Raw genomic sequence first — 72,089 nt, forward strand, 5'->3', positions numbered from 1 at the left:
CCCTCACTTAACTCAGCCCGTTCGCAGCCTACTATGTCTACCGTTCATGGACATTTTCTGTTTTTCGCCTTAGATTATTTTGCAACTTTAACAATGAAATGGACACATGTAATTACGGGCAAACCTAACCTTTATATTCATAATCAAAATAAATACAAAGGACTCACTCGTTGAAACAACAATTATGTCCAACTTCGACTTTGACTTAGGCACAATCACAAGTTGATTGCTGCATTTGACACTCTTTAAAACCCTCACATTTTTTTCTAAGTGGCTTGGTTAAATTTCATACTTAATCTTCCCTCTTTCACACTTAGTATATGCAACATCTCACAACTTGAAATAGCTAAGAATAAGCTAAAAAACTAAAAACAGTTTTTTTGGAAAGAAAAGGGAAAATCTATAAAAAAATCTAAGTTACGAAAGTGAGTTGGTGTAATTTTCAAACGGTCATCACTCTAGCTCAGGGTGATTTAGAGTTGCTTCTGGATATGGGTGAAAAGATCTTGGAATAATTTTTCCAACGCCACCGAGTTTGCGCGATTTCGATATCGTATGAGTGAGTTATGTCCGTCGAAAATTGGGTTGTTAGATTGAGAAAGGTTCCAATCCAGATTTAGGGAAGGGAAAACTAACTTCCTATTTCGTTTTAGGGGTTTATTGGGGTAAAAACGAGTCTTAGATTAGTTTGGAAAAGTTAGAATTACGATTAGGGCTTGGACAAGAGAAAAAAGAAGAAAGAAAGGGAGAAAAGTCTAGAATTCGCCTAGAAAGCTTTGCGAGTGAAATTCGTGGGGGTTCCCTATTGAGGTATGTAAGATCATTTAGTGTTGGGATAGTTCACCCACACACCAAACTTGTTTCAATCTATTGATTTTCGAGTTGGTTGGATGATAAAAAGTGAAGTTCTTGAAGAACATTGTTGAATTCTTGTTGATTGAGTTGTTGAATTCTAGTGTTGATTTGATTTGCGTTTCCGGGTTGTTTTTCAAGTTAAATCTATTAGGTATTGGGGTACTAATGATTTTAAATATTTGAAAAAAAAAACATGAAAGTTTAAAGGGTTTAGAGATGAAAAAACGGAGGAGAAAAGTCGAGAACATCTGTTCGTAAGGCCTTGGGGCGCCACGCCAGCCAGAGCGCCCCAACTTGGCCTCTGAAGTTTTGGGTTTAGCGCCCACGCCTCTCAGAGTGCCAAGGACGTCAATTCACCCCATTCTTTCCCTACCTTTTCATACTAGTTTTTAAATGATGTAACTTCGTTTTCTAGTTCATTCTAACACTCTAAGGTACGTCTAAATGTCATTAAATCATCCATACACATGAGATCATGAACCTTGAATCCATAATTCAATTCAAGGAAAATTAAGATTAAAGTCAAAGAATTTAAGATTCAAGTTTAAAAATTAAGAAGCAAGTCAAAGTAAGTTTTTAAGATTTCAAAAGTCTTTAATAAACGTTTTAACTTTGTTTTAAGGCTCAAGTTGCAAGTCAAGCAAAGAGTAAAGAGTTTAGTTCATTTCTCAAAAATTATAAGGGAACTACGTATTCCTAATAGTCACAAATGTTTTCACATTTTGATCAATAAATGAAGCTAGACTTCCAACAGAGCCTTTGACTAGTTTTAGTAAAAGGGAAACTATGAGTTCCAAGATAGCGTTTAAAGCTAAGTTTGAACAATTACCTCAAAACAGAGAAGAAGTTATTTTGAAAACATATGAGATAAGTATTTTTTGGAGCAGTTTTAAGCACCGATATGGGGATGCTAGTTAATATTAACTCAAGCCCCCATAAACCATGTAACCAACATGGATAAAAGAAGGAATATACTTTTTAGATGATTTCTTAGTGCTTTTTAGCATAGACTAACGAATCCACTTAGTAGTTCAGGTTATATACTAATGGAAAGGTATATGATAGTCCTCTTGAAAGGTGAGGTAAGATGTTGTACCATCACTTAGGCTCATAGTGATGGTTGTCGGTTAGAGAATCTCTCATAGAAACTATATTACTTCATATATAAGTAATGTTGAGTTCGTTATTGCATTTTTCTTTAAAAAACTAAGTGTTTTCATTTTTTTTAAAAGTTTTTATATATTGTATATGTCTTATTGCTTTATGTTAAGTCAAGTTATTCATGAGTAAAGTAGAGCCAAGACAAATGTTCCTTTTTAGTCTTTTTCAAGATCAAGTTGTTGTTAAGTATTCCAACTCGTATACTCATATATTCAATGTACTGATGTCAGTTGTCCTGCATCGTCTTATGAGCAGATGCAGGTAACCAGGATCAGCATCATCCAGCGCCTCGTTGATCCAGTTGAGCACTCAGAGTCAGTGGTGAGCCTCCTAGCATCCCGGAGGACACTTTTATTCGCTTTTAGTCTTTCTTTTTAGGATGTTGTGGGGTTTGTCCCATCATCCATCTTAGCATTATAGAGGCTTCATAGACAGTTGAACATTTATTTTTAAGTCTCTTATCTTTGTATTGTAGATATTTTGTTCTGACGCTTAAGTGTCATTTGGCCAACTTATTATCCTTGCAGTTATTAAATGACATTGTTTTATTGAGTTAAGTCTTCCACTGAGTTAAGTAAGTCAGACCAAGGGTTTTCTCAAGGCTAGCAATGGTTTTCGAGTGTCAACCATGTTGAGGGTGTAGGCTCAGGGCGTGACGGTATAACAAGTCGATCCTCTGTGTATTTTCATCCAACACCAAGATTGTCCATTTATAGAATATATGGCGGCCTTGTGTTTTACAATGCATTGTTGTGATACATGTCTAACACTTGTCAAGCCATAAGCCCACTAAATTATATTTTAGTTGACATCCCCAACTGATAAGAAGCATTCAAATTTCAAATTCAAAAAGTTATTACAAGTTAAATGAATCTGGACACAAGCAGTTACAAAAAGGTAGCCGCCACATGTGACTTGGCTGACAAGATTTCGGCCCCTTGGTTGCATTTCCCTCCATAATTTTGACTCCAATAAAATGTCTAAATATCGTGTATTCATTATCTCATCAAAGTCCACCCGAATTCATCCGCCTATTTTTTATGCATGCGCACCACCAACGCCTTGCTGCAGCCTGCCGCTACTAGCCTGTGTTTGTCTTGGCCACGCTAAATTTTAATCCACTCGTGTCCTTCATTGTTTCTTGTTGAGTTTCATTCACATTTGACTGTGCTTTAATTTATCTTAGCTCGATTTTCCCGCAACTTTGCCCACAACCGATATCGGTCAACGTCAAAGACATGCCATGGCATGTTGCCTTGCCAACGTCCATTTCATGGCATAACACTGTCTTTCCAACAATATTTGGTACCATTAGACTATGCTAACACTTTGCTCACACAACGCATGATTGATTCCACCCTTACTTTGGCCCTCGACAAAGTCATTCATCTCAACCCTTTGCCGCCATCGTGCCTATATCAAGTAACTACATCAGGACCCTTACAATATCCTACGGGAAAAGGGTCTGATATACCCCTCAACTTTGTCATTTTGAGTTGATATACCCCTCGTTATAAAAGTGGCTCATATATGCCCTTACCGTTATACAAACGGCTCACATATACCCCAGCCGTTACAAAATGACCACATATACCCTTCATTTAACGAAAGTTAAGAAATTAGTTTTAAATTTATATTTATTACTTCTAATTTTTTTAAAAAAAATATTTAGGGGTATATATGATTCTTCTATCAAAGTTCAACGTATATTTTAATTTTTTTCATACATAAATTATTTTTTGACTTCTTTTATTATAATAATTTGAATTTTTTATTCTTATTTTGTTTTTTTCTTTCATTCCTTAGTATAAAGAATAAAAAATTAAACTATTTTTTTTGTGTGTATTGTAATTTAATTTCGTATTCGAAGAAAAAATTTGATCATCTACAATAAGTTTTACAAGAATATTAGTGAAACATAAATAATTGTGATTATCAAAATAATAATTATAAATTAGACATTGAAATAAAAAAAAGTCAAAAAAAAATTTATGTTTGACGAGGATTAAATTTACTCATATGGGATTACATTTTTTAGAAAAAAATAATAAAAATTTAGATTAAATTTTTTTTTCATTTCCGTTAGAGGAAAAGGGTATATGTGAGCCATTTGTTTACAAGTAGGGGTATATATGAGCCACTTTCATAACAAGGGGTATATCAGCTCTGAATGACAAAGTTGAGGGGTATATCAGACCCTTTTCCCATATCCTACATTACACTTTGTGTCCTCGAATATTATGTCACATAGAACTCATGTGTCCACTGTTCAACTTTATATAAGTTTAAGTGTCTATATACACCTAAAATTGAAGAACATAAATATGAAATAAAGTAAGTTAAATGACACATTTATGTTTATGTCAATGATAAAACTCGTTTCTATGTCTTCGACTAAATTCCAAGTTTAATTTTCTTGGACCAACTTCCAAGTTTGGGCAGCAGGGAATTTGGCTAAAGAAGCCCAAGTTCATTTTCTTTACTTAATAATTTATTGGATTTTTTAGATTAATGAACTATTTTTAATGATTACTTTTTAGATCTCGTAATGGTGTTTGAATCGAAAAATAGAAAAGGAGTTTGGTGATTGCTTTGAAAAGGACGACATATAAAAAGAAGTGGAGAGAGTATAGTATTATTTAGGTAAGTGGGTCTTATTTAATTTGAATTTTGCGTTTGTCTAGCTCTAACATTACTAACATAATTGAATTTCTCGAAGATAAATTATTTTTGTTATGTTTATTTTACTCCATCTAATATCAATGTTTATTCACATCTTCACTGTTTAAAAATAAACATGCTTGATTAAGTTTTGTGTCTATAAATCTCTCAAAAACCTTTTTTTCTTGCAAATTTCCTCTCTCTTCCATTTTAAGTAATCTTTTTTAAAAAGTTAATCAAATGATTATAGTTAAATCGTCGAACAATCATATGTTAATAGATATCTCAAAAATTAATACGGAATATTAGTTATGGGATATCTTTGGTTGACTTATTTACTACACCTAGTATGAAAAACTATATTGGTTTATCGGGTACCACATTGGGTAGATGTTACTATGAGTTGATTCAGGTACCACGCTTGGTACATGTGTGATTATTCTCTTGTATTTTAGTTTCATGAGTAAATCGGATTTACTTCGTTATACTATGGTTGTTAGATATTAGTCTATAAGGGGCCAGGATTTGTGTTTAAATGGTGGGATGGTACACAAGATCGAAATTGCATGTTAAACACTGTAAATTATGCCATAGATATCCTTTATGGTCCGGTAACTTAAAAGTTGTATGAATCACATAGGGCTCGTTGTAATGTCGTTGATCATGTCATTGTGAATATTATGTTTGGATGGTGAATCAAAGTTTGCATGATGTTATGTGATGAATTCAGGTCGACCAATGATGACTACCAGTATGTGTTGTTAGTACTGATACTATTCTTGTTATGCCACATGACATAGTCTGATTGCAAGATATCAGTTACGTTTCTTAGGTGGCTGCGAAGATGATCTCTGAAAGTTCCTAACTCTCTTCTCTTACCTTATGGTGGAAGTTCTGTCTTATTATTTGACTCTTGTAATTTCTTAAAAGTACTTGACCTGTTCACAGTGGCGGAGCCAGGATTTTCAATAAGGGGGTTCAAAATTCGTAGAGATAGATATACGGAGTAGCCGAAGGTGGTTCGACGTCTACTATATATACATAAAATATTATTTTAACCATGTATAAACAGAATAACTTTCTGTCGGAGGGGGTTCGGATAACCCCCTTGTACCAAGATGGCTCCGCCCTTGCCTGTTTATACTAGGGGGTTTAAATATATTTCTTAACAAACATATGTGGAGTGTTTCTTTATTAATTAGGGTGTTCGCTTGCATGTTGTTCACTTCTATATTTGAGGTCTCATTTTTCTATCTAAATGTTAGAGTAAATGCTTGCACGACTCGGTGGACTGAATCATACCAATAGAGATCTTTATCTTTTTTCTTACCATCATTCCCACTTCACCGAGAAAATAAAAAAGAATAAAAAATGACATCACACTTCTTTTTCTTACAATTGTCCACTAATAATATATATAGTTGTCGTTAGTCCCTATCATCCCATTTGGCCCTATCATTATTTTAAGTCTTTTCTTAGTCATATTTGTAGTCATGATATTTAAGGACTCTAAGAGAAATTGGAACCCAAGTCAGCCACATCTTGCTTTTGGAAAATACCACTTTGCTTGCACACTATATGTGTCACACCTTTCAAAGTACAATTGCTCAAACCACTAAAAATCACAAGACACTTCCTATCATGCAATTTTCCAACATTATTATTTGACTTGATTTCTTGGTTGAAAAAAGAGGAAGAAAAGACAAGAAAACAAATATATGAAACATCTTATGTTTTCCACCCTTCATTTATGGTAAGAAGTAGCCTATCTCCAATAAGAGGATCTAACAAAAGCCAATTATTGGAGAGATTTCTATTTGTTATAATAATTACCACAATCTAAAAAATTAAAGTCAAAGTCCAATCATTGCAATTGACTTTACTCTTCCAATAATAATGGTTGATAGAAAATTAATTACATATGATTTATTGAAATTGGGAGATTTATAATTTTTATTAAGGGGATCGATAAATACAATACTTTAGATTTGAAATTCGAACACCAAAATAAATTCTGAATCTTTCAACTCCTACGTTAATTTCTAATCTTATGTTAAAGAGGTTCAAAATTTATATATATTAAAACAATATCAAATATGTGTCATGTAATTTTTTGCTGAGAAGGTTCGATACCCTAAATCCGCCCTTTTGGAATTTGAAAAGTTGAGGTCAAAGTCATATCATGCAATTGATCCTTCTACTACAATATTGGCTGATCGAAAATTGAGTACACGATTTGTAGGGAACTTGAATACACAATTGGTTTGCACTGTTATTTTCAGTTTGTGTTTTTTTTTTTAATCTTCATTGGCTATTATAGTACTCCTTTATACATGGTCACCCCACCACTTAATATAGATATCATGATAATTATAATCATATAGCTAATTAAAATGTCAAATCTATCAAAATGAAAGCATTATGGAAACCTAACTTTGCATTCCATGAAAGGACATCCTCTGATCGGATGGTGGATTCAGGATTTCTGTGAAGGAGGTTCGAAGTATAAAGAATTAGTAAACATGTGAAAATTATAAGATGAAAAATTGACGAGATGGAGAAAACTAGTAATCTAAATTCAATATGTTTAACTTGCCTTGTCCTGTCGCGTTTAGTTTTTTCTACTTTTATCCTATTTCATCGAGCTTTTTTTGAAAATATTTCTTGTAATTTTTTCTTCATATTGCAGTGTTCTACTCTATTTTTGAATTTTTTGGGATAATGCACAAGTACCCTTTCAATTTATGTCCGAAATCTCAGAGGCACACTTATATTATACTAAGCTCCTATTACCCCCTGAACTTATTTTATTAATAATTTTGTATCCCTTTTCGGCCTACGTGGTACTATCTTGAGCTTCCAACGTTAGCTGACTTTTTTTTCAAGCTAGTGTCACGTAGGCCAAAAAGGGTAGAAAATTACTTATAAAATAAGTCCAGGGTGGTAATAGGACTTTAGTATAGTATAAATGTGTCTCTGAAATTTCGGACATAGATTGAGAGGGTACTTATGTATTTTTCTAATTTTTTTTTTAAAAGTTCAACCACTAAGAAAAAGGGTGTAAGAATTGAGTTACTAATATTATAATGTTCATAAGATAAATAATTGACATCGTCAATTTTTTTTAGTTCATTTAATTCAATTCACTAGGTTAGTCATTTGTGAAAAAGACAAATGATGAATAGATAAAATAAGTTTAGTTTTCATCTTTTTTAAAATCGAACTAAAAGAATAAGAAATAAATATAAAATTAAGGAAAAAATCAATTAATTAGATTTTATTAAAAGAATTTTCACGACTTTTAAATTTTTTCATTTGATTAAATTTAATTTAATTTATGTTATATAATAGTTTTGTAAATTAAAATCAAATTTAATAATAAACCATCATTTTTAAAAGAATTTCTAGTTAGTACATGAAAGAGAGACTTGTGTAGAAATAAAGAGGAGTATAATAAGAAGAGTAAAGTATCAAAAATACGTCTAATAAATTTAAACAAAGATAAATTGAGAAAAACGAATTGTATAGAGAAAAAAATAATGATAACAAAAGTAATAAAGGGAAAATGTTGCAAGCAGAACATAAACCATTTTTGGTCAAAATTGAACCTCGTCCGTGTCACGTAGGTCAAAAATGGGTAGAAAATTATTAATAAAATAAGTTCATGGGGATAATAGGACCTTAGTATAGTATAAGTGTGTCTCTGAAATTTCGGGCATAGATTGAGGGGGTACTTGTGCATTATCCCCAAAATCAAATTAATACTAATGCAAAGATCAAATCAATTTAACACTCAATAATATTGAATATTTGTTCTTTGATTTTACATTGGTTTAGACAATTAAAAATACATAATCTAATTTTAATTTTCTTTAATATTAGGCATATAACTAATACTTATTAAACTTATTTTAGCATGATTTAGTACTTTTAAATTAGATCATTTTCATTATAACTTGTTGATTTGCAATATTTTTTACGCGATTTCATTATTTATTATTATTATTATTTTGGATATTTTAGTATCATTAATCATATCATATTTTGTGTAATTTTCTTAAAAAACACCTTAGATATATTTTGGTAGGATCGAAGAAATATTTGAAGTACAAGTAAATTATATTATGGATACTTTATCGGAGACCCAATAACCCGAAAAATTCAAAAAATCTGGAAAAAAAACTCGAGGTTGAAAAACCCGAGTTTGATTGGTTTATTTTAGTTTATAGATTTTAAAATCCGACACAAATAAGTTGATCTGATATTTAAAAAACTCGAACCAACCCGATAATGTACACCCCTACTTTTGGGGATGAGTTGACCAATTCCTGAGGTGATTGAATAGATATTTAAAAAGTTTTCAAATTTTAAAAATTTGACCAAAGTAAATATTTGGTGTTGGAGAGGTCGAATCTGAGTTTCGATGGTTTCACTAGGCCTAAAGAGTGATTTTTGGGTTGGTTCCTAAGGCTTTTAGTGTTTTTTTTTTATTTAGTTATCTAGATTTTAAAGTTTCTGTTGCAAAAATATCGTGGATTAACTAGCACACAATCATAAAATAATAAAATAAAAAAGAAGAATAACACAAGAATTTAATAAGGTTCGTCTAGGCCTACTCCTCTCAGCAAAAACAGAGAGATCAGTTCTCCACTATGAAAGAAAGAGAACAAGTTTTATCATGTTTTCAAGCCCTTAGGATTACATTGTGTATCTTATACAATGCCTTAGAATATCCAATTATATCCCCTTGTATATAGATCCCAAGTTGTCCTAGATCTATAAGGAAAAGGTTTTCCCAATCTTATAGGAACAATATTTTCCTTTCCAAATTTATTAGGACAAAGGGTCTCCTAAATTAATAGGAATTATAGTCTCCTAAAATATACAAGTATATAATTCAAAATTAACAAATCTTTCCCTTGGATTGAATTCCTTTCATCAATGAATTAATGTTTCTCTTCCTTGCTTTGAGCCCTCCGAAAGGCTTGCTTAGTACAACTCACACAAATTAAGTCTAGGCGATACCTAAATTTATAGTCTGGACTGTCTTGGTCATCATATCTCCTGAGTTTTTATGTGTAGGTACTTTCTTCACATTAACAACCCCTTTAAATAAAATATATCTAATAAAATGATGTTTGACTACCATATGTTTTGTTAGCTCTAAGTCGTGTAGCCATATAACCTCTGTAAAACAACACAAGATATGCCAAGTTGCATTTCATTGGATGACCCAACTAGAACATAACATGTTAGCAGTCTTCTTTTATCCAAGTCATTTGCATAGATAAAATCCATATAACATATTGTTGATTCACTTAGTTTGTCTTCTCGAGTAATCAAGCCTACATTTGCAGTGCCCTTCAAGTATCTCAAGTTCCACTTCACTACATGTCAATATTCTTTACTAGGACATGTCATGTATCTACGCACAAAAATTAACATGTGAAATAGCAGAATGAGTGCATTCTATAGCATACACAATGCTACCAAATGCACTCAAATATGAAACATCATATACTCAAAGATTGTACTGACTCTTTTTCAAGTCTATTTTTTGTAATTCTTTCAACCCTTCTGAAATAACCTCCTTAATTACCTTACAATCCTTGTAACACCAAAGAAAATATTTATTCTAATCTTCCATTGATCGAAATTAAATCGCCTTTCGAACTTCTCTATTTCCTACTTTGTTAAAGATAATGGAGACATTTAACCCTTGCTTATGTCTAGAAATTCGAACCATGCTCTGATATCGATTGTTGCAGAAATATTGTTGATTAACTAGCACACAATCACAAACAAAGAAAATAAGAAGACGAATAACACAAGGATTTAGTAAAGTTCGTCTAGGCCTACTCCTCCCAACAAAAGCAGAAAGAGTTGTTCACTACGAAAGAAAAGGAGTAAGTTTCACCATGCTTTCAAGTCCTTAAGATTAAATTGTCTACCATGTCCAATGCCTTAGATTCCCAACTATCTATCTATCTATCTATCTATCTATCTATCTATAATATATATATATATATATATATATATATATATATATATATATATTATAGTTATTAGTAGACATATGTTGCTTCTCTTTTGTAGATTCATGTGGCCATGTTGCCAAAAATAAATTATTCAAAAATATTGCATGAAAAAAAGTATTTATGATATAGTCAGAAATATTACGATGGATCTCTTCTAGGTATAGAATTCATATTTTCTATTAATTAACTTATAATATACAATAGTATAATTTAGGAGTGTAAAAAATGAACCCAAACATATGTAACCCGTCCAACACTCCCAGAATTTTAAGGGTTGGGGTCAAGATAATTTGAATTGGATTTAATCTCAAGTCATTCAAGCTTAACCCATTTGAAAGGAATTCGCGATTGAGCTCAATTATATCTCCAATTTCAACCCATTTTAAACTTTTTTAATTAAGATATGCTCCTATATTGAAGGTATAAATTATTATCTATGCAACATCTTTTGGGATTTATCTATCCATTTTTTACTTTTTTAACAAAAAATTCTTGAGCAGAAATTCAAATTATGATTATAAAAGTTAATTATCAATATATTAAATTATTGAAATTAATTGGATCAAATTGGGTGGGTCAAGACCCAACCCGTTTTTTAGCCCATTTGAGCCCAAAGTAAACTTGGGTGGGTCAAGACCAAACCAATTTCTATTCAACCCATTATAATATTTCAATTTCAACTCAACCCGCCCATTTGACACCCCTAGTGTAATTCAAACTATCCATATTCTTGTATGCCTTATATGGTATACAGTTATGGAATTGTATACATCAATAATATAATAGGTTATATTATATAATAAGATAAACATGTGTTATGTATTTACAATGCATAATTATAGTTTTAAAAAATTATATTACATAATTATACTTACGGATTTATAGTAAATTTCTTTTCTTTATCAAATTATCGCTCACCTCTCTTCTTCATCACTTCCCTTTCTCCTCTCCTCTCTCCTTATGTCTCGCCTTATATAAAAAGGGGATATTACTGATAAAAATCAGGCTAGAGATGGAGAAGACCTCTTTGTTTTCTCTCCTTTTCTTTAATTTTATACTCAAGACTCTTAGTATGTCTGAACGAGGAAGAAAAACAATATTGATACAATATTGTATCAATAATTGTGTATATAACATGTGATATAAATGTAACAAGGACAAATAAATTGAATACATTGATACAAAACTATAATTAGTTATAGATACATTCAAATAAACATTGATATACACTGAAAACACAAGGAAAAAATGCACATCATACAATTGTGTTCGTTGATATACTTAATACAAAGTAAATACACAAGAAACAAATACAAAACATACAATTGTATTAATATTTTATTTAACTAATATTATTATATTTATTGATACACTTGATACATCGAATACACAAATAATACTCAAATACTAAGATGTGATTTGTGACAAATGTACACTAGGACCGACTCAACAACATTGGGGGCGTAAAGCAAAACTTAAAAGAGGAGCCCTAATTTATCTTTTTTCATCATATGTACTTTTATTTAAAGTATAACTTTTCTAGCTATTTTAGATGCAAAGTCATTAAGTATTATTTTTTTATTAAAATTTTTAATAATTCCTTTTCAAATGATAATATAGTTAATTTATTTAATCTATCTTTTTGACATTGTTGATCTTAAAGAATATCTAATCATTTTTAATTTCAAAAAAATAGAATCGGCTAAGACAACGGTTAGAGTTCCTTGTTAACACCATCCCATAAATAATATGTGTATTTGATAAAGAATCAAAGTCTTTTTATTTGATTGAATATTTCATTACATCATTATATTCTCCTTGTATTATTTTTCTTTAACACTTTTAATTCAAAAAATAAATCTAAATCATCAATATCAAAATAACTATTATATGTTAAAGAAAATTCAAGGTTAAGACAACTTTCTTTTAAAAAAAATCATCATCTAGTAATCTCAATATTTTACCACTAAATAAGAAATCAAAATTATTTTTACATGCTTCAATTGGTTCAAATCTATTTTGAAGTGAAAAAATAGTTTGATCTACTCGTCATATATAAAGTAATCGACTCTAAAAATTCTTCAAGGGAGTTAGTGATTTCGTTATCCATATTTTCATCAAATTGTTTCTTACGAAAATAAGATTTATATCTATCTCATATGCAATTTCTGTAGTAGAATCATAGCACTCATAGTACATATAATTTTTTAAGAAAAACAATATATATACGTTATATTTTTAAAAAAATAGGGACCCAAGTGATGACTTTAGTGGTTTAGGGGTTAAAGACGGTCCTGATGTGCACTAACAACAATTAGATACCCATTTATATATTGCTTTACTTTATTAAATAGTGTTGTGTGAACGACATATGTCTTACATTTCTACCACTATAGTAAAGTAATATATATAGTGATTGTTTTGTAACACTTTAGAATGCTTAGCTCAAGTTGTTGCGTGCTTATTGTACAATATTGAAAGTTATTATAATTTAATATTAGTATATATATATTTGTATCAATTGATAAAAAAGAAAGTAGAAAGGTATCCAAAAGTCATGCCTATTATAGTCATGTATATTTTTTTTTTGGAAAATGATAGAAATTTCACTTTTAAATTTTTTTATTACCATTATCTCCTATTAGTTTTATAAATTCTCAAAATTTCTCATTTTCACGCAATAGATCAATGTATTAACACATCAAATTAATGTATCTCGCACATCTGATTAATGTATCACGTATAAAATGTACATCAATTAGTGTATCATGTATAAAATGTAATATATCTTACTTACCTATTAATGTATCTCGTGCATTAAATTAATGTATGAGTGCTTATATTATTATATCAGTTTGAAAGATTTCTGTAATTATAAACTTACGAGGGACAAATGGTAATTTTACTTTGAATCTTGTCATTTGCCTTCTTCTTTTTTTTCTCCTAAAGAGTTTCAAACTATAGAACCTAACCCTCTTATCTCTTCTTTATCTATTCTATATTTTCTAAAGACACCATAATTGAATAGCATTAATTTAACTCAATACTTGTTTTATTCTAGCACTTAATAAAATAAATCAAAAGCTCATCTTTTGGACGTTATTAAGTGAATACGAGTCATATCACTAATCAAATTGATATAGGGATAAAATACAAACATTATTTAAATGTCTTTACTCACGCCTCAAGTGAATCATATAGGTGGATTTTTGGATGTTATTCCTTGTCATTTTTCCAAAAAGGTTGGCATCATGGCTTTATCAAAAATAATAATTTATTCTTCCCATTTTTAAGAAATTATCATCTACTTTTTTTTGGTATAGTCCCACGATTATTTAATCTAATTACGTACTTCCCCATCACTCTCTAAAAAAAAGTATGTGAGAAACGCGAAGAGCTAAGATTGAATCAACATTACATTAAAAACGATCTTAAGCCGCAATTATTCAATGATAATAGCTTAATTACTACTAAATATATATTTTTAGCGGCAATTAACACTCTTCAAAAATGTCCTTAAAAACTATAGCAACATTGGATCCATATCATTTAATTAATATCGATAAAGACTTTAGCACTCTTAATTATTAGTTGGATTTGAGCCGCGATACAAATTCTACCCAATGTGTAAAGTTTATGAATAAATTAATGGTTTGAACGAGATATTTTTAGAAAAATAGGTGAGTGGTTGGGAGGTGGATGGAAGACCTGGGATCGAATCCAACCTCCGTCTTCTATTCAATCATGACGTTTTTGCTCATATAGGACTTGCTTAGTGTGGTTTGTATCATGAGGTTATCGATTGCATGGGACTTGCTCAGTGTGGTTTATAGGACTTGCTTAGTGTGGTTTGTATCATGAGGTTATCGATTGCATGGGACTTGCTCAGTGTGGTTTATAGGACTTGCTTAGTGTGGTTTGTATCATGAGGTTATCGATTGCATGGGACTTGCTCAGTGTAGTTTGTAGTAACAATTGTATCATGAGGTTATTGTCGATTGTGTGGGCCTTGCTAATTAGTTGGTTTGCAAGTAACAAGAAAATAAAAGATTATAACAAGGCAGCTTGAACACATGACTCATGGATTTTTTTGCAAACTTCTTAATCGATGGACTAAACCTTCAACTTATATTAAGAAGTATCAATACTTTCTATATATAATATATATGTATTAAATCAAAATTTGACCTGTATATATATTGTAATTTTTCAGTGAAGGGGTATCGCTAGTGGCATAGCCACAAATAACATATTTTGGACACTCTTATTACAACAATCTATTGTAGCCAAATGGTTTCACTTCCTTGGAATGAGGTAGTGCTCGTGTGTTTGAATCTCAATAGTTCTACTTTTTGAAAAGAGCTTTTATTCTGTTATTTCTAAACACCCTTCGTAAAATGTCTGACTCCGCCATTAGGTGTCGCTTAACAACCCTCGATCAAGGGTGGGGCCATGGGGTTCCCCAAAAAGAAAAGAAATTAAAGAAGAATGAAATGGGGAATTTGAAGAAGCATGAGTGGCCAGATAAGAAAAAGTAATCTAGGTGGTTAGCTTTATGAAAAAGTTAAGCTTTTGAGTCTTTTTTTTTTTTGGAAAAATTGTCTAAGTTAAAGTTAGATTCATTAGAATCCAAAGGAATAAAAAGCCACTATTATTTGAGTGTCTGATTCTGATCAAGGAACAAATCCTTTTATTTATTTAATATATGTAAGATATCTGATTTTGTTTACATAATGTTCACACCATGGAAAGAATAATATTCTGGTTTATAGATATGATTTCCTTTTTGGCCCCTTCCATAACAAGCCTAAAAGTGCGCAGACAATGCCAATAGTAATAAGAAAATTAAAATAATAATAAGAAAATGAAAACAACAACAACAACAACAATAATAATAATAATAACAATAATAACAACAACAACTAACATTGACACCTTGTTTTGAGTGACAATATTCACGAGATGTGATTTTGAGTTTTTGAAGGTTTGAAATTTGAGGATTGATTTGAGCCTTGAGTTGGATTTTAAATGTTTTAAAGAAGTTAAGTTCGATCATAGACGTTATAGTACTTCTTCATAGCGATTGAACTAGCCTTGACCCGCCTAAAAGGAATTCATATCTCATTTGTCTAGTCGAGAAGGGAGGGGAACTAGACAAGTTTATATAAAAATTGAAGACTTCATGCGTAAATCTCTCTGATTAAACTTAGACTGTTGACTCTCGATAAGTAAAAGTATCACATAAATTGAGACAGAAAAAGTATAATTTTGAATTTTTTGCGAAAAAAATCGTTGCATTTTGAATTTCTATGAGCAAGGTATGATCATTATACGAGTCCGGAGCCTAAAGAGTATAAAATGTTAACAAAAATTCTAAAGCGGTATATGAATTTTTATTTTAACCAAAAGGGCAAAATCGCTAGAAGAGAAGCGATTCTTGTCGTCAAAAAAAAATTGATAAAAAGAAATCGTTGCTAAGAATCGCTGTCTTGGCAGCGATTTCTAAAATATTTTTTTAAAATAAATTTTTAATAAATCGCTCCCTAAGCAGCGATTTTCTTAATTTTTTATTTTAAATTTAAAAAAAAATTAGGAGCAAATCGCTGCGAGTGCAGCAATTTGTCTCCAAATTTTTTTTATATTTTTTTGAAAATTTTTGATTGATACTTATTTTAAAAAATCATTAAAAAATTTATTTTGGAATAAGTAGTAGAAAAAATTAAAATTTCTTTTAAAAAAATTAAAATTAATTGTAAAAATTGTTAAAAAAAAATTGATTGGAAAAAATAAAAAAACAATTTGGAGACAAATCGCTGCCATTGCAGCGATTTGCTCTTAGTTTTTTTTAAAAAAATAAATAATTTTAAAAATTAAAGAAATCGCTGATTAGGGAGTGATTTATTAAAAAATCATTAACAAAAATTTATTTTGGAAATCGCTGCTAAGGCATCGATTTTACTTTTTTCGGCGAGCGAAATCGTTGTCCTTCCAGCGATTTTGCCCGTTTGATTAAAATAAATATTCATATACTGCTTTGAAATTTTTATTAATATTTTATACCTTTTAGGCTCCAGACTCTATCATTATACCTTGACAAGTTATTGCTAGTACTAGTGCAACCGAAAAAGTGGCTATTGGCTGTAATTTCAAGGTCCGCAAATGTGGTTATCAATGCAATAAAAAAAATAATGTTGCGTTCCATTTTATATATTTTAAACATTTTGGGAGCAATATTTGATGCGTTTTTATCATATGATCAAGGGGTACATGATTATAATTCAAATTTGTCATTTTACAATAATATCCATTATTTTTGTATAATAAGATTCATGGCTATGCATCTTAACTTTTGTTTTTACTATTCTAGACGGAGATACTTCCTGAATTGTTTATTAGATAGAGATACTTCTTGAATTGTTTATTATACATTAAAGCAAAATTAATGTGTCAATAAATAAAATCGTTATATATGTCATATGGATAAAGATTTTACGGACAAACACACCTAGAAACATCATTGAGTGATATTGAAGTAGAAACTCACAATTTCAATAGTTCATAAATGAAAAAAAAAAATTGTATGAGTTTCTTTATCTTTTTTATAAGTACTCCCTAAATCTTTCCTCTTATAAAAAAAAAGTATATAAATCTACTATCCACAGGTAGTTAGTTTCTCATTTTAAGATTAAATATTTTAAAAACAAAATGTTGTCTACACAAATGTTATAAATGTTTCATTGGCCAATACTTTCCCTTGACCAATAATTGAACTTATTAATAATAAATATTTCATCAAGTGATCAATATTTCTTGGTCATTGCCTCATTGCTAAAGTAAAGTGGTACCAATTATTTATTAATTCCTAAAAAGAGGAAGTACATGAAAAAAATAAACAAAGAAAGGTACATATAGAAAACCACCAAAATTCATAGTCATGCCAATTGGAATCTCTCAAATAATTAATCAAGTATATAATTATTATTTTTTATTCACTTGTCCTAATAATTATAAAAAGGTTTGATGGTATATTCAATTGTCACTATGTCTTGTTCCAAATTCCATTTCCCCTTCCTTCTATCTAATACCTTTCCTGTCATCGATTTATATGATATAATTTAAATTTTGAAAGTTAAATAAAATATTATTGATCACGATTAAGTAGTATGATTTTTTTTTTAAAAAAAACTTCATTTTATTGAGTTGTCATCATTTTAAATTTTACTTTTTAAGAAATTAGGTAAAGTTATCATTATACCCTTATTTAGTATTCTCTTAAAGTCAAATTTTCAATCAACGAACATTAATTTGTTTATTTTGATTAATAAATTTGTCAAATGAACATAAATGATTTACTTAATTTTTCTATGTTGATTAGATACATACCTTCAATGTTAAAAACTCTAATATAGTAAGAATAGATACATTATTTTGTCAAATGACAAATATTAAGGAACAATTATTTTTTATAAGGAAGACATATATATATATATAGGAACGGAAAAAACATTGGATTGTTAATTTTTAAAATAAAATATCATTATTGTATTCACTAACGGTGTACTATGTGCAAATATCAAAACGTTTCTTTATATAGTGTGAACATATAGAGAGTTAAGTTATGTTTTTTAAGTTAAACATGTTGTGCTCGTAGCTTATTTAGGTCATTGGAGGTGGAGTTATAACTTGAAATTTATGCGTTTTGAATTTTAATTTTCTAAAGAAAAAAAATTATTATTATCGTAATAATATTTTGTAGTTCAACGAATATAGTGAAAGTTCTAATACAAAACGTATAGAAGCGCATTGAATTTTTTTTACCTCAATGTTATAGCTCATTTGAGATATCACCTACTCGAGAAACTCGGAAACGAAGTTTATTGACGGTAAATGACTTTTTAAAACTTGAGCTTCAAGCTCCTTAAATAATTGAGGCCCCGATGGCTCAGCATAGGAATCTTTACATAAATAACTAAATTGTGCTTATTTTTCAGTCGATATATATCAAAGTATACACTAATTATACATCATCTTACATATGTTATGTATAAATTATACAAACATTTTATATCTATCGACTATTTTTAATTTTAATTAGTAGATGAACGATTATTTAGATTAATTCCTCTAAACCTATATATTTGTGAATTGTGAGTAAAACAAGCTATTTGGTAATGCTTAAAGTTGTTAGGCCAATATAGTGCTTACCCACTAAACTAATTAATACAGAAATTTTTAGTGCATGCAATAATACAGAAGCAGAACAAAACAAAACAAAACAAATTAAAAAGAAATTATTTGTACATGCAATAATGCAAAAAAGATTTTTCATTTCTGTGCAACCAAAACCAAAATCGAAAAAGTTAGTGCTTTCATTTCAACCTTGTTTTAGTATGTATACGCAACATGCATTATAAAAAGAAAAATAATCTCTTACACCAAAATAATTGCTAGTTTACTGTTATTACTTTACTAACAATTTTTTGTACTTTTTCAAACATAGTTTTATACTAATCTTTCAGTAACATTTCTATAGTTTTTGAGTTTTGAAAGTCAAACTTTTTATGTTGATCCAACGGTAATTTGAATATATGATCTTTAAAGTTTTTAAAAAATTATTTAGTTATTTAGAAAGATATTTTTCTAACGAGATTTTGTATTTAAACGTGAAAAGAGAATCAAGACCTAAATGTTGGTATGTGGTCATGTTGGATCGTGACTTTGACGCGGGTCACTTTAGTCCCTCGTGAATGTTGCTATAGGTAAGATGTTGGTATTACTCAACCACAATGATGGTTGTTTATTGACAAAGGTGGTTAATGATAGACAATAGTAATTGTGATTAACAATAGTGATGGTGGTGGTGGTGGTGATATGGTAGAGATGATTGGTATGTGGTGGTAGCTGGTGATTGTGGATAGAGCTAGGATCAAACTCTTCTTTTGAGTATGATTAGGCCCTGCAATGGTAGAACCTGATGAATCGGGCGTACTATTTTCCATGATGTAGATATCATCCACACAAGAATGTCTCTTAATGATTTTAAGACTCTATTATAGATTCTAATGATAAAGGTATATTCAGACCTATTAAGTGTTTAAATCTTAATAAAAAAACAAAAAAAATTAATGGTCTAATGCTTAAATCATTCAAATTCAAACTTTGTTTTGAATGAAACCTTGGGAAAGTGCACCGGTGGACACCTCTATTAGGCAATATTCATTTTAGACACCTTATGTAGGGTTCTGTTGTGTTATTTTGACATTTTTCTGACAATAAATAAAAAACTAAAGGAGAGTGTAATACACTCGTTGATGTCGTGGCACAGATCAATTAAATAATTACATGTTTTATTTTTAGTTAAAAATAATTTAAAATCTATTTAGTAAATAAATTTAAAATATTATTCTAAGAAAATCTCTTATTTCATTACACTCAAAATTTCTTTTGTGCTTTTTCAAAAAAAAAAAATTATTTTCTTTTACTATTTTTCATATTTATTCACCTTCTTTCTTTTTATCATTGTTTTTTGGAAAGAAAAGAGGGAGATGAAGAAACAAAGAGAAAATAAATATGAAATATGGGTGCTCGTATCCATTTTTCCAGCAAAAAATGGAAAGAGGTGATGGTAGATTTAGATAAGTAATACAATGAAGGAGAAGAAAATGACTTAAAAACGAATTTGAATAAAAATTTTGACCTCCATTGAAGGAATTTAAGCTTGAAAAAAAGATAGAGGATGGTGTCTTGAAAAAAAATGGAGAGAAGAAGAGAAAATAAAATTTAAAATGGCTAACTTAAGTCTTTCACACGCTATTGTTGAGTGTATCATACTCACTTTGACATGTCTGCAAAAACTGTCAAATGACACAAAAGAACCTTACATGATATATCTAAAATGAACATCGCCTAATTGAGATGTTTAAGTGAAAATTAATGTCAAGTTTAAAGGGTCACCAATGGGTTTGACCTTTCTTTTAATACTCAATTTATATGTCACTTTATTGTCAATTCAGTAAATATGATAGATTTTTATATTTGATAACAATTTAATTTTAACTATCAATTTTATTATTAATGAAATAATTTGTAGTCTCATAAATATTTATAACTTAATATAAAACAAAAAAGTTTAAAATAACTTTTAAAATCTACATCCTACTAAATTACATCTTATAAATTGAAACGAAAAGTGTAGTATCATTTATATTAGGGAAAATTGTATATAATAGCAAACTAATAACCTAAAATAAATGGAGTAGCTAGGGTTTGATTTAATTGTCTCCATAGTAAATGTTAGCCAAAGTTTGTCAGGCGCCTCTCTCCCAAAAATCTCGCTCGCCACTCTCCCATTCTCGCTCGTCACTCTCCCTCTGTTCGCCTCTCTCGCTTTATACACAAAAGTGTATAAATTTTGTTTCTGTTTTGTATAAAGCGAGAGAAAAGTATATATACACATGCAAAAACATATATCTTCGTGTTATACACTTAATTATACAATTTACAAACATTTTACTTCAATTCAATTATAGACAAATGCAAATTTTATACAAATATTGCAGAGAAAAAGGCCAACGAATTATACAATTGCGAATTATACAATTGCAGTAAAATATAATTTTCTCTAGCTTTATACAACAGAAGTGTATATATTGTGTTTCTGTTTTTGTATAAAGCGAGAGAAAAACATATATCTTCTTGCTATAATTATGCAATATACATACATTTTAATTCGATTCAATTGTATGCAAAATAAATTTTATAAAAATATTGCAGCGAAATAGGCAGCGAATTATACAATTGTGCATTATACAATTGCAGTGAAATAAGATAGCGAATTATACAATTGCAGCAAAATAGGCCAGCAAATTATACAATTTAGGCCAGCGAATTACACAATTGTATATGTATAGTGAATTATACAGTTTTATGTTTGCTATGGAGCGCAATTATGCAAACTTTGTTATAGCATACAAATATGATTTTTTTGTTTGCTATATGTGAAAGTTGCCCTTTATATTACGGAGTAGTTATACGTTCGCAAAACATTAATGAGGTGAAAATATTATGAAAAGAAAAGGAATCCATATAATAGAAGCATTTATTCTCCTTATCAAAAAAGATCATGAGTTTGAAAATGTATCACATAATACTGTTTACCATACTAAATTATCCAAAGGAATATATATTTTTTTTCTTTCTAATTTTTAGCGTAAGAAAATTAGAAAAAACGCAAGCGAAATTCTTAAAAAATTGTAAAAATTAACCTCCAAATATTAATTTTCACTACTATTATTATTATTATTATTATTATTATTATTTAGAAAATTTGATTTTCAAATGAATTTAAATAACAACCACAACACACTGTGAAATTCCTTCAAAAAAGAAGTTCAATTTATCTGTTAATAAAATCGACGTTTGAAGATTAACTTTTTTAATGTTAAAATTCAGAAAAATGGAAATCGAACTCCACATATCAGTTTCCTTATGAAAATTTGCAAAATTAGACCTCCAAAGATTGATATTATTATTATTATTATTATTATTATTATTATTATTATTATTATTTGAAATATAATTTTTCAAATTGAATCTAAATGGCAATCATCAAAACCATAACATGTCTAGTGAAATCTCAAAAATATAATTTCAAATAGTTGAATTTTGTAGAGCTTCATGTGCCACGTTTATTTGCATAGTAAATCAACATTATATTACAAAAAAAAAATCTGAGAGAATATTCTAGAAGGAGCTTAAAGCTCGATTTGAATGATGCATATACATCCATACATATTTATTCTAGGCTTTTTTTCTGATAATATCCCACTAGGAACAGTATCTAGATTTCAAAGAAATATTCTTTACTTATATATTAGTAAAAAAATAAATAAAAAATAGGCAAAATGAATAATTGTATTAAGTATAAATTACTAGGACCATATATTACATTTGTCTCAAAATCCTCTTATTTTTTTAATTGCTAGTACATGAGAATAAGTATTATTCTTAAAAGATAAAGTTTGGTAAGTAACCAACTAATATGTGCTTTTGCATGTTATTTTTCATGTTTGTGATTCCAAAATTATTTGTATCATCATTATGACACCATTAGCTTCAAAATTCAAAGAGAACATTAACTAGTGCATATTTCTTTATTATTCCTTTATAAAACATTCAAAAAGAAAAGTATGGCCATTATCTACCAAATGTTCACCCGATTATTATTTTGTACATTAATATCGTGGTTTTAAAAAGAGAACTTTACCTTGATATAATGCAATGATAGAACCCCTAAAATTCCAAAAATATCTTTATCATGAAAATTTAAGCTGGCCTTTTCAGATTTATGATAAAACAAATGTTGATTGGAACAAAAAGAAAAGGGAAAATGCATAAGTAGCCCTCTTGAATTATGGTCGAAATTTCAGAAACACGTTTATATTATATTAAGGTCCTATTATTCCCCTGAACTTATTTTATAAATAATTTTTTATTCCTTCTCGGCTTACGTGGCATTATATTCTTGGCTCAGAGCGTGTTGACAATTTTTTCAATGATAGTGTCACGTAGGCCGAAAAGGGATAGAAAATTATTTATAAAATAAATTTGAGGGGGTAATAGGATCTTAGTAAAGTATAAGTGCGTTTCTAAGATTTCGGGCATAGGTTGGGGGAGTACTCGTACATTTTCCCAAAAAAGAAATAAGAGATCCAATTTGACGAGAGGGGTTTGTGTTAGGAAAGGCAAAACACTAACAAGAAGGTCCGACAAGATAACAGCGGGATAATATTCAAGTCTAAATTTTCCCTTTCAATTTGAACCAAGAAAAGACAAACTAAATCAAGCAATACGAAGAATGGACAACAAGTATATCAACTGAACTAAAATAATAAGACAAGAATAAATCAATCACACAAGACATAAAGATTTAAGTGAAAAATCCGTCAATGTAAAGAATGAAAAATCACGGGATCAAAATCTTCACTATAAACACAATGAGTTACATATTGTTCTCCAAAATTGATCACAAAACAAGTGTCAAACAACGAGCAACAACAAAATACGATTGCACCAAAACTAGAGAATCAGAGAGATTTCACCCAAAAATGAGTTACTATTCACTCCCCAAAATCAAAATCTAAAAAAAAAAGAAATCCAATCTCCACCATTGAATTGCAAGAATCAGATGCTGAAAACTCACAATTCAAATTTAAGCACGATCCAATGGTTAATAATGCGGCAAACTCTGTTTTAAGCAGACAGCCTGAGCATAAAATTTCATGAATGATTTGTTGGTATTAATCCTCTTGAGTTTCTTATCATAAATAAGTTTTCCTTTTAAGAAATTTTTTTTGACTCATTCTTTCTTGTAGGAAAAGGTTAGAACTCTATGAATAGGATTGTTCCCTCTAACATAATCAGCACTCACAATATAGTCCTAGGGTTTCAAGAGCTTTGGTTATGGCATATGGGGGAGAATTTGTGAACCTCCTTTTATATCGAGTGAATTGGTTGAGGTTATTTCTCTCTATACTTTGTACTCTCACATTTATAGTGAATTATTCATCTCCTTTGTGGGATGTAGGTCGATTGACCGATCGAACCTCGTTAAATCTTTGTGTCTTTTGATATATTTCTCTTTTGTCTTCTTATTCATGGTCTTTTGAGGTTTGTTTTGCTAGCTTCCGCATTACACCTAATTATTTAGGTCCTAACAAGTGATATCAGAGTCAAATTCAATGATGGAGCCAGATCCAGTGGTTTGTAGAGCAGTCATATGGGTTAGGCATGTTAAGCCGGCCTGGCCTCCGGGATTGAATAGAGTTAGGCTAAGATTTTTGGAGCCCATTTTAAAAAGGGCCTTTTAGCTTGGCCTGAATAAGTCTGCTGATTTGTGGGGCTTGATAAATCGGTAAGGTCGGCCCATGGGTCAATACAAATTAATCAAAAATATAATATAATATTAAAATTTAAAATTAAAGAGAGTCCAAACTCAAAATAATTAAATTAATAATTCTATTTAGATATTTCTTCTTTTAATTGAAAAAAAAACTTAATAAATATTATATAGATAATTTTATTTATTGATTTGATTAACAAGTTGTAACATTAACAACATGTACTATTATTTTGTCGATATTTATGATAATACTTTTAAATTATAATTTATAATTTAATTTATTATTTATAAAAAATATATATAATTTTAAAGGGAAATTTTTAAAAATATCAATATTTTAACATTTAAGAGGGCTCATTAGCAACACTTTCAATATTAAGTAGAAATGTCAATTTTTAGTTTGTTATTTATGTTTTTATTATTTGTTTTTATTTAAAGAATATAATTATTTAATAACAAAAGAGAGAAAATCAAGGGAAAGAATATTTCAAAAAAAGATAAGGATCACTTAATTTTCTCATCAGTTACATTTTCAAATAAAATTTAAACTTTTTTTTTCTCCAGAATTTTTACCTTGTTAAAATTATATTCATTGCAGAATATATTCTATTTATATTCATTATAGTTTTTTATTAGTTTGTATTCATTCCAATAGGTATGTCAAATGTATCTATATAGTCATTTAAGAAATATATTTGTATTCATATATTTTTTTCCCTCTGTAGTTATTTTTTTCTTCATAAATTTTGTATGTATTCATTTCAATATGTATTTTATTTGTATTTCTATTTATTCTAGTTTTTATTTAGAATTTCGTATAATAATATATAAAATACAAAAGTGAGAATGAAATATAAATTTCAAAAGAAATAATTGAATACTTTGTGTAATCATTCTTAAATAAAATACATAACTAGTTGACATACCTTTAGAATAAATACAAATTAAAAAAAAAATGTCAAATTCATAAACTATGCAACATAATTTTGAATGAATACAAATATTAATTGTATAATACGATTTTAAATACAAATTGAGAAATGATACAAAATTCTGAATTTTTTTATATATATATATAAAAAGTAACTAATAGGATTTTGTTCTTCATGTAAATAATACACATATCTTGTTAGTATACATTTGGGATGAATTTAATTAGGAACAAATATAAAATTCATAACTATACAACATGATATTTTGAATGAATATAAATATTAATAGCATACATACTAATTTGAATATTAATTGAGAAAGGATATAAAATTCTAAGAAAAAATTACAAATACAAATACATAAAAATTATCATAGATACAACACAAATCCAACAAAAGTTCATTAATAAAATCTGAAATGTCATAGTCATGTAAGATGTATTTATAAATTATTGAATATCTACAAATGTGATACATTATCAAAATTAACAAAAACTGACCTCAAAGTACAATAATAAAATAACAACTGAATACAAAATACAAACTAATAAATATTTTACAATGTACATAACAAGAAATTTACAAATATATTCAGTACACATTGTTGAACAAATTGTTATTTAACTTCAACTCAACATGCAAAAATCTAAACATGTAAAAAATATTTAAATACCTCTTCATCAACATTTTGATCTTCGCCATCATTTTCTTGTACCCTACGAGTTACGTTTTCAATCTAAATTTGATGAAGACTTTATTCTTGTCGTCTCTCTTTCCTGATTTTAGAAGCAGATCTTACAATATCCGCTATTTCTTGAGTACTACATAGATTAAATGATGAAAAATCACTAGAAACCATTTTACTAAGATGAATAGTGTCTCTTAGAATCATTCTTTGAAGAGTGTTTTATAGTTCTAAACGAGAAGAATCCTACTTTTACCGATGATTTAAACAACTATAAAATCTGGAAATAATTTTTTTTTAAAAAAAAAGATAATGATGAAAATACCTTAATTAGAGGAATTTGTGCGAATTCAGATTTTGAAGATAAAAAAATATTTCGGTAGAAGATAATAAAAAAATTGGAGTTGAAGAGAAGAAGGATTTAAAGGTTGAATAGGAATATGAACATGAAAATATGGAGAGAGGGAGAATTTTATTTTTTTTACTTATGGGATAAATATAGAAGAGAGAGATATGGGGAAAATTTGGAGCAATTTTGTTTGTTTTTTAAAATTAAAATAATTTGGGAAAAGTGAACTGTGGATATACATAGAAATGTAAATAAATTATTTTTTAGGAGATAAATAGGGGTTTAATTAGGATACATATTCTTTTCCAAAATAATGACATTTTTTATATTTTAACTAATATTTTGAAGTAGTGAGTTTTTTACTAATTAAGTTATTGATTTTGACTAGTTTGCTATTTTTTCCTAAAAAATAAGTGGGCTGGCCCAGAAAGCCGGTAACCCACGTACTTGTGGGCTGGGCCGACCATTTTCTGGCCCACACCAAAATGGGATAGTCTGGCCTGACCCGTAAAATGTCGAAGCATGTATGAGTTAGCCCGGATGGGGTGGGCTCGCCCATATTGACGGCTCTAGTGGTTTGATAATCGAATTGAATCGGTTAGATACGGGTGTAGTTCTAGGCTCAACCTTTTTGACAGTAATAAATGTTTTGTTGGAGAAATTGTTTTAGAGAAGTACTATAAGTCAAGAGGTAGATATGATGGAGGAGATTATGGAGAAGAGATGCAAGATCCTAAAGATTATGGGAAGAAGGTGTACAAATTTATTTTGTCAGAAATTTAGTTTAAGGAGAAAATTTATTAGATATTATTTGCCCTGACTTTCTTACAGTTTTCCTTTAGAAAAATATTTAAGATTTGACCAGTCCTTTTCATGTAGGAAAAGCTTTAGGACTCTATAAATATAAGTTTATTTCTTCTAACTTAATCAGCATTCACAATGTAGTACTAGGATTTTGAGAGCTTTGATAATGGAGGAGAATTTATGAACATCCATATATTTCGAGTGAATTGGTTGATGTTTTTTCTCTCTATATTTTGTACTATCATATTTATATTGTATCGCTCATCTCCTTTGTGAATGTAGATCAATTGATCAAACCACGTTAAATCTTTATGTCTTTTGATATATTTCTTGTTTGTCTTCTTGCTTTGAAATTTTCCTTACTAACTTTTACATTACGCCTAATTAATTATTTCGATCTAACAGTTTGTGTGTGAAAGGGAGAGGGGTTTGTGTCTGAGATAAATAGATGGGGAGGAGAAAATAGGAAAGATTGGAGTCTATATTATATTTTCTTATAGAATTTGCTTAGATTTAAGTGTAAATACCACGAAGAATTATAATAGGTAAATTACTAAGTTATGCTATATTAAGAAAATATTCTACCATTTAGAATAACAAAATATTTTTTTAATTAAATATAACAAATTTTGGGAATTAAAAAATAGTTCAAACCTCCAAAGAACTCATTCATTTCTATTTGTTAGTCTCTCTCGCATATTTTGTTATTTTTTCTTCACAGTAATAATTTGTCATTTTTTTCCCACGATTTTCATCAAAGAATTATCTTTAAATATTTGTATCTTCAAATCATTTTTTGTTCATCTTTCACGATTTCCCCTCAAAATAACGACCAAAAAAATACAAAGATTCAATTTTTTTTCTCTAATCAAGGATTTTAAATCTTTAAAATTATAGCAACAAGAGTTCTTAAAAAGTTTCAAGCATTGAATTCGTTATTGATGTTTTACGAATTTATTATGAGTTATTTCGATTAATTGTTCTTGCTTATATCTCAATTTTTAAGGCGATTGGTTTAATTTGAAATTAATTTTAGGAAAAAAAATAGATTAAAACTCAAAAAAAAAAAAGAATTTTTCAAAAACATATCGCAATTGTACTAAAATTATTTTAATTTTGTTTCATAATTGTATTAAAATCATGAGCAGTATATTTATAATTGCAAACATATCTTTTTTTTTAATAACATCATTCGAAATAACTTAGGCAACACACTTATAATACGCATTACAAAAACATCGTTCAGTCATGTATTAAAATAGTCCTCTCATCCAATTCGCATTGCCTTCTCTCTCTCATCGTTCAAGTATGTTTATATTTCATACCAACTGCATTTTGTATTTTGTATTTTGTAATATGTATTAACTGTATGCCTATTCTATATCGTAATGTGTATTTGGCCAATATATTTTGTCATACAAATTGTGTTCATTAATATAATTGATACAATTATATTCGATATATGATACAAATCAATTGTATTCAGATAATTATTTTTGTATTTTATATTAATTATATTTATATTTTGTATCAGTTTATATTCGTGATACAACAAATACAATATGTATTTATTCTCTTTCCTCCCTCTCCTAGTCTCTCTTGCCTCTTTTCTCCCTCTTCTAATCTCGATCACCTCTTTCATTCTCCTAATATATAACTATAATTCATAATTAAGTAAATTATAACTATAATCTCTAATCAAAGTGCAAACTCTAGTTATTTTCAAAGTTCCTTATAATAATAATAATAATAAGTTTTGGGACTTCAAAATTTTAGGCCCAAAAGTAAGTGCTTCACTGTACTCTTTTGAGAGTTAAGGGCACTAATAATTTATAGGGGAAATTTACGTAAATATGCTAGTTCTTCTGTTTAATAATATTTATTATTTATTATAATAATATATTTTTTCCTTAATCATTTTTAATATATTGATAATATAGTTTTAATACATATTACAGAAAACAATCTATAAAACACATATAATGGAAGTTTTATTAATGAACAATTCATTTCTCACACATTTTAATACACTTGTAATACAATGTTTCAATTTCTTACCAAATAAGCATAATATATTTTGAAATAGTTATAAATACATATATATTGCATACATAATTCACATTTATTATATTACAAATTTATCATAATATTGCTATAAATGATAATAAATAAAAATATATCATTTTCCAAATTTATGATTAAAATTACACTATTTGACTTTTGAAACTCGAATTATATCACAACTTAGAAAGTAATCTTTTACGCTACATAACAGACTAACAGTATACAAATAAAATAATAAAATTAGACTTTCATCTCATATAGATTATTGAAGTCTTTTTATATTAGTGATGATAATAAAAGGGATAATGAACAAGTACCCTCAAATCTATGCCCGAAATCTTAGAGACATATTTATACTATACTAAGATTCTATTACTTCTCTGAACTTATTTTATTAATAATATTCTACCCCTTTTTGACCTACGTGGCACTATCTTGTAGGCTCAACTCTGGTTAAATTTTTTTTTCAAGCTAGTATTCACATAGACAGATTAAAAAATTATTTATAAAATAAATTCAAGAAGGTAATAGGACCTTAGTATAATATAAGTGTATCTCTGAAATTTCGAACATAAGTTAAAAAGGATACTTGTACATTTCTCCGTAATAAATTAATAAATATAATAAAGTACAAACTCAAAGTTGGAAAATAAAAAGAGGAAAAGCTAAAGTTGATGATATACATTTCTTATAAACTTTTCTTTCTTGTGGGTAGGGTGGGGTGGGGGTGGGTGGGGTGGCATGCTCTTCTTATTTAAACCCCTATATTTTAGTGCTTCTCTCATTCTTTGCATGTTTTCATAAAAAAAAAAAAAAGAATTAGTCTCTCTTTTTTTCATTTATTTTCTTTTTCTTTTATCCCCTTAGAAACACAACAATTTAAACTCTTGGAAGAGAAAAGAAAAAAAAAAATGAAAGAAAGTGAGAAAATTAATAATGATATAAATAAGCTAAGCAAGAGCTATTTTGATGTTCTTGGGATTTGTTGCACTTCAGAAGTTGTTTTGGTTGAGAAAATTCTCAAGAATCTTGATGGTGTTAGAGAAGTTTCAGTAATTGTCACAACAAAGACTGTCATTGTTACTCATGATGCTCTTCTCATTTCTCAACAACAAATTGGTAAGATATTTATAATAATTATTGTTATATCTGTTTCAATTTATGTGACTTATTTTCTTCTATGTGCATCTCACATGAAATTAGCCGCATCAAAAGTGATAATTCTTGTCAAGATGTCACAATTCATATTATAGTTTTTTCCCCCTTTCTTGTGCTTTTAGTTTGTTTATTTTCTTAGCACTTAGATGAATCATCCAAAAACAAAGACCACAAAAATATATAGGCATAATAATTCAATCTTTGTATTTAAGTGCTCTATATATATTTTTTTGCATATTTTCTTCTTCATCTTGTGTTTGGTACACTCTTTGTTGTAACTTATTAATTTTTTAATTTGTCTAAAAAGAAAAAGGAATGATATTATATATTTAATATTGATTTTTATTTTATTTTATTTTAATAGTTTAACTGGCTTGTTCAAAACTATAAATATAAATATTATTTTTGATATATTATATATAATTTTAGTTTTAATTTTATGTTTAATCAAATGAAAAAAAATGAAGGGATTAATATTTGTTTTTTTTCCTTCCCTAATTTAATTACGTGGCACTATTCTCTTTCAAATTTATTAAAGCAAAATAATAATAATAGTAACGTAAAAATTTAACTTTATACTTGACGTCTTGTCTTGAATTACATGATTTTGTATACACAAAAATACAATAACATATTTAGTATCATTACTTTTAAATGCCTTTTCTTCTGGCCAATCAGATCATATAATAAAATGAAAAAAAAAAAAGTTGGAATGCCTTTAATTTTGTTCCTTAAGGGTTAATATACTTTCGTTATAATAATACATTATGTATATATTTTTTATATTAATAACTTATATATAGTTGCAAGAACTATTAGTTTTAAATATTTTTTTATTTATTCATACTTTTTTATATTTTTCATATTTCTACATAAACAAATAAAAAATTTATAGAAAATAAGAAAAAACTCAAATAATTATAATTAAAGAAGTCAGTCATGTGTGAGAAAGATAATATATACTTGTAAATGAATTTTTTATAAATTAAGATAAAATAGTATTTTTCACTTTTATCAGACGAAAAAGATATACGTATTACATTTTTGTGATGAAAGGATATATGTTATTCACTTTTATAACGATGAAACTATATAATTTTTTTTAACGAAGATATATCAGTTCTGAATAACAAAATTGAGGCATAATTTAACTTTAATTAATTTGAAAGTAATAATTATGAAGTGATTTTTTCTTTTAAGAAATCACCAAAGTAGGAAGCAGAAACCGTTTTCATTTATTCATGTGATGTTTGCTGCCACTATTCTTAGTATTATTAAATTGAGTTAACTAAGACGGAAAAAAAGTATGAACTATTTTTAAAATTAATTAATTACACGATTTGTCTTTTAAATAAACTGATTTTTTCAGTTTTTATTTTTAGAAATCAAAGTTATGTTTAGTAGTACATAAGTTCTTTAGAAGTGCAAGAGTATAATTTATAAAATATTATAATGTAAAAATATAAAAATTATACTTTTGAAAAAAATTATTTGTTTTGAGGACAAAAATTAACTTTTGAAAAATCTAAACATGTATGAATTCTCTTTTGGGTAAAAAAAAAAGAAGTTGGGTTGTTTTTTTTTATATTTAATAATAATTTAATCATAAATCTCTCTATTTTATCTTTATTAAAAAAAATTTATCTATAAAAATTTCAATCATAAAAAAAAATTAATATTTTTTAATTTACATGTTTAGTCAAACTGCTTCACATAGAAATAGTGAGTGAGGATTTGTCCAGACTAACAAAGTGTGATATCAATCCCAAAGATTTACAAAAGTATCTTCTATTTTTTATTTTTTTAAAAAAAAGGGTATCACATATCAAGTAAAGGATCAGAGAATATTTGTGTGATAATTATTCTAATAAATCTAAAAACATTACACGTTTATGTGTTGTAATTAGTTCTTAATAAAAATAATTAATAAAACAAGTTAGTTGGCTTTCCAATATTTCAATCTTGTCACACCATATATGTTCCCTACTTACGTGTTTCCACTTCAAAACCTCTCCTTCATTCACCCTCTTTGACTTATTATTGATATCAGTAACGGATTTTAGATTTTTATAAAAAAAATATTTGAGATTTTAATTTTTCAATTTTAAAGGATAAATCTTGAATTTTCTAAACTACGATTCTAATCTTTATTTTGTATTCTGGAAGTTCAAATAATATATATATAATTTTTCATCAAGAAAGTTCGAATGAATATCTTCGTTTCTTCCTAAATCCGCCTCTATTAGGTTTCTAGTTGTTAATAATTTGGTGATGGAGAGGCTTCTATTGAATTCTCAAAGAAAATATTTTGACTCATTTGTGGCTTTGCTTGCACCTTCTTTGGGTTGAAAAGTAGTTGTAGGAACTTACCCCCTTTTTAGCTAAATTGCACCTTAATGTAAGCATTTTTTTCAATTGATAAAGAGCAAATGGAGAAAAAGAAATAATACATTTTTATATTTAGTAATAATTTTATTTTAAAATTCTCGTTTCGATCCTGACAAAATGATTTTATAACCACACAAACATTTTACTCTATACAAAGTTAAACTGCATTACATAAATTGAAACATATGACGAAGTACCAAAATATAGTTATTGTAATTTGCAATTAACTTCCATTACATGAGTTAATATACCTTTAGTTTTACTAATCATTGTTCATTTTTTTTTTTGTAGTTAAAGCATTGAATCAAGCAAGACTAGAAGCAAGTATAAGAGTGAAAGGATTTCAAAACTACCAAAAGAAATGGCCAAGTCCATTTGCAATTGGTAGTGGAATTTTGCTTGCTCTTTCATTTTTGAAGTATTTTTACCAACCTCTCCAATGGTTAGCACTTGTTGCTGTTGCTGTTGGAATTCCCCCTATTATTTTTAGGGGTATTGCTGCCATACGCAACTTCACACTTGACATCAACATTCTTGTATTAATTGCAGGTACTTTCCCTTATTTTACTCTTTAAATTATTGTCGCGAATATAGGACATTTAAGTTGTCTCTATGTGACCTATAGTTTATCATGAGTTTATTGAGTCGTGAATTGATTGATTGCTAATGATTTAATCAGAGTGTGACTACTCTTTTATGAATCATGCGTGAATACATAATATTTTGTGCATCTGATCAGAGTATGATGACACTTGAATCATGAATGGTTGTTCTAAATTGATACATGGTCCTACTATTAAGCTTTGTGATGGAGATTTGTCTCTTACTTTTGGTTTATTAGCTTGGATATACACTCTTTTATTTGTGGTGCTTGAATCTTGATTCTTGATTATGCTTTGTGATTCATTATATCATTAAGTATACATCACTATATAGGGCAATTAGATATTGTATATTTAATAATGCAATCTTTTTCTTTAACTAATATACAAGATTGGAGTGGGTTTAGGGATATATGATTCTTGGGGATTTTAGATGCAAATATGTATTGGACCACCTAGTGTCTTTAAAAAAAAAAAAATTGAAATCATGGGATGATTGATAGTACTACTAAAAAGTAATCTTCTTTAATCCTATCACTATTAAAAATACTCATTTTGTCAATAATGTTCCCATCTAAATCTTTTAAGAAATATGGGATTAATTATAATTTGCCTATTTTAGGATACTGTCATTTATGCATTAATTTTGTGAAATGATAAGTCTTTAGGAACATATGTTTTTAGTAAGGCGACATGTAAATAGAAATGGAGGGAATATTAATTATGTATAAAATATGTATATTGTGTACAAAAACAATTATACATAAATTATTATTTTTGATGTGGGAGTTAGAAAATCCCTAAAATGAATTCAAAAGGCAAGATGTAATGTGATTGAAAAAAAAAAAGAAGTTTAGTCTACTAAGGAAAATTACAAAATTGCTTGTGTAATTGTCACAATATATATACCACAAATGGAATTCCTATGTGTAAAGCACCAAATGAAAAAGAAGCCAACATTAGTAATGTGTAAATGTGTAACGCTTCTCCTTTTCCCCTCAAATTATTGCAAAGAAAATGACTTTATTTGCACCAACACTTTCTCTCCCTTTTTGTAGATTATAGGGAAAAAAAGTTTGATTTGATAAATTTTCTCCGTCATTTTTTAATTGTCATAGTTTTTTTTATATTAGATGAAAATTTTAATTTGCCTAATATTATATTATATTTTTCACCAAATTAAAATTATGATTTATTGTATTTTTTGTAGAGTTTTTTAATATTTAAAATTTTAGTTTGAAATATTGAATTAATATAATCTAATTTAACTTTAAAAATAGTATAATTGATTTTTAAAAAACGTAACGTGACAGCTAAAAGGAGATGAATAGAATTTCAAATTTCTTTGCCATACTCTTTTCTTTTCATTTCATATGTATTTTGATTTGACTAAATATAAAAGTTTTAAAATAAATTGAGTGTGCATATATAAGATATTAAAAATAATTTTTTTAAATTTTATAATCTTAAATTGGCATGAGGATCGTAATCGTTGTGGTCTGATATATTTTATGTATAAACAATGTATATAATGTATACATACTAGTAATATGCAAATTATATTAGCTTTAATTTGTAACTAATAAAAATTGTCTTTTTCTTTTTGTTGTTGTGGGCTTTATTGGGATAATTCCAAATGCCAGTCTCCAGACAGTTGAGTTTCCCAAAAAAAAAAAAAAATTAAAAATTTTGAAGCAAGAAAAATGAGCACTGAAGATTTTCTTTAAAATTCATTTTCTATTTAGCATAAAGTATAATGTCCTCCATTTTTCTAATGAGGTAAAAATAAAACCAATTTTTGTTCATAACTACAATAATTCATTTAGGGTTGTTTGAGAATTGGTTAGAATTATACTAATATTAATAATATAAAGGGTAGTTTCAGTGGCGTAGTCATATGGTGTTCAATTCGTCGGAAAAAAATTAGCATATATACAAGTAAAATGATAATTGAAATGATTAAATAATCTATTTTGGACACCCTTAATATAATAAGTTGCTATTTCTGAACACCCTTTAATAGAATTCTGGCTCCGCCACTGAGTGATTTGGTAGCAAGTTAGAGTTATGTAGTTATTAGTAAGGTAGATATTATTTACGAGTAAATCTATATATTATCTGTTATGCATGTATATATGCATGGATTAATTATTCATGTATTAGTTATTTCATCTTCTACCCCGCATAAGATAATACATAGATTTCCTTATAACTTATACATGTATTTCTACTCATGTGAGTTTCTAAATTGTCAATCAAACATTGTATTAATTTATACAAAAATAACTTATTTCCTATCTACCTACTGCCGTACTACGTTGTATAAGTTATATGTTAATTAATACATGAATAACATGTTTTTTATCTAGCTACCAAACGACTCTTACGGATAAATTATGAAAAAAATTATGTATTATTTTATATGTAAAAATTAATTATTTATTTATTAGTTATACATGTATTAATTATCCAACTTTTTATGATTATTCATAAAACAACACACAATTTTTATCATAACTTATTGTAAATCACATATTTATTAGTTGTGTACAGTTTTAATATTGTAAATCAAACACCATATACATAACTCACGTTCAGACCAACTACCCGACAACCCCTTACCTACTATATGGAAAAGTAGACATGGTGAAAAGCACAAAGGTGACTTTTCCTAAGGCACTTCAAAAACTTTAATCTTAAAAAAAAAGGTAGAAAGATAAGATTCTTTGTAAAAGAAAACATCACTCAAAACTCTTATTAACTTCTATCTTTATAAATTGGTGATGTATCTTTTTGACAAATGACTAAGAATCTTGTTGCTTTTACCATCTTTAAATTGAGGGGTGATTGTAGAAAACCAAAAAAAATAAAAAAATTGAATCAAATTAAAGAAAAAATCGATAATTCTTTTAATTTTATTTTTTATTTTAATTATAAAAATTAGACAATATTTAGTTTGATTCGATGTTTTAAAAAGTGGTGGCATAAAGCGAGGTGTTTTATGCAACATAGGGTAAGGTGTAAGCCTCGGTTACACATAACATAAGTACCATGTATCAAAAAAGTAAATATTTTCAATAATTCTGCAAATAAATTCGAATAAATCACTGATAATATAGAGAAAAAAATTATAATTATTATTTGAGAAAGGAAATCATAAAAAAATTATAATAATTGAGATAATTTTAAAATAAATTCATTATCCTTGATCTCCACATCTACTAGTCATAATTTTTTAAATAAAATGAAGGTACAAATATTAATTTTATGACTTGTTTTGGTGATGTGCAGTTGCTGGATCAATTGTTTTACATGATTATTGGGAAGCTGCTACTATTGTGTTCTTATTCACTATTGCTGAATGGCTAGAGTCAAGGGCAAGTCACAAGGTTGGTGAATTTGAATTTTTGTCCTCACACAAGAAAATTGAAATGTATATATGTATCTTGTATATGTATACGCCACATCGACCCCAAAATTGCACGTACCATATGATCTTTACATTTCTCGATGATATGTATACGTGTCATATATATTCTGTTTTTTTTAAGCTTGTCAGCTTAAAAGCCTGCTAGTTATTCTTCTTGACTTGCACTCATTAGCTCGCCTTATGTCATGGGCGTCACATACAACCCCCTTAGGAAATGAGGTTTGCCTGACCATCATATTAAATGAGTTTGTTTCTGATATCATATTTATCACAATAAAAGCACATAGTACATATTATCCGCGTTGACCTAAACAAATTTGTCTCTTAGGCAACGCCTCGTCATGTTCAAAAGTGTGCGTACCGTGTGAAAATGTCTTTCATACTATGTATAACACTTTTTTCCCTCTCCCTTTGCATGGTGCATTTTGACTGAAGGTATCATACGCACCCCTTCTTCGAAAGATTGTCAATGAATGTTTTTGTGTATGCTACGGCTAAGTTTGTATCGTTATTTCGTTATGCTGACAAAAGAAAGCATTCATTGTTATGTAGGCTAATGCTGTTATGTCATCACTGGTGAATATAGTCCCTCCTACAGCAGTTTTAGCTGAAAACGGTGAAGTAGTAAATGTTGATCAAGTCAAGTTGAATAGCGTTCTTGCTGTGAAAGCTGGTGAAACTATACCGATTGATGGAATTGTAGTCGAAGGGGAATGTGATGTGGATGAGAAAACTTTGACAGGGGAGTCATTTCCAGTTTCTAAGCAAAAAGACTCAACGGTCTGGGCTGGGACTACGAATCTAAATGGTAAGATAGTATTCATTCATACTTCAATTTTTGAAGTTTTAGAACTTCAAGTATTGTTTGTTAATTGAAATTTGTTCCTTTCTTTAGGTTATATCAGTGTTAAGACTACAGCTCTGGCTGAAGATTGCGCGGTGGCTAGGATGGCGAAGCTTGTAGAAGATGCTCAGAACAAGAAGTCAAAAGCTGAAAGATACATTGACAAATGTGCTAAGTATTATACACCAGGTTAGTTAATCTACAGTTGTACCACATTGAGTCATAAGTATTGCGTGAACTCGTGTTCTGTCTTATTCGTCACTTCATTGTCCTCTCCCTTTTGTGATATGAGATTTGCCGTTGTCTAAGTTATGAGATGAACCCCTTCTTCGGAAGCTTGCCATAAGTCTAACAGTCATTCTCTCTTACTCTCCGTCATTAGCCTGCCTTCTGTCAGGGGAGTACAAGTCTGATTTCAACTGGTGATGTTTTGCAGTAATTGTGGTTATAGCTGCTGGTTTCGCAATAGTTCCTACAGCATTAAGGGTTCACAACCGTAAAGAATGGTATCGGATGGCTTTAGTTGCTTTGGTGAGTGCATGTCCATGTGCACTTGTGCTATCTACACCAGTTGCTATGTGTTGTGCACTTTCAAAGGCAGCAACATCAGGGCTTCTGTTCAAAGGAGCAGAGTACCTTGAGACTCTTGCTAAAATCAAAATCATGGCTTTTGACAAAACTGGAACAATAACTCGAGGAGAGTTTGCAGTGACCGAGTTCAAGTCTCTCATTGATGGCCTTAGTCTCAATACACTTCTTTACTGGTAAGGTTACTTACTACTCATATATGTCATTTTAAAACTCGAGGACAGTTCGGATTTCTACTACTCTCAGTGGAGTAATAAACTTCTCCTTAACGCTATTGATAGTGATATAACATGACAGATTTGTGGCATATATTCATAAAAGATGAATTTAGGCATGCCACATTATCACAACTGAAATATCTGAAATGGCTCTCCGTGGTTCACGATAGAGTCAAAGTAGCATGTTTGGATCTTTATATTCTACAGTGAATGTTTACAGGGTTTCAAGCATTGAGAGCAAGTCAGGTCATCCAATGGCAGCTGCTCTTGTCGACTATGCTCAATCAAATTCTGTCGAGCCAAAGCCTGATAGAGTGGAGCAGTTTCAAAATTTTACTGGTGAGGGAATTTATGGAAGAATTGATGGAATGGAAATCTATGTAGGGAATAGAAAGATTTCTTCAAGAGCTGGATGTACTACAGGTAAAAGACTGATCTTCTTTCTTTTTGTGCTTATAATCATCGCAAAAATAGAACACGCGGACTATAATAGAGACGTGAAAACTTTCAGTGACCTGTTTTAGCCTTGAAATTTTCAGTGCCAGAAATAGAGGGTGGTGATAGTTTACAAGGAAAGTCTGTTGGATACATATTTTTGGGATCCTCTCCAGCTGGACTTTTCCGTCTTTCTGATGTTTGTCGTACTGGCGTAAAGGATGCAATGAGAGAACTGAAGCAGATGGGAATCAAAACTGTGATGCTCACTGGTGATTGTTATGCAGCTGCCAACCATGTGCAGGATCAGGTATATTTAATCGAAAATCTAAAAGTGCTTCTAGTTTATACAAATGAGCTAAGTCGAAACATATTTGTAGTTACATGGAGCTTTGGATGAATTTCAAGCAGAACTCTTACCAGAGGACAAGGCAACAATCATTAAGGGATTTCAGAAGGAAGCTCCAACAGCAATGATTGGCGACGGACTTAATGATGCTCCTGCATTAGCAACAGCTGATATTGGTATCTCAATGGGTATCTCTGGGTCAGCGCTTGCAAAGGAAACAGGACATGTTATACTAATGACAAATGACATTGGAAGGATACCGAAAGCTGCACGTCTTGCTAGAAGAGTTAGAAGGAAAATAATTGAGAATATGATAATAGCAATTGGTACAAAGGGTGCCATAGTTGCATTGGCAATAGCAGGTCATCCGTTGGTTTGGGCTGCTGTCCTCGCAGATGCTGGGACATGCTTGCTAGTGATTTTGAACAGCATGCTACTGCTGCGAGGAGCTACACGTAGACATGAGAAAAAAATTTGTAAATCTTCTACTTCCTCGCATGCTCACCACCACAAAGACAAAGCTTCTTGTTGCAAGTCGGAAAAGACTCCTCAACAGTGTTGCTCTGATATTGAGTCACAAAAAGAATGTAGAAAGAAATCATGCTCTTCCGAGGTGTGTGTTCAAAGATGTCAACCTATCCCCTCAGGATCAACATCATGTGTAAATGATCAGCGCTCGGACTCCACTCAAAATAATGGTCATCAGTCTCATTCGCATCCTCAGTGCTGCTCATCCAAGATGTCTGTTACAGCACGCCAATCTGCAGTTTCAGAATCAAAGTCATGCGGAAGTAACAATTGCTCAGACTCCATTCACAAGAGTAGTTGTCATTCCTCGACAAACTCCTTAATAAGTTCTTCAGATTTGTCTGCTCCACAATGTCATTCTGCCACTTCAAGCTCCAAATCATGTGGAAGTACCAAGCGCTCCAACTTGAGTGACAAAAATTGTTGTCGATCTCAAGAAATTCCTCAAACGTGCTCTACCAAGAAGGCTGCTCATGGATGCCACTCTGAAGTTTCTGGTCCTAAATCATGTGGAAATAGCATGTGTTCTGACTCAATAGACAACAATATCCATCATTCACATTCTGATCGTCAAACATGCACGTCCAAGGCGTGTGCTCCACAAAGCCCATCTGCAACTTCAAGCTCAAGGACATGTGGAAATACGAAGTGCTCGGACACCACTAGCAAGATTTCTTGTCATTCACATGCTAACTCTGAACCATGCTCTTCAAAGAAGTCTGGTCCAACATTCCAAAATGCTAATTCAGGTACGACTGTAGTCGACTTCTTCTTATTCCTTTTCCCTCCTTAAACCAAATGATAGAATCGAAAGTATTATTTGGCCTTCTATCTTCCAATACAGGGGATGGCTAAACCTGAAATCAGGTACTCTAACACATAGGCTTTCACATACTGCATTCAGAGAAGAGCAGCCAAGCTTTTATTATGAGAAACAAACTAATTAAAGTTAATTCTTTTTGAAGCATAAGGTACAATAATTGTTGATTAGCTTTGATATTATCAGGTTCGAGGTCATGCGGAAATCACAAGTGCCAAGACTCTGCAACCGAGCACGGTGTTCATTCACTTACTGATCCACTCTCCGAGGAAGTGATTCCGAAGCAGAAAATCTTGGTTTTGGAATCAAATCATGATCTTAGTCATGGCTGCTGTGAAGAGGAACATGATCATCATCCAAATTTAGACAAAGCATATGACAGTTGTGCATTACAAGAATGTCATTATTCGGTTCAAGGAGATATAACTGACATATCAAAAACTGGAATCCAGGAAACTTCTCATTGTGACAGCACCAATCAAACATGCCAAACTGTAATTTCAGGTAGACACAACCTTTACTCCTACAATAAAACGTTTGATTAAGCAGTGCTGTATCGATCATGTCTACTAATCAAGATTTGAGAATTTCAGGCTCAATGATCTTTGGAGATAATAAGAGCCTGGACTCTGTAGACATCCATGAGTGTCATTCACATGCTCATCCACCCCACAAGGAGGAACCACATCATTCTGTTGGACATGGCTGTTCGGACAAGGAACACGATCATTCACATCCAGAGAAAGCATTTGACAGTTGTGCAACACAAGAATGTTGTTTTTCAGTTCAGGACCACAGCATTGACATATCCGAAAATGGAAGTCAAGGAACTGATCATTATGACAGCATTAAACAAAGCATGGTCATCCCAAGTAGCTGCAAACATACATCACAAGAGAAGGTAAGTCACTGTGGATTTCACTCTACAACTATCCCTACTGATGAAGAACTAGCGAAGCTGGTTAGAAGATGTTGCGATTACAGACCATGCCACAACGTCCGTTCTGGCTGCAGAAATCATGCTACAGAATGTGGTCCAACCACCCGATCAACAATCAATATCTTACGGGACAACCATCATCATCATCATCTAGACTGCAGTGGTCGTAAGGTTTGTTCGCCAATTGAGAAGAGACACATTGGTGGATGCTGTGAGAGCTTCAGAAAAGAATGTTGCCCCAAGAACATTAATCATTTTGCATCAAGTTTTGGAGGAGGTTTATCAGAAATTGTATTAGAGTAAGATGCAATCTTAAAAGTGTAAATATGTTGCAACTTTTCTACCTATTTTATCTTCAAGAAGCTGAGATGTTATTTTATATGAACTTAGCTATTACCATGGCTTGTATACTAATCCTAAAAATGGTTTGTGTATTATTTGTTGAATTCTAACAATGTTGGGAACTTCAATGTCATTTGCATGAAAAAATCAGCTCATGTTGAAGGCAGACTATGCTTATTTGTGCGCAACTAAATTTTTCGAGGAAATTTTTTCAAAATGTCAATATTTTAACATTTAATAGGATTCCTTAGTCACAGTTTCAATTTTTTATTAGAAATGTCAATATTTTTGTTTGTTATGTATTTAATTCACATTGTTTTTATTTTGTTTTAATTGAAAGAATACAATTATTTCATAATAGATAGGAGAAATTTAGGGGAGAGAATATTTTTTAAAAGGAGTACATCACTTAAAATACTCATCAGTTACAAATTCAATATTTTATAAAAGGAACATATCACTTAATATCTCTCATCTTTACATAAAAAGAAAAAAGAAAATCTAAAAGAATCCCAAAAAATCAAATACTTTGTCTTCTTCATCATTCTCGCATGAATTTTGGCGCCGGAAACAATGAGAATCCAAAGGTTAAGCTAATGTGTAGCTGTGGTGGAAAAATTCAAATTCGTCCTCACGATCATCAACTATCCTATGTTTGCAGCGATACTAAAATCCTCTTCGTTGGAGTGAGTTCGATTAAATTTCATTTTTTTTGACGAGAAGATTTTGGAAACGAGTATAATTTCATTGACAAGCAACTTTGGAGAAGGAATTTTCAACTGGAACTTCGATATAATCCGTGAAATACAATCAATCAAGTATTTGTTAATTGTTGAATCATTAATTTTTGTATGAGAGTTTTGACATGAACAATTTTTTTGGATAATTTTTTTTGGATGACGAGACAGAGTTTTACTAATGCACAAGTTAATACAGATACATTATACGAAGAAGAAAGGGAGAGTAAAAAAAAAGAAGAAAATTGCAAAAATTGTATTCAGACCGATTGTATTCATATTAATTTTTGTTTGTCAAATGTTTTTCTTTTGCTCAACATTTGTATTTTGTTAAAAATATTGTATTTCTTTTTCAGTTTGTAGTTACCTCAATAGGTATTCCAAATCAATTTGTATTTCTTAAGTATAAAAATATCATATTTCTTTTTCAGAGTTAATTTGTATTTTAAAAAAAATAATATTGCATTCTTTCTCAACTGATTGTATTATTTTCACTTTGTATGCTATTTTTTATTAGAATTGTGTATCCTTTCTTAAATTATATTCGTAAGTAATAATTGGATTATATTGAGATACAATCAATAATGCTTTTATAATACAAATAATAGAAATATATATTTGACAGACATGTAATACAATTTTAGTCACTGAGATACAATTTTTAGTTTTTACTATGAAGTAAATATAAATTTTAATTTGAATGGTAAAGTGAGCACATAAAGAAATGCAGACTTGTTATTGAAATTGTTGTTGAACTACAAAAATGAACATAATAAATACTAACTTTAATTGAAATACAAAAGTGACTTTGTTAGTATATCATTATGATAAATACAAAAATAAAAAGAAATACAAACTCGTGTGTATACAATGTGAGAATTAAATGCAAATTGATCACAGTAAAATATTCACCTCAATATGATATTCGGTTTTAATTTGAATGATAAAATGAACACATAAAATACAAAAAATGCATACCTTCATCAAAGGGGTTGTTATGAATATCTTTAGAAATATATTTTTAAATTTTTGAAAAAAAAAAAAGAAATAAAAATAACAAGAGGGAGAGTGATGTGGGAGTTTTAAAATGGAGAATAATTGGAAGAGGTAAATATGAGAGAGAAAATATTTATCTAAAAAAAATATGAGAGAGAAAGTTGAAAAATGTGTAAATTGTAATTAAGGTGCAACAAAATAGAAAGTAAATTAGGATACAAAATAATTTTAAAATAATGACATTTTGACATTTTACTAATTTTTATGAAGTATTATGTTAGATTTTTTTGACTACTTTGCTAATTTTCCCTTTTTTCAATCTTATTATTAGAGCTGACAAAAAGGGTTGCCCCAAGCCTCGCGGGCCAATGAGTTAAAAGGGCTAGAACGGACCAGCCCTTCATTTGGTAGGGCCTGAAAATGCTCAACTCAGCCCAACCTTAGAAGGGTTGAGGGCTGGGGCGAGCTAGCCCCTTTTTTTTATTATTTTCATTTCAAACTTATAATTCTATAATATCAAGAAAATGAAAAGATTTTTAAATCAAATATGGCAAACAATGGTGTTGTTTCAATAAGACTAACAAAAAAAATATAGTGTAATTAGCATGCATCTCGCATACTAGATATGCGAGCGAGATAAGAGAGTAATAAGACAGATGCGAGAAAGGTGAGGGCGCGAGATTTGTCTATGTACCCTAGATACATATGAATCTACTTGGATAAAGTGTTTCTAGAACAAATTAACCTAAATTTGAGATACATGTATCTGTACATATCAAAATTTGGTATGAATTCATAATATTACAGCATAGTGTGTAATTTAGTAATTAAATTATGAGAAAATTAAAAACTAGTCAAATAACCTAACTTAATTAATAAAAATCTCTAAACTTTATAAACATTAGTAAAAATGTCAAAATGTCATTATTTTAGAAATGATTGTATGTTCTAATTTACTTCCTATTTTATCTCATTTTAATTACGAATTTTCCAATTAATCCTCTTTTATATGTTTTTTAAAAAATAAAATATTTACTCTCTCTCATATTTTCATATTCTAATTCTTCTCTATTTCAAAATATGCTAAGGAATGTCAAGCCTGTCTGTTTAAGAATCCTCTGTTCATGAATCGGATGTGCGCGTAAGCTGCTTTCCCCGGATGCGGAATTGAAAGAACCATGCCTTTTTTCTTAGAAAGCTTCCTCATCAACTCTCTATCTTTCGAACCACACAGAGGGGAGGGGAAGTCAATTTAAACATATTGCCACCATAACCCTAAGAAAACGAGATTGGGTTTGTGTGTGTAGACTATCCTTGGAAGTGTCTATTCTACCTCTCTCTTCTTCTTCTTTTTTTCTTCAGAAATTGAAAATATATTTATAAAGATATTCACACGATCATTTTTATTAAAATATGAGTCTTTATCCGTTTTTTAATATTTGTTTTTTGATTTTATTTTTGTTTAAATCATTCAAAATTGTTGTTTGTAGTTGAAATCACGTTTTGAATTTGATAAACTCTAAATCACTCTCCAATGACAGAATCTAAGAGAATTACTAAAGGAATTCAGCTTAATCAACAATGTTCTACTTTCAAATATACAATTTTCTACTTAGAACACAAATGACGATAATTTTTTATTTTAATTTGTTTCTTTTGTATTTCATATCACTTTGTGTACAAACAAGTTCTATTTTTTTAATTTTGTATTATTCATAATGGTATACCAACAAAGTAACATTTGTATTTCAATTGAAGTGCGTATTTATTGTGCTCATTTTGTTTTTCAATCTTAATTTTCAAATACAACAAATTTGTATTTTTTTTATTATGTTTTCATCATAATTGTATACCAACAACTTTTATATTTTTTGTGTTCACTTTACAATTCAAATTAAAATTGAATATCATATTGTGGTGATTATTTTTTGGTGATCATTTTGTATTTAATTCTCACATTGTATAGAAAAGTTTGTATTTTTTTGTGTTCATCATAATGATATATCAACAAAGTCAAATTAGTATTTCAACTGATGTGAGTATTTATTATGCTTATTTCGTATTTTAGCCTCAATTTCAATGACAACAAGTTTGTATTTCTTTTTATTATGTTTTCATCATAATTGTAAATCAATAAATTTGTATTTTATATGCTCACTTTACCATTTAAATTAAAATTGATATTTTACTTTCATAGTGAAACAAAAATTGTATCCTAGCGATCAAAATTGTATTACATAACTGCCAAATATATTTTTCTTTTATTTGTCTTACAAAAATTTTACGTATTGTATTCCAATATAATCTAATAATTTATTATGAATACGATTAAAGAAAGATACATAATTCTAGAAAAAGAATAGCATACATAATTAAAATACTACAATCTGTTGAGGTTGATACAATATTCTAAAAAATACAAATTCAAAAAACGCAATTTAATCGAATTCATTTCAACAGAATTAGAGTATTATCAATGAAAATTTAAAAATCGATACTAGAAATTTGATGAACAAGTGGGATGAGTTCTTTGTGTTTATTTTTTTGAATTATTTGTATTCACTTTTGAATTTTTGTAACTGATGAAACTTTTAAGCAATTGTTCTTTTTTTAAAAAAAATCTCTCCCCTAAATTTTCTCCTTTTTGTTAGTTAACAATTATGTTCTTTAAATTAAAACAAATGATAAAAACTTAAATAAGATACATAATAAACTAAAATTTTGACATTTTCACTAAATATTAAAAGTGTTGACAATGGTTCCTATTAAATGTTAAAATATTGACATTTTGAAAAATTTTCCTTAAATTATATACTAGTGAGATTATTGTAAGTTATCATTAAATAAAAAGTTTTGGCCCATTGATCGATCTCGGCCGCACCCTGATCAAGCTCAATGACTAAGGGTTTATATGGGTCGGATGTATAAGCCTAGTTTTAAATGGGCTTGAAAAATCTTATACACAACTCTATCCCAATAACGGGTTGGGTTGAACCGACCCCATTGGCTAAGCCCATTTTGACGGTTCTACCAACTATCCCGGCCCAAAATTGTCTTCTGAATATTTATGATAACATTTTTAAATTATAATTTAATTTAAAAAATTATAAAAAATATACTTTAAAAAAAAAAAAAACAACCCGTAGCCCACGTATGTGGGCTGGTTGACCATTTTTTGCCTACAAAAAATAATCTAACCCGACTTAACCCTTTAAATTTCAAAATCTATATGAATTAACCCAGATAGATTAGACCAACTCATATTGACAACTCTATTCACCATATTCCAAAAACTCACAATTGTTTGTATAAATAAGATCACACTATTCTCAACTCACTAATCATTGATTCTTGATGATATAAAAGGAATAAAAATAAAAATAAAAATCATACTATTTATAAATCTTATTGGAAAAAGTCAGAGATAAAAAAAGAAACCAATACTAATTTACTTTACTAGATTTGGTTATAGATAATTTTTAAATTTTCAATGAGAAAAATATTTTACAAGTATCTTTGTACAAAAAAGTAGAAGACCCAAATCTATTAGTTAAAGAATTAATAATAATTAATTCAACTAACCAAATTAAATAAGAGGATCTGTAATTAAAAAAAAAAAGTCAAATTTGAGTTGAACAAATGTCAAAATTTATACTCCACTTTATAATCAAGAAAATTGTTGTTAGGTAGAAATGTCTTTTATAGAAAAAAAATTATCTGCATTTAAGAATGTGAGATTCTGTAACCATTTTTTGGCAAAAAATGTATAAGAAAAATTAATAAGTCAACATAAATTACTTTTGACCAAAAATTTGTGTGTGAACTGTTTAAGTAATTAAGTATAAATAAGTGTACAAACTAATTGTGTTCTAATTACACTCTAGAATTAATTATACAAAACAATCAAAGGATGCAAGAAAATTTGAGGTATAGTTTATTTTTTCTTCTTTTGTTCATTTGTTTGAAAAAAAGTTTTTTATGTTCTTTGAACTCTTATCTTCTTTTCTCATTTCAATAATTTTATATGAATTATTCAGGTCTATGAAGTATTGTGTGTAGCTGTGTAAAACTAAAAACAAACGAAATTCTTCTTATCACCAAACATTTTAGAAATGGTGAAAACTAACAAAATCATGTAAATCCAATAAATTAAAGTTCATAGTTGATAAATATTGTGTTGTATATCTAATGTTGTTATATATGTCAGATTCATTAGATCTAGCAAGAGATTTATATTTATAGGTATATATATCTATGTATAAAGTTTTATTAGGATACACAAACATAAAATTCCGTCATACATTTATTGAATAATTTAATTTACGATCTAACTTTTTCATCATACATTAGATATGTATCAATTCCACGTGGATTTCCTCTATGTAGAAGCAAATTTTCATTGTTTTGTTGTTTTTGAAAGACTTTTAATCCATAACGACTTTAAGATATGTATTTGTCTTTATTTGTTTAAAATATGGGCTAAAATTTGGCTTGTATTATATATATACAGAGTGATGAACACAAATCATTGTGGTAAAGAAGTGATCATTGAAGAAAAGGAGATAGACAAGATCTCTAATTTACCTACAGATATTTTCAATCAAATATTTAAGGACATGTCAATTAGAGAATTGACAAAAATGTGTGTTTTATCAAAGAAATGGAAACATTTCTCAGCTATGCATCCAAATCGTATTCTAGATGGGAAGTTCATGGAAGAGATTGAATATGATTTTTATAACATAGTTGACAATATTATCTTGCAACATGTTGGATCCATAGTTAAATTTGTTCTTGATTTATCAACTATATTTTGCGATCATCGAAACCTTGACCTTTGGTTACTTTATGTAACAAAAAAAGATGTCAAGGAACTTACCTTAAATAATTACACTCACAATCCTTATACTTTGCCTTTTGACATATTTTCTTGCTCAACTCTCAAATATTTAGATATTATCAATTGCATAGTAAACCTACCTTATCCCACCACATTATTTCCAAATCTCCATGAGTTGAACTTGGAGTTCATTACATTTAACCCAACCCTAGCAAATCATGTCTTGAATACCCCATTACTTTCAACTTTAACATTCACTTTTTGTGATGGCCTTCATTTCCTCAACATATTTGCTCCTAAGATCGAGTTCTTGACTATTCATGAGAGTCATCAAATTCATGGAAATTTTTTTGATAACTTTTCAAATATTAGGGTTTTGTGTATGGTCGTATTCCTCGAAGAATCAGGAAAGTATGAACAAGGGATGTTCATTACATGGTCAAGGCTTCTTTATCTATGCCCTAATTTGACCAGGCTTGCTTTGAGTAATGCTTGTATTCGAGTAAGTATAATTTGATCAAGATATATTTCAAAATTTTATTATAGAGATCTTAATGAATGTTTAATTGGTTTTTTCTTAGCTTTTGGGTGCAGAAATTATTCCAAAGAGTTTTCCATCCAAACTCTACCATTTGGAGCATTTAAAGTTGCGCGTTGAGATTGGTGATCTAAACCAAGTCTCTAGTGTTCTTTCCTTAATTCAAAGTTCTCCCTCCTTGCGCTCACTAGAGATAGATGTAAGATCATTTCATCTTCAATAAATTTCGATTGAGTTTAAGTTATGTATGCATCAATAGTACTATAAGAAATTTTACTCTATCAAGTAACTTTTACGGTGTTATAGTAAATTATTTTAAGTGTTTTTACACTAATGCATTACTAACCTATTTTTCTTCTTGCACCATATGAAATTCAATAGGCTTTTAATAACATGAGTACAAGAAGCATGAATGGAGTTATACATTATCTAGCCAATCCAAATTGTATTGAACAACAATTTGAGAAGCTTGAATATGTGAAACTAAAAGAGTTTGAAGGGACACTATGTGAACTCATTATCTTGAAGCTCATGTTGGCGAATTCCCCTTCACTTTCCAAGCTGATTGTTGGACCTTCTAATGAACTTGATGCAGCCAAGGTTTTGAGTTTTCGTGAAAAACTAATGATGTTCCTAAAAGCATCAACACGAGTAGAACTCATCGTAGCACCTCATGGTCCAAATGTGTATAGAATGAGTGCGCGAAAGTGGATCCAAAATTTTAATTCTATGAGTTTGTGATTTGGAAGACTAAAAAGTGAACCCATGATCATCTTGTTTATGTTAGGGATTCCTTTCATGCTTTGGCTTTTAATGTTATGTCTCAATGTTAAAGTTTTTCATTAATGAAACTTGTGATTTTTTTTATTAAAGAAAGAAAATACTATATATATGAAGTCTTAAATAGTAATATTCAATAATATTCTATCACGGGAGAACAAAGCACAATGAAATTAATTGTCAATTTATAAAAAAATGAAAAAATGTACAAAAATTAGTGTGTATCAAATATATTCAACACATGAATAACCAACTGACATGCTAACCAAGCAGGTCAAAGTTCGACATCATGAGTTTCTTAGATTCGAGCTTGGAGTTCAAAACATATTTTTACTTACAAAATTGAAAAGGAAGTGTTAATATTAGTGATATTAAAGTTTGCTAAAGTAATGTCTTAGAGGGTAATTCTATAATCATATATTACTAAAAGCATGAACAAAAAAAGTTTGAAAGTTGAATTACAGTTTTACCCCTTCTATAAATTAAATTGTTATAAAATATTTAAATATTTGATTGTATAAATTTAATTAAAAAGTTAATGACTTTTAGACATCTAAAGATTGATTTCTAATTAAATATCCAATTAATTAATATTTATCATCTATAATCTATATGTATATAATAATTATAATTATTTTTTTAAAAAAAAAGTCTTTACTAAATTGCTATATTTTTCCTCTTTCTCATAACTTTTTCCTTAACCCTTTTCATGAATAATATAATTTATGTGGATAAAGTATTATCCTTTATGATAAATAACGAATTTAATAATATAAAGGGTGCAAATCTGCAAAATGGAGACACACGTTGATAATGTCCTCTCGATTATTATTAAAGAATGACTCTATCTTCACAAATTTAAATTCATTAACACTTAATTACGTGATAAGAACTTTAGTTGTTCTTTCTACATGGTTTGCTAATTTTAACTTCTTTTTTCATATTCTTCATTTATTTAATATTATATGTTAATTACTTATTCAACTTTATACTCTGAATATTCATAACTCTCATCTTTTCATATTCATAACCTCCAAATATTTAAACTAAAACTTTAATATATCTTTTGATATTCCTTCTATTCTATCTATATAAATTCAACTTTTTTAATCTCATGAAACCCCTACCAAGATTATTAGGCTATCATTTTCATTCTATAGTTAAAGTAAATGAAGAAACCTCTTGAATTTTGATAAGATATGAAAGGAGTCGATAAGAACTCAGAGAGTTATGTACTAATTTTGTACTTATTTTTTCATTTATACATACATCAGTCTTATAAGAACAATGTTTACATTGGATGTTTCTTAAATCTGTTTCTTTTTGTCTTTTTTTTTATCACCATCAGACTTCTTAATTTAGTTTTTTTATGAATGTTTTATTGCGTAAGTCTTTATTCTTATTTTGTAATTGTTACATTATATTATTCATTAATTTACATATATATTTCCATAAATTTTTTATCATTGTAACATATCTATAAAAATTCACATAGAATACACGTGCGAAGCACGTCCTCAAAAACTAGTTTACAATATGAGTCATTAGTTCAATTATAGAATTACCTTTCTAAGACATATTACTTTAGGTTACTTTGACAGTTTACGGGTTAGAAATAGTTCCTATAGAGCAAGGGTTTGTAATCTGAAGATACGTTGAGGCTTATTATTTTAGAGAAGTTGGAACTAATTTTGCGGGTTTTCACCCTTATGAACCAGGTGTTGTTCTCATAAAGATATTATGTCGCTAATTTTTATTTTTTCAAAGAAAAATATAATAATTATGAAATAGATAAATTAAACAGGTCTATCACTTGTGCAAAAATCTGTAGGGGGTGCATAAACTACCTCTACTTTATTAATTTTGTCTACAACATATGTAGTACAAACATATCTTGGTAGGTCATTATTATAGACAAAAATCTACACTTGGTCGTACTTGTAATATGTTTGCATTTGATGTGTTGGGGAGATTTCGTAGGAAAATGTTGTATAACAATAATGGAATATAAAGGTAAAAAGCAGAGTGTACTAAAGGAGAAAAGAGATTTTAAAAATCCTAATAATAATAATTGTTATGAAACTATATAAATTAAGAAGAACAAAGTAGGGAGTGGAGAAAAGTGTTTTCTCTTCTCCCTACTTTATTCCTCTTCTTAATTTATATAATTATATAATGCGTTATTAGCACGATCGTTGTATTTTTAAAGAATTATGATATAAGACGGGAAAAGTGTAAAAAAGATCTTGCATAAATTATGCAATAAGGTTTTCATATATGTAAGGTATGATTTATCCTTATGCTATAATTATTATATGACAAATCTGAAGTTACCATCTGGAGTAAGTATTTAGAAAGACTTGTCGACTTTTTATGCGTTTAATTTTAACCGATTGAGAAGAGAATTCCTTAATTTATTTTAATAATTGAATAAACACAATTTAGTGAAAGGTATGTTTTCATCCTTTATATGAGGTATATGATCTATTAAGCTATATCTATTAACTACTAATGTTGATTATAATAAATCAATAATTTCAATTTTGTGTGTAGTTATAATGTACGATCATATTAATGATCATCAAAAGTGATAAAATTACAATTATTTTGAAGGCTTGAGGTTGAGCCTCATTGTGGGTAAGACGATGAATTTAAGTTTTATTGCACCAAAAGAATAAGATGATGAATTTACGTCCAATCGCACCAAGAGGGTAAGACATTGGGTTAAAGTCCTGGTGCACCATGTTGAGAAGATAGTGAATTCAAGTTCCATCGATTTATGGCCCAAGACACTTTTATATGGATAAGACATTGAATTTGAGTCTTAATGCACCATATTGATGATATAATAATGACTAAACAAAAGCTAATGTGTTTTTAATGAGAATTCATGAAATTTACTGAATTTGCTCCATTACTTAAAGTGAATGTGATAGTAGTGCATAATATGTTTGAAAGAAGACAAGTGATTGAATAATGCACATAAATATGAAATGAGATACTAAAATTAACATAATTTGATATGCTCACATCTTTGTATTTCATTCATGAAGAATGAGAACTTTTGATAAATGCTAAAAATATAGATCCATTCTTTAAAGGGAATGAGGTGTATGCCACCATCCTAGGCGAGGTAAAGATTGCAACCTTTGGTCAATGATATGTATCATCAAGAATGTCCATGCTTTATCTTCAGGCTTGTATTGGACAAGAATTAGTGCAGTTGAGGCATATATGTAATAAATAAGAAGTTTATTAGTTTCTATACGTTCTTAATTTCACATGATTGTCTGGGACATCATTAGTCTATAATGTTTAGACGAATTATGGGGGAAAAATGGACATCCATTGAAGAACCTAAAAGTTTTTTTGAATGGTGAATTTTCTTGTACTGCTTGTTAGCAAGGCAAATTAATTGTGAGATCATCACAAACGAAAGCTGAGACTGAATCTCCTGCGTTCTAGGAACATATACAGATATTTGTGGATCTATTCATTCACCTAGTGGATTGTTTAGATACTTAATGATCTTAATAGATGTTTATTCGAGATGGTCTCACGTGTTCATATTATTATCTTGCAACTTGATGTTTGCAAAAATATTGGAATAAATAATATGATTACAGACACAATTTTCTAATAATCTAGTTTATTCAGTGATGGGATCACAACTCACCTTTAGAAGAGGTAGAGCAATTGAGAAAAAATAAATCTGAAATTTGCTCCCAGGGTATTAAAGTAGAAATTTTCTCATATAATAGTAATAAATTAAGAATTTACTAAAGCAAAAAAGCACATGATATAGTAAACTTGGAGTTTACGAGTACCAATAATTTTATTAGTGGGCATGAATAAATTTGGTCATCCCAAAAAGGTGCATACTGAGTAATGGACACAAATTGGAAAACTAGAAGATTCTTCAAGAATTCTTTTGTTGTTTGTTCTCATGACAAGTTGATTGGATCAACTAATGTTGAGACTAAATCCCTAAATTATTAAAAGTATTAAAGGTCAATATGGGTCCATTCACCTATCATGTGATACGATATAGCGATGCATCTATAAGATAATCACATGTGCTTTTGTGTCACATTGCAATTAGACATTCGCATAATTGTTTGTGCAAGATAATTGAGTTAAGAGCACAACTTTCAAGAGTATGTAATCAAGACAATTTATCTTGATAATATTGACAAATATTCAAGCTGATGTGACATTAAATGTCTCAGAAAAATTATTACTTATGAAAATAAAGCTAAATGTGTTGATCTGAAATATGATACCACATAAAAAATTAATTGTACGCATCAGACTAATAAATTATGATAAGATTTTCTTTCAATTGATTTATGGTCAGGGATCAAATATTTTTCATCTGATTATTTTGGTATGTAGTATATAATCAATGAATATACAATGATGCACAAAGATGGATCCTCCAAAAGATTGAGATATATGTTAGTTTGTCTAACATAAGGGGGAGATTAGAAGCAACACAAGAGTTGTAAATACTCCTATTGAATGTCCCTTAAGGATAAAGTCTATGACATGCATGAAGCATGATAGACTAATCAAGTCTAAATAAAATAATCCTTGAAAAAAGGGAGTATCAAAGAATCAAAATGATCATAATAAGGAGACAATGTGCTCTTGGAGAGCCTACGACATAACACCTTATTAAACCTCATGAGAGGGGTAGCTACTTAAAAATACTAAAGTGATGAGATCTCAACAAGTTATATCCTATTGTGAATCAATACAAAATGATATATTGTTGACGATATCTTTGATATAATAACGCGCAATATTGTAAAAGATTATGATGATATAAATTCTACGACTATTAAAGCATGAGGAGTAGAAATAATTATCAAGTAAAAATGAAAGATGCATCTTGGTAAGCGTAAAATTTATTTGACTTGCAATCTAGACACTAGAATATGTCATACATTTAATATTGGATGTTATTACTTGACAAAATTGATATGAAAATATCCGATGAGTTTTAAATCTGAATCATATACAAGTTTTTGAAAAACTTTTTTGTAATAATCATTAGGATTAAATATATTTAAAATGCATAAAACATATAAAAGTAATATTGTTATGCAAGTTGATGACTTGAATTGAAACTCTTGAAGAGTTTTCAAAAGGCAATATAGATTATTTGCTTAAAGAAGTTGAAGCAAGAAACTTGCAGAAATTTTTAATTCTGAAGGAAAGATTTATAATAGGAGATAGAAGGAAACATATATATTTCGTCAAAGCTTTTCTATACACATGAGCTCCCAAGAATGGTGATATCAACATGCAACATGTTTGTTCAAGTAAACTATAATTGATTTATTCACCAAGTCTCTATCAATTACAACTTTCAAGAAGATGGTGCACAAGCTTGGAAAACGAAGATTCAACTCTGTGGATTGATGTTCTCATTAGGGGGAGTTAGTACGTGATGTACTCTTTTTTCCTCACAAGGTTTTGCCCTTTTAGGTTTTCTTATAAGGTTTTTAATGATGCATTCATAATGGGCGTATCTTAAATATGTGTATTCTTTTTCCTTCACTAGATATTTTCCCACTGGGTTTTATCTAGTAAGGTTTAACGAGGCACATAATCTACCGACATTCAAAGGAGAGTGTTATAAACATATTTGTATTATAGTGAATGTCTACTTATGTGGAGTCCTTTTACGATATGGTTAAGAATGGGAAAGACTTACCCGCACCGGGAGTATACACCCATTCAATAAATAAATGACATGTGTCATTTTTTTTAACTAGAAGTATTTATTGTTAACTAGAGTTAACTAATATTATATTTATACATATCATAATTAATAAAGTAATATTGAAATAGCTTAACTGTCATTTTAACAATAACGTGGAATACAATTGTTGTTGTCGTACCCAAAAAAATTTTTAACATGAACCTGAATTGTATCTTTGATGGATGCTCAATACATTAACTGATCAACTTGTGCACCTGGTAAATCATATGCTTTTACAAATACAGAAGATATTTTATTTCCACTTTTTGTGTGGTCCTATTACATACTACTCAAGTTACACGTACTAAACTATTCAAGTTACACGTACTAAGGCGAATTTATTTACTAACTTTATCCACCTCTGTCTAACATTATCTAGCACTATGATAAACAGAGATAAAAAGAGTGTTTGGATTGATTTAGTTTTAGTGTTTCTCTTTTTATATTTTAGAAGTAGCTTTTATCAAGAAAAAATCTTCGTAAAGAATATATCGTACGCACACGAACATCAACCAACCTAATGCACTTAATTTCTATGCATAAAACTACACAAACTATGCATATTCAATATGCATGATAACAACACAAAATATACAGTACTTTTCTATGCATAAAAACTACAAATTATGTACATTTATCCAGCTCAATATGCATAAGAACTATAAAATCTGCATCATTATGCTCCTCAAGCTAATTTTGTATCTTTCTCCATAAAAATTACACATATTTTTGAAATTTTAAATAGAAAAATTGTGAATGAAAAAGAGTTTACTCAAGCGTCATATTCATGTAAATGCTACTATCTAAAAAGCAAACGAAATTAATTTGCTATGTTCGCCTCATAACTATCTCAAAACATATAATACCATATTATTCTCTACACAAAGAATTCAAAATTTTAAACTAAAGGATTCCACTAGCTTACCAAAACTGCATAGTAATGCAACTATCATCAAAGCCATCTGCACTCCAGTGCCTCAACTATACTTGTTTTTTCCAACGTAGTTGTAGAGTATAATTGCTGTACAAAATTAAAATAAATAAAATAATGAAAAATTATATAATTAGTGTATAATCTTATTAATTCTACATAATTTCTATATAAGAATATATTGATACATACCCTTGATGTGTTCTCAACACTCTGTAACAAAGTTAACAGTGAAACATTAGATTCATTCATATCAAAATCAAAAGTATCATCCTTGCAAACAAAAAGAAAATTAAGACAAGTCAACAATATGAAATAATTATTTGACATAAGAGAATAAAAAAAGAACAAGAAGAAAACAAACATGTTGATTGACTTCCAGTAAAGGAGAAGTTGCCTTGACAAGGAGTATACACATTCTACTCAAAAAATTCATTTGTTGATGGAACAACTTCTACCGATTTCTCTATAATTAAACAAAATTTAAGTAAATTATATATTACAAAAAATTGAAACTAAGTGAAGATAAAACTTGAATTGTACTTACTAGTTTTCTCACAAGTTAGCTGAGTAGTTTTTTCTTTTGGGTTTCTCCCAATGTCTTTCGATACGATCTTTGCAAACACCTGGAGCTTTAACATGAAGAGGGTCCAATACCTTGTCTTCTATGTTTTCCACGCCACCTTTTGTTGAATGATGAAGAAAGGTAATGGGCAGTTTTCCTAGATAGTCATTCAACTCAAGCGAAGCATTTTCGAGATGTCTTTGAATAATTTCTCGACTCTTCTCATTAGATTTGCTAAGATGAACAAGATTGTAACAAGTTTGCATTACACTGTTAGTATAAACTATCTCAGATTCTGAACTTTCATTAATGGTACAACTCTTACTTGATAGGTTTTTTATTCTTTTCCTCACATTCTTGGTCCATCTTTTCAAAATGTATTCATCAGGAATTGCACATATTTTTTTGAAAGTAAAAATTAGTAAACAGTGCGCACATAAGATACCCATATATTCAAACTTCTTGCAAGTACATGTCACATGTAAGGTTGCGGGATTCAACTCAACAAATAAACTCTTGCTTGAACTATGCATTTTTACTTCATATTTAGAAACTTGATCATCAAAACATATTTGTGTTTCAATAAAACATGCCCCAGCTCCTTTGAGAAACTCCTTCTCAAATATGTTATAAATCTTGTGAGTGTAGATTGTAGATGCTTGAGCTAAAATTGGACTATATTTAACAGCAAGGTCGGCTTACCTTGTTTACAGTTGAAATCTTCATGTTCTTCATTCATCCGCCACTTAGTCACTACATTCTTTTCATAATTAGTCACAAAAATATATAAATAAGTGCTTAAATCTCCAACCCCATTTAGGACATTATTAGTACTTTCACTTCGAGATGTCGCTTTCAATCCAGCACTAAACACATCATTATTAAAAGTTGTAGACCACATATGTCGAATATTATAAAGATTATTTAACCATCTATATTCTTCTACATTGTACGTTGTAAGCATCATCTTCCACGATTCTTCAAATTCAACAATAGAATCACATTTAGACATACACTTATTAAAAAGTTTTAAAAAAACCTTTATTATTCTTAAGTGAACCCAAATGAGTTGGGGCATTCTGAGCTATGTGCCACTGACACAATCTATGTCTAGTGCCTGGCATCACTTCTCTAATGGCAACAGCCATTGCTCGAGCTTGGTCAGTTATAAAAGTTTGGGACATAATGCCTCCCATTGACTTTAAGAATGTCGAAAATAACCATTTGAAAGATTCTGCCAACTCATCGGATAAAAAAGCACAACTAAAAATTATATTTTGCCAATGATGGTTTATTCCAATAAATGGTGCACAAATAATACGGTACTTGTTTGTTCGATATGTGGTATCAAAAGACACAACACACCAAAAAACTCATAGTCAATTTTAGATCGACCATCTCTCCAGAAAAAGTTAGTCATACGCCCTTCAGAATCTAGTTGAACATCCCAATAAAAAAGCGTATCACTTACTTGTCTATTATTAAATTTGTTAACAACACTTGTTGCATCTCCGGCTTCCACCTTTGATTTCATCAACTGATGTATAAAATTAAAACAATATTTTTTCGAATAATCTAACACATCAGCCCCTCCGACTTCTTCAGTCAAGTAAGAATAAGTTGTTGTCGATTTTATACCAGCGTTAACCATATTTTTCAATCACAAATCCTTTGGTTTTCGATATCAAACGAGCAGATCTTAACAAATGTCTTTTCTTTGGTGAAGTCATTTCATGGTTATGCTCAGTAACAAATCTGTGTATCATGAAAGGACTACTCGACAACTGTCGCTTAAAACTTATCATTGCAGGACAGTTTAATCGCGTGTCTATGTGAGTACATGATGTCTTACTAGATTTCCTTTGCCTTTCGTCTTTTTCGCCGTGCCGTTAACACAAAAATCATTTTTCTCTAACCACCAAACCACATGTAAAATAATATTGTTTATCTTTTCTTATGCTGAAACCTTTGGAGTGTGCATATTGACTATATATTTTATAAGCTTCTTCCTCGTCCTTAACAATCTGAGTTTTCATTTTCTCTTCAAATTTGGTTATGAAGTTTTCTGTATTTTTCTCCCCTTCATCAATTTTAGTATCTCCTACTAAATCTTCATGACTTTCAACATTATTCATTTTCTCAAAAGTTGACATTCTGTTTTATTCAAAAAGAAGAAGAAAATCAAGTATTTGTAATCCATTTGTAACATGTTTAACCACACACAACAAGAGAAAAATAAATAAATCTATGATCAAATTCACCCAGGTTCATGTAATTAGATATCAAAAGATCAAACTAATAATTAAGAAAATTTAGAGAACATAGACTCTATATAACTAAATACTACACGTTTTATTCAATATGCACAAGCAAAAAGATGAGTGTTTTGTTTTCAACTTAACAAGCATTGTTCTCAATTATTCTTTCATTATACATATATGCTTAGATAAATAGGAAATTGACTAACCTGATATGTGTAGGCTCCTCTTTAATCTGGAGAATCAATGACACCAAAGGGTAATAAGAACAAGGGTGAGTCGCAACAAGAAAAAGGGTAAGATGTGGAGAGAAAAAAGAAGAATAATTTGATAAAAACCCTAATTAAAATGCGCAGGAAAAAAGACAAAGTTGTCAATAACCCTAGCACTTTCAAAGTTAGTTATTTTCAAGAAATATTTACTATTTTTTATTTAAATAAGATCATTAATAAATTTTAACTTGTCTTCTACGGTTAGTTTAACTATAGTGGGTGTATACACCCGGTGCGGGCAAGTTTTTTTCGTTAGGAATCCTACTTAGAGACAAAGTTAGGTTTCCTCTATAAATAAAGGAGTTTTTCTTCATTGTAAAGAATATCAATGAATCCTGAATATGCTTCAAGATGAATAAAAAGTATTTTCTCTTCTCCCTACTTTATTCTTCTTTCTTAATTTATATAGCTTATAACAATAATAAAAAAAACTTCATCTTAAGGTAGATTATTAGTGAAGAATTATCATGCCTTTAAATAAATATTGAATGGAAATGTATCCCCTTTAAAATATTTAAATAAGTAGTATTTGTCAGATGTTTTTCATATCATGTGTACCCAATATTATGTAAATTACATATTTATAATTGGGCTATTCATTTCGTTATTTGATGGAACTCTATAAATTGATCCTTTCCCTACCCATTATTAGGGTTACTTCCTCCGTTCACCTTTTTCTATATCACTAAACCCGCGCTAATGTATGATCGATGCTGTTCTCCATTCATAAGAATGTTATTTTTCGTCATGTATGTTTTTTATGACAAACTATATATGAAATTATTATGTTCAAAATTTCTCTCTCTATGTATATCGAATTTATGTGATAGCATGAACAATATGTGTCCTTAGAGTTCATAATTGCAATATTTCCTTACATATAGTTTATCTTAATTATGATGTGGAATACAGTCCAAGTGGATTATCCTTGTGTTTAGTCAAAGATGCTTAGAATATAGTCTCACACTTATTTATTAATGCAATTCAATTCATTTCTGTATCAAAATTTGGATTGATATATAACCTAAATTGATTCATCAGATATTTTATCAAAAAAATTTCAAAAATGGTTATTTTAAATTTGGCATGTTAGACATAGTCATTATAAAAAAAATAATAGTAACTATATTAGGTAGTAAAAATTATTTTAAAAATAATAAAACAAATAAAATTTAGTAGCAATAACTAATAAGTGGGTAGATTGGGTTTTGATCCGCTTATTAAGTCATTTCAGCCAAGGAGCTCACCTGCCAATTTATGAATTCTGTTATTTTGAGTGACACAAATTTAGCTCAATTCGTTCATTTGACATCTATTCAAAATAAGAAACGTAATATTATAATATTATTGCACACTTTGTTCTTTTATTGGTCTTTAATTTTTATCCTTCAAATGACTTTATCTTTAATGTTTACTATGTAGCAATTGAACTTCTTGATGTATAAGTTCTTTAAAACTAAAGGCATGTCCGATTATAACTTGTCACTTGTGATATATTATGATACGAAAATATAAATTTATATTCCACAAAAATAATTATTTGTCATAAGGGTATAAATTAAAAACCAATAGAGATAAAAGTGAGAATGACCTCCTTAATATTATTTATTGTGAATAAGAAATCAAAGAAAAAGATTAGGGAAATACAATAGAAGAAGAGAAACCTTTGCCAAACCTTTGACACATTGGTGGATGCTGTGAGAGCTTCAGAAAAGAATGTTGCCCCAAGAACATTAATCATTTTGCATCAAGTTTTGGAGGAGGTTTATCAGAAATTGTTTTAGAGTAAGATGCAATCTTAAAAGTGTAAATATGTTGCAACTTTTCTACCTATTTTATCTTCAAGAAGCTGAGATGTTATTTTATATGAACTTAGCTATTACCATGGCTTGTATACTAATCCTAAAAATGGTTTGTGTATTTGTTGAATTCTAACAAAGTTGGGAACTTCAATGTCATTTGCATGAAAAAATCAGCTCATGTTGAAGGCCGACTATGCTTATTTGTGCGCAACTAAATTTTTCGAGGAAATTTTTTCAAAATGTCAATATTTTAACATTTAATAGGATTCCTTAGTCACACTTTCAATTTTTTTATTAGAAATGTCAATATTTTTGTTTGTTATGTATTTAATTCACATTGTTTTTATTTTGTTTTAATTGAAAGAATACAATTATTTCATAATAGAAAGGAGAAATTTAGGGGAGAGAATATTTTTTAAAAGGAGTACATCACTTAAAATACTCATCAGTTACAAATTCAATATTATATAAAAGGAACATATCACTTAATATCTCTCATCTTTACATAAAAAAAGAAAATCTAAAAGAATCCCAAAAAATCAAATACTTTGTCTTCTTCATCATTCTCGCATGAATTTTGGCGCCGGAAACAGTGGAGAATCCAAAGGTTAAGCTAATGTGTAGCTATGGTGGAAAATTTTAAATTCGTCCTCATGATCTTCAACTATCCTATGTTTGCGGCGACACTAAAATCCTCTTCGTTGAAGTGAGTTCGATTAAATTTTTTTTTTTTTACGAGAAGATTTTGGAAACGAGTATAATTTCATTGACAAACAACTTTGGAGAAGGAATTTTCAACTTGAACTTCGATATAATCTGTGAAATACAATCAATTATGTAATTGTTAATTATTGAATCATTAATTTGTATGGGAGTTTTGACATGAACAATTTTTTTTATTTTTTTGGGTAATTATTTTTGGATGACGAGACAGAGTTTTACTAATGCACAAGTTAATACAGATACAATATACGAAGAAGAAAGGGAGAGTAAAAAAAAAAAAGAAAATTGCAAAAATTGTATTCAGACCGATTGTATTCATATTAATTTTTGTTTGTCAAATGTTTTTCTTTTGCTCAACATTTGTATTTTGTTAAAAATATTGTATTTCTTTTTTAGGTTGTAGTTACCTCAATAGGTATTCCAAATAAATTTGTATTTCTTAACTATAAAAATATCATATTTCTTTTTCAGAGTTAATTTGTATTTTTTAAAAAATAATATTGCATTCTTTCTCAACTGATTGTATTATTTTCACTTTGTATGCTGTTTTTTATTAGAATTGTGTATCCTTTCTTAAATTATATTCGTAAGTAATAATTGGATTATATTGAGATACAATCAATAATGCTTTTATAATACAAATAATAGAAATATATATTTGACAGACAAGTAATACAATTTTAATCACTGAGATACAATTATTAGCTTTTACTATGAAGTAAATATCAATTTTAATTTGAATGGTAAAGTGAACACATAAAGAAATGCAGACTTGTTATTGAAATTGTTGTTAAACTACAAAAATGAACACAATAAATACTAACTTTAATTGAAATACAAAAGTGACTTTCTTAGTATATCATTATGATAAATACAAAAATAAAAAAAAATACAAACTCGTCTGTATACAATGTGAGAATTAAATACAAATTGATCACAGTAAAATATTCACCTCAATATGATATTCGATTTTAATTTGAATGATAAAATGAACACATAAAATACAAAAGATGCATACCTTCATCAAAGGGGTTGTTATGAATATCTTTAGAAATATATTTTTCAATTTTTGAAAAAAAAAGAAATAAAAATAACAAGAGGGAGAGTGATGTGGGAGTTTAAAAATGGAGAATAATTGGAAGAGGTAAATATGAGAGAGAAAATATTTATCTAAAAAAAAATATGAGAGAGAAAGTTGAAAAATGTGTAAATTGTAATTAAGGTGCAACAAAATAGAAAGTAAATTAGGATACAAAATAATTTCCAAAAATAATGACATTTTGACATTTTTACTAACTTTTATGAAGTATTATGTTAGATTTTTTTGACTACTTTGCTAATTTTCCCTTTTTTTCAATCTTATTATTAGAGCTGACAAAAAGGGTTGGCCCAAGCCTCGCGGGCCAATGAGTTAAAAGGGCTAGAACTGACCAGCCCTTCATTTGGTAGGGCCTGAAAATGCTCAACTCAGCCCAACCTTAGAAGGGTTGAGGGCTGGGGCGGGCTAGCCCTTTTTTTTATTATTATTTTCTTTTCAAACTTATAATTCTATAATATCAAGAAAATTAAAAGATTTTCAAATCAAATATGGCAAACAATGGTGTTGTTTCAATAAGACTAACAAAAAAATATAGTGTAATTAGCATGTATCTCGCATACATGATATGCGAGCGAGATAAGAGAGTAATAAGCAAGATGCGAGAAAGGTGAGGGCACGAGATTTGTCTATGTACCCTAGATACATACGAATCCAAGATGCGAGAAAGGTGAGGGCACGAGATTTGTCTATGTACCCTAGATACATATGAATCTACTTGGATAAAGTGTTTTTAGAACAAATTAACCTAATTTTGAGATACATGTATCTGTACATATCAAAATTTGGTATGAATTCATAATATTACAGCATAGTGTGTAATTTAGTAATTAAATTATGAGAAAATTAAAAAACTAGTCAAATAACCTAACTTAATTAATAAAAATCTCTAAACTTTATAAATATTAGTAAAAATGTCAAAATGACATTATTTTAGAAAGGATTGTGTGTTCTAATTTACTTCCTATTTTATCTCATTTTAATTACGAATTTTCCAATTAATCCTCTTTTATATGTTTTTTTAAAAATAAAATATTTTCTCTCTCTCATATTTTCATATTCTAATTCATCTCTATTTCAAAATATGCTAAGGAATGTCAAGCCTGTCTATTTAAGAATCCTCTGTTCATGAATCGGATGTGCGCGTAAGCTGCTTTCCCCGGATGCGGAATTGAAAGAACCATGCCTTTTTTTCTTAGAAAGCTTCCTCATCAACTCTCTATCTTTCGAACCACACAGAGGGGAGGGGAAGTCAATTTAAACATAGTGCCACCATAACCCTAAGTAAACGAGATTGGGTTTGTGCGTGTAGACTATCCTTGGAAGTGTCTATTCTACCTCTCTCTTCTTCTTCTTTTTTTCTTCAGAAATTGAAAATATATTTATAAAGATATTCACACGATCCTTTTTATTAAAATATGAGTCTTTACCCATTTTTTAATATTTGTTTTATGATTTTATTTTTGTTTAAATCATTCAAAATTGTTGTTTGTAGTTGAAATCACGTTTTGAATTTGATAAACTCTAAATCACTAATGACAAAATCTAAGAGAATTACTAAAGGAATTCAGCTTAATCAACAATGTTCTACTTTCAAATATATAATTTTCTACTTAGAACACAAATGACGATAATTTTATATTTTAATTTGTTTATTTTGTATTTCATATCACTTTGTGTACAAACAAGTTCTATTTTTTTAATTTTGTATTATTCATAATGGTATACCAACAAAGTAACATTTGTATTTCAATTGAAGTGCGTATTTATTGTGCTCATTTTATTTTTCAATCTTAATTTTCAAATACAACAAATTTGTATTTTTTTATTATGTTTTCATCATAATTGTATACCAACAACTTTTATATTTTTTGTGTTCACTTTACAATTCAAATTAAAATTGAATATCATATTGTGGTGATTATTTTTTGGTGATCATTTTGTATTTAATTCTCACATTGTATGGAAAAGTTTGTATTTTTTTGTGTTCATCATAATGATATATCAACAAAGTCAATTTTGTATTTCAACTGATGTGAGTATTTATTGTGCTTATTTCGTATTTTAGCCTCAATTTCAATGACAACAAGTTTGTATTTCTTTTTATTATGTTTTCATCATAATTGTAAATCAATAAATTTTGTATTTTATATGCTCACTTGACCATCTAAATTAAAATTGATATTTTACTTTCATAGTGAAACAAAAATTGTATCCTAGCGATCAAAATTGTATTACATAACTGCCAAATATATTTTTCTTTTATTTGTCTTACAAAAATTTTACGTATTGTATTCCAATATAATCTAATAATTTATTATGAATACGATTAAAGAAAGATACATAATTCTAGAAAAAGAATAGCATACATAATTAAAATACTACAATCTGTTGAGGTTGATACAATATTCTAAAAAATACAAATTCAAAAAACGCAATTTAATCGAATTCATTTCAACAGAATTAGAGTATTATCAATGAAAATTTAAAAATCGGTACTAGAAATTTGATGAACAAGTGGGATGAGTTCTTTGTGTTTATTTTTTTGAATTATTTGTATTCACTTTTGAATTTTTGTAACCGATGAAACTTTTAAGCAATTGTTCTTTTTTTAAAAAAAATCTCTCCCCTAAATTTTCTCCTTTTTGTTAGTTAACAATTATGTTCTTTAAATTAAAACAAATGATAAAAACTTAAATAACATACATAATAAACTAAAATTTTGACATTTTTACTAAATATTAAAAGTGTTGACAATGGTTCCTATTAAATGTTAAAATATTGACATTTTGAAAAATTTTCCTTAAATTATATACTAGTGAGATTAATTTAAGTTATCATTAAATTAAAAGTTTTGGCCCATTGGCCGATCTTGGCCGCACCCCGATCAAGCTCAATGACTAAGGGTTTATATGAGTCGGACTTATAAGCCCTAGTTTTAAATGGGCTTGAAAAATCTTATACTCAACTCTATCCCAATAACGGGTTGGGTTGAACCGACCCCATTGGCTAAGCCCATTTTGACGGTTCTACCCACTATCCCGGCCCGAAATAGTCTTCTGAATATTTATGATAACATTTTTAAATTATAATTTGATTTAAAAAATTATAAAAAATATACTTAAAAAAAAAACAACCCGTAGCTCACGTATGTGGGCTGGTTGACCATTTTTTGCCTACAAAAAATAAGCTAACCCGACTTAACCCTTTAAATTTCAAAATCTATATGAATTAACCCAGATAGATTAGACCAACTCATATTGACAACTCTATTCACCACACTCCAAAAATTCACAATTGTTTGTATAAATAAGATCACACTATTCTCAACCCACTAATCATTGATTCTTGATGATATAAAAGGAATAAAAATAAAAATAAAAATCATACTATTTATAAATCTTATTGGAAAAAGTCAGAGATAAAAAAAGAAACCAATACTAATTTACTTTACTAGATTTGGTTATAGATAATTTTTAAATTTTCAATGAGAAAAATATTTTACAAGTATCTTTGTACAAAAAAGTAGAAGACCCAAATCTATTAGTTAAAGAATTAATAATAATTAATTCAACTAACCAAATTAAATAAGAGGATCTGTAATTAAAAAAAAAAGTCAAATTTGAGTTGAACAAATGTCAAAATTTATACTCCACTTTATAATCAAGAAAATTGTTGTTAGGTAAAAATGTCTTTTATAGAAAAAAAATTATCTGCATTTAAGAATGTGAGATTCTGTAACCATTTTTTGGCAAAAAATGTATAAGAAAAATTAATAAGTCAACATAAATTACTTTTGACCAAAAATTTGTGTGTGAACTGTTTAAGTAATTAAGTATAAATAAGTGTACAAACTAATTGTGTTCTAATTACACTCTAGAATTAATTATACAAAACAATCAAAGGATGCAAGAAAATTTGAGGTATAGTTTATTTTTTCTTCTTTTGTTCATTTGTTTGAAAAAAAGTTTTTTATGTTCTTTGAACTCTTATCTTCTTTTCTCATTTCAATAATTTTATATGAATTATTCAGGTCTATGAAGTATTGTGTGTAGCTGTGTAAAACTAAAAACAAACGAAATTCTTCTTATCACCAAACATTTTAGAAATGGTGAAAACTAACAAAATCATGTAAATCCAATAAATTAAAGTTCATAGTTGATAAATATTGTGTTGTATATCTAATGTTGTTATATATGTCAGATTCATTAGATCTAGCAAGAGATTTATATTTATAGGTATATATATCTATGTATAAAGTTTTATTAGGATACACAAACATAAAATTCCGTCATACATTTATTGAATAATTTAATTTACGATCTAACTTTTTCATCATACATTAGATATGTATCAATTCCACGTGGATTTCCTCTATGTAGAAGCAAATTTTCATTGTTTTGTTGTTTTTGAAAGACTTTTAATCCATAACGACTTTAAGATATGTATTTGTCTTTATTTGTTTAAAATATGGGCTAAAATTTGGCTTGTATTATATATATACAGAGTGATGAACACAAATCATTGTGGTAAAGAAGTGATCATTGAAGAAAAGGAGATAGACAAGATCTCTAATTTACCTACAGATATTTTCAATCAAATATTTAAGGACATGTCAATTAGAGAATTGACAAAAATGTGTGTTTTATCAAAGAAATGGAAACATTTCTCAGCTATGCATCCAAATCGTATTCTAGATGGGAAGTTCATGGAAGAGATTGAATATGATTTTTATAACATAGTTGACAATATTATCTTGCAACATGTTGGATCCATAGTTAAATTTGTTCTTGATTTATCAACTATATTTTGCGATCATCGAAACCTTGACCTTTGGTTACTTTATGTAACAAAAAAAGATGTCAAGGAACTTACCTTAAATAATTACACTCACAATCCTTATACTTTGCCTTTTGACATATTTTCTTGCTCAACTCTCAAATATTTAGATATTATCAATTGCATAGTAAACCTACCTTATCCCACCACATTATTTCCAAATCTCCATGAGTTGAACTTGGAGTTCATTACATTTAACCCAACCCTAGCAAATCATGTCTTGAATACCCCATTACTTTCAACTTTAACATTCACTTTTTGTGATGGCCTTCATTTCCTCAACATATTTGCTCCTAAGATCGAGTTCTTGACTATTCATGAGAGTCATCAAATTCATGGAAATTTTTTTGATAACTTTTCAAATATTAGGGTTTTGTGTATGGTCGTATTCCTCGAAGAATCAGGAAAGTATGAACAAGGGATGTTCATTACATGGTCAAGGCTTCTTTATCTATGCCCTAATTTGACCAGGCTTGCTTTGAGTAATGCTTGTATTCGAGTAAGTATAATTTGATCAAGATATATTTCAAAATTTTATTATAGAGATCTTAATGAATGTTTAATTGGTTTTTTCTTAGCTTTTGGGTGCAGAAATTATTCCAAAGAGTTTTCCATCCAAACTCTACCATTTGGAGCATTTAAAGTTGCGCGTTGAGATTGGTGATCTAAACCAAGTCTCTAGTGTTCTTTCCTTAATTCAAAGTTCTCCCTCCTTGCGCTCACTAGAGATAGATGTAAGATCATTTCATCTTCAATAAATTTCGATTGAGTTTAAGTTATGTATGCATCAATAGTACTATAAGAAATTTTACTCTATCAAGTAACTTTTACGGTGTTATAGTAAATTATTTTAAGTGTTTTTACACTAATGCATTACTAACCTATTTTTCTTCTTGCACCATATGAAATTCAATAGGTTTTTAATAACATGAGTACAAGAAGCATGAATGGAGTTATACATTATCTAGCCAATCCAAATTGTATTGAACAACAATTTGAGAAGCTTGAATATGTGAAACTAAAAGAGTTTGAAGGGACACTATGTGAACTCATTATCTTGAAGCTCATGTTGGCGAATTCCCCTTCACTTTCCAAGCTGATTGTTGGACCTTCTAATGAACTTGATGCAGCCAAGGTTTTGAGTTTTCGTGAAAAACTAATGATGTTCCTAAAAGCATCAACACGAGTAGAACTCATCGTAGCACCTCATGGTCCAAATGTGTATAGAATGAGTGCGCGAAAGTGGATCCAAAATTTTAATTCTATGAGTTTGTGATTTGGAAGACTAAAAAGTGAACCCATGATCATCTTGTTTATGTTAGGGATTCCTTTCATGCTTTGGCTTTTAATGTTATGTCTCAATGTTAAAGTTTTTCATTAATGAAACTTGTGATTTTTTTTATTAAAGAAAGAAAATACTATATATATGAAGTCTTAAATAGTAATATTCAATAATATTCTATCACGGGAGAACAAAGCACAATGAAATTAATTGTCAATTTATAAAAAAATGAAAAAATGTACAAAAATTAGTGTGTATCAAATATATTCAACACATGAATAACCAACTGACATGCTAACCAAGCAGGTCAAAGTTCGACATCATGAGTTTCTTAGATTCGAGCTTGGAGTTCAAAACATATTTTTACTTACAAAATTGAAAAGGAAGTGTTAATATTAGTGATATTAAAGTTTGCTAAAGTAATGTCTTAGAGGGTAATTCTATAATCATATATTACTAAAAGCATGAACAAAAAAAGTTTGAAAGTTGAATTACAGTTTTACCCCTTCTATAAATTAAATTGTTATAAAATATTTAAATATTTGATTGTATAAATTTAATTAAAAAGTTAATGACTTTTAGACATCTAAAGATTGATTTCTAATTAAATATCCAATTAATTAATATTTATCATCTATAATCTATATGTATATAATAATTATAATTATTTTTTTTAAAAAAAAGTCTTTACTAAATTGCTATATTTTTCCTCTTTCTCATAACTTTTTCCTTAACCCTTTTCATGAATAATATAATTTATGTGGATAAAGTATTATCCTTTATGATAAATAACGAATTTAATAATATAAAGGGTGCAAATCTGCAAAATGGAGACACACGTTGATAATGTCCTCTCGATTATTATTAAAGAATGACTCTATCTTCACAAATTTAAATTCATTAACACTTAATTACGTGATAAGAACTTTAGTTGTTCTTTCTACATGGTTTGCTAATTTTAACTTCTTTTTTCATATTCTTCATTTATTTAATATTATATGTTAATTACTTATTCAACTTTATACTCTTAATATTCATAACTCTCATCTTTTCATATTCATAACCTCCAAATATTTAAACTAAAACTTTAATATATCTTTTGATATTCCTTCTATTCTATCTATATAAATTCAACTTTTTTAATCTCATGAAACCCCTACCAAGATTATTAGGCTATCATTTTCATTCTATAGTTAAAGTAAATGAAGAAACCTTTTGAATTTTGATAAGATATGAAAGGAGTCGATAAGAACTCAGAGAGTTATGTACTAATTTTGTACTTATTTTTTCATTTATACATACATCAGTCTTATAAGAACAATGTTTACATTGGATCTTTCTTAAATCTGTTTCTTTTTGTCTTTTTTTTATCACCATCAGACTTCTTAATTTAGTTTTTTTATGAATGTTTTATTGCGTAAGTCTTTATTCTTATTTTGTAATTGTTACATTATATTATTCATTAATTTACATATATATTTCCATAAATTTTTTATCATTGTAACATATCTATAAAAATTCACATAGAATACACGTGCGAAGCACGTCCTCAAAAACTAGTTTACAATATGAGTCATTAGTTCAATTATAGAATTACCTTTCTAAGACATATTACTTTAGGTTACTTTGACAGTTTACGGGTTAGAAATAGTTCCTATAGAGCAAGGGTTTGTAATCTGAAGATACGTTGAGGCTTATTATTTTAGAGAAGTTGGAACTAATTTTGCGGGTTTTCACCCTTATTAACCAGGTGTTGTTCTCATAAAGATATTATGTCGCTAATTTTCATTTTTTCAAAGAAAAATATAATAATTATGAAATAGATAAATTAAACAGGTCTATCACTTGTGCAAAAATCTGTAGGGGGTGCATAAACTACCTCTACTTTATTAATTTTGTCTACAACATATGTAGTACAAACATATCTTGGTAGGTCATTATTATAGACAAAAATCTACACTTGGTCGTACTTGTAATATGTTTGCATTTGATGTGTTGGAGAGATTTCGTAGGAAAATGTTGTATAACAATAATGGAATATAAAGGTAAAAGGCAGAGTGTACTAAAGGAGAAAAGAGATTTTAAAAATCCTAATAATAATAATTGTTATGAAACTATATAAATTAAGAAGAACAAAGTAGGGAGTGGAGAAAAGTGTTTTCTCTTCTCCCTACTTTATTCCTCTTCTTAATTTATATAATTATATAATGCGTTATTAGCACGATCGTTGTATTTTTAAAGAATTATGATATAAGACGGGAAAAGTGTAAAAAAGATCTTGCATAAATTATGCAATAAGGTTCTCATATATGTAAGGTATGATTTATCCTTATGCTATAATTATTATATGACAAATCTGAAGTTACCATCTGGAGTAAGTATTTAGAAAGACTTGTCGACTTTTTATGCGTTTAATTTTAACCGATTGAGAAGAGAATTCCTTAATTTATTTTAATAATTGAATAAACACAATTTAGTGAAAGGTATGTTTTCATCCTTTATATGAGGTATATGATCTATTAAGCTATATCTATTAACTACTAATGTTGATTATAATAAATCAATAATT

At 28.8% G+C, this 72,089-nt stretch overlaps 1 protein-coding gene across 2 annotated transcripts; it reads left to right on the forward strand.

Moving 5' to 3' along the window:
- Positions 1-30,166: 30,166 nt before the first annotated feature.
- On the forward strand, positions 30,167-42,183 carry LOC101267322 (cadmium/zinc-transporting ATPase HMA3-like). 2 transcript variants are annotated; one of them, XM_010325058.4, is made up of 11 exons: positions 30,167-30,568; positions 33,287-33,544; positions 36,889-36,986; positions 37,580-37,835; positions 37,923-38,060; positions 38,308-38,635; positions 38,898-39,100; positions 39,217-39,422; positions 39,493-40,738; positions 40,981-41,313; positions 41,403-42,183. In XM_010325058.4, exons 1-11 carry the CDS (start codon positions 30,361-30,363, stop codon positions 42,050-42,052), a joined length of 3,924 nt encoding a protein of 1,307 aa, XP_010323360.2. In that variant the 5' UTR covers positions 30,167-30,360; the 3' UTR covers positions 42,053-42,183. The 2 variants fall into 2 exon arrangements, with proteins under 2 accessions (XP_010323360.2, XP_004242843.2); XM_004242795.5 differs by having other exon boundaries at positions 40,996-41,313.
- The last annotated feature ends 29,906 nt before the right edge of the window (positions 42,184-72,089 follow it).

The sequence above is a fragment of the Solanum lycopersicum genome, chromosome 7, assembly GCF_036512215.1.
Source record: "Solanum lycopersicum chromosome 7, SLM_r2.1".
Classification (NCBI taxonomy): domain Eukaryota; kingdom Viridiplantae; phylum Streptophyta; class Magnoliopsida; order Solanales; family Solanaceae; genus Solanum; species Solanum lycopersicum.

Bases quoted from the DNA above. Each gene is read 5' to 3' on its own strand.
- LOC101267322 (XM_010325058.4), top strand. From the start codon at position 30,361: ATGAAAGAAAGTGAGAAAATTAATAATGATATAAATAAGCTAAGCAAG. The intron at 36,987-37,579 runs GTTGGTGAATTT...ATTGTTATGTAG, and splicing joins AGTCAAGGGCAAGTCACAAG to GCTAATGCTGTTATGTCATC. The intron at 40,739-40,980 runs GTACGACTGTAG...ATTGTTGATTAG, and splicing joins ATTCCAAAATGCTAATTCAG to CTTTGATATTATCAGGTTCG.